Here is a 71,904-nt window from a genome sequence, read left to right on the forward strand (position 1 = left end):
ATTTGAGCATTTAAGCCAGAACAACTAACCTACATATCACATGACCACTAGTTGAAGAGAGGGAGCTCCAGACAGTCCAGTCCTTCCTTGCCTCACTTCCCACCTAGCACCTCCACTGCCGTAAAATTGAAAAAAATTTAAAAACCAAAACCAGTTTAGTGAGAACTTTGAATGCCAAGCCAAGGAGTTAATCACCCCAGCAATGGGAATAGCTTTGAGTGAGGGAATGACTTCAATGTGTATAGAGTGCTTATCTGTGTGCAGGATAAATTTGATAGATATTGGCGATAGCCAGGAGATTGATTGGGAGATTACTAATAGGATCCTGGACTAAATCATTGGTAGTGGAATTGAAAAGTTGGACAAAGAGATATAGTAGTGGAGGATTTTGTGGTAGCTGATCAGATATAAGGGGCAAGGAGAGTAAATTTGGTAGGTATATTCCACTTTTCCAGAAATCCCTTCCTTTAGGGGTGGCCCCTTACCCATTCCATGAGATTCTGGTGGTGAATCAGAATAAACTCATATTTCCCAAACTAAAGGGCATATATGTCCCAGGTTGACCACATTGAGTACTCCTTCCCTGCACAATGTGTTTGGTTCACAGGCATAACCCAAACTTAATGAAAGACCTTTCTGGGAACCCTTCCCCAGTGCTACTGGGGAATATGCTCTCTTCCACCATGAGTTTGGGAATGCCAGAAGCCATTATACTGCCACGTAGAGAGGGCCTATCATGAAAGAGAGAATCAAACAGAGCCCTGACATCATTTGAGTCATTGAACCCATCCATACCTATACTGATGGACTTTTTAGTTATGTGAGTCAAGAAATTAACTTTTTTGCTTATGGATTGGATTTCTATCATTTGCAACAGAAAGAGGACTTATTAAAAGAGTCAAAGATTGCTTAATTTACATATCAAAAAATATTTACAGGGCTTCCCTGGTGGCGCAGTGTCTAAGAATCTGCCTGCCAATGCAGGGGACACGAGTTCAAGCCCTGGTCCAGGAAGATCCCACATACTGCAGAGCAAATAAGCCCATGCGCCACAACTACTGAACCTGTGCTCTAGAACCCGCGAGACACAACTACTGAGCCCATGCGCCACAACTGCTGAAGCCCGTGCACCTAGGGCCCATGCTCCGCAACAAGAGAAGCCACCAAAATGAGAAGCCCGCGCACCGCAACCAAGAGTAGCCCCTGCTCGCCACAACTAGAGAAAGCCTGTGCGCAGCAACGAAGACCCAATGCAGCCAAAAATAAAATAAATAAATTTATTAAAAAAATATTTATGGCATATATGCCATATGAACAATTGAATGAACAATTAAATGTCCAGTAAAATGGGAAATTAAAAAAAAATCCTAAGACATGCCTCATACACCTTGAGATCTATTTCAGCGTTGTCACCAGTTATCAATGTGACATTGAAGTCATGCAATAACTCTGGGATTCATTCTTCTCTTCTGTAGGATGGAGGAAAATGGGGATTGCATTGTACAGTTGGCTCTATGTATCTAGTTTCCACATCTGAGGATTCAACCAACTTTGGATCAAAAATATTCAGAAAAAAAATTCCAGAAAGTTCGAAAAAGCAAAACTTGAATTTGCCAAGCATCAGCAACTATTTACATAACATTTACATTGAATTTATTACTACTTACATGCATTTACATTGTATTAGGTGTGATAAGTAATCTAAAGATGATTTAAAGTGTACAGGAGGATGTGAGCAGATTATATGCAAATACTATGCCATTTTATAAAAAGTACTTGCACATCCACAGATTTTTAGTATCCAAGAGGCAGGGGTCCTGGAACCAAATCCCTACAGATACTGAGTGAAGACTATATTATTTTCTACAGATTTTCTTCAGCTGTAAAGTTTTATGATTCTATGCCATGACATAGAAGAACTAGTGAGTCACTCCAAGATTCTAAAATATGGAAGATTGGTATGCTAAACCAATTAAATGGAAAAACAATGGAAGCTAGGAAGACTGTGGCAATAATTTAGAAGGAACATTTCTTGAGCCTGGTCTAGAGAAAATGCGATAGTGATGGAGGGATGTGGATGAACCTAAGAAACATTAGAAGAAAATAACAATTTGATGCCTGCACATACAGAATATGAAGATGAGTGAAGAGTAACTATTGACTCCAAAAGCTTGCTAGTTTGCGATATTAAAATAATGATAAGGGCTTCCCTGGTGGCGCAGTGGTTGGGAGTCCGCCTGCCGATGCGGGGGACGCGGGTTCGTGCCCTGGTCTGGGAGGATCCCACATGCCGCGGAGCAGCTGGGCCCGTGAGCCATGGCCGCTGGGCCTGCGCGTCCGGAGCCTGTGCTCTGCGAAGGGAGAGGCCACAGCGGTGAGAGGCCCGCGTACCACTAAATAAATAAATAAATAAATAAATAAATAAATAAATAAATAATGATAAAATCTTTAACCAAAATGAAGTCGTTGAGAAAGTAAAAGTGTTAGGAGAGATTTAGTACAGTTCTGAACATGCTGCATTTGAGCTCTTGGTATATATTCAAATGGAAAGTCTACAGACTTGAAAATCTAGAACTGCAGTTCAAGTGGGAAGTCAGGGCTCATGTTATGTTTTTAAGAATCATTGAACATAGAGGGAATAGTGAAAGTCCTGGGAGTGAATACTAGCTACAATAAAAACTGATAATAGACATGACTAATTTGTTTACTAATAGGCAAAGACATTAAAATTGTAAACTTGTATTTCTTAAGCCTCTAAAAAGCTCAATTTATAAATCTTGTTAGTCTATTTATAAATCTCATAATCTTTGCATAAAAATATGGACAATCACTTTCACTTATTCTCTGTGATTTAATTAATTCATAGCATAACAGACTATATACTTCTTGAATATTTAACGTCACTTGCATACTCCATTAATTAAATTTTCTTAGATATCTTAAACTACAATTACAAATGTAATATATCTAACATCTTGGCAGTGAAATTTTATAAGCACTTACATAACTCTTGTAAATCTAATAGCGATAAATCAATCTTATACCTGTGGTCACAAAATTCTCTTAAATGTTTCATATTTTTTTCTCCCAGTTTTATTGAGATATAATTGACATACTGCACTGTATAAGTTTAAAGTGTACAACATTATGATTTGATTTACATACATCGTGAAGTGATTATCACAAGTTTAGTGAACATTCATCATCTCATATAGGTACAAAATAAAGAAATAGTAAAAAGAGTATCTTGTGATGAGAACTCTTAGGGTTTACTCTCTTAACAACTTTCATATATAACACACATCAGTGTCAATTATATCGATCATGTTGTACATTGCATCCTTAGTACTATTTATCTTATAACTGCAAGTTTGTACCTTCTGACTGCCCTCATCCAATTCCTCCTCCCCCCACCCGCTAAACTCCCACCCTCCCCCATAGATCTTAAAAGTTCACAAAGCACACAACACCACAGAAATTATTAACTTTTACAGATATAATGAAAATTGTACTAATTTACCACCTTTTTTATATTAAAGGTGACACATTGTGGCAGGCATGGAGATGTGCCACTCAGATCCTTCTTCAAGAAGGGACTTGCTGCCCTGCTCAGGGGCCAGTAGTGTGATCAGCAGATGGCCTACAGCTGTCAGCGCATTCAGGGTCTGCCTCAGCTGCAGTCCTGACCTTCCCACGGCCGCCATATACTATCTGAGGGAGAGGGGAGTATAAAGGGTGGAGTGGGACACTCCAACCTACGATACTGACTCCAGAGCTCCCTGTCTCATCATCTGCTTCTGGCAAACCTAACTGCAGTGCAAATTAACTCATGCAACCAACATGAACAGAATTGCCATCTTAGACCTCTCACAGCAACTAAGGCTGCAAATTTGGGATATCAGTCAAAATTCCTGTTACTACTTCCCGTGATGATTTTACGGGAAGTAACTCGGTTAGTTACTTGAGCCCCAAGTAACTAACCGAGTTCCATTTTCATGGTGAAGCTCTACCTGCTTACCCAATATATTACTGTAATCTTACTTGAAATCGTTTTCTGCCTTATATAAATATGCACAAGCACACCCCGCCCAGACACACACGGCCTGTAGTTCCCACAACCTCACTGCACTTAATCTTGGCTCTGCCAACAATTCGCTGTGGGAACTTGGGCAATTTATTTACCACTCTGTGCTCAATTTCCTTATCTGTAAAATAGGCATAGTCATCTGACAGTGTTGTAAAGAGTAAATGAGCTAGTACTTTAAAAAGTGTGTAGATAGAACAGCCTCTGCCAATACTGCATATTCAATAAATGCTAGCCATTATCATTATTGGTCTGAGTTCTACATTGTCTATACGTTTTCTTATCTGTCTCAGCAACCAACATCCTATAATAACGTATCGACTAATCAATTACAGAAAAAGTTCTTATGTTTCAAGTCCCTTAATTATCAGACTTCGGATTTTGGGACCTAGATTAAATCCTAGACTTGACTTCAGTTGAATTTGTTATCAGCTGAATGTTTTGGATTTTCCCAATTCATGAAGATGTAAACCAGATACGTGAAGATTAGACCGGGAGCATATATGTAAAAGGCTTTTCTGAAATATAAAACATATGAAAATGTGGGATATTATTCCAATATTATTAAGAAGCTAGACAACTCCTGCAATTACAAAATGAAATTCTTCGCTCTTCAAGTAAAATTGCGCCCCTTCCCCAAAATGATTTCCCCCTCAAATGAGGCCGATTTAAGAGGGATCATTTTAAAATGATAATAAAAACATATGGATAGCCTACCATAGGGCAAAGTTCTGAAGATGCTGAAATGACTTTAAAGCATTTAGGACCAAATGTTAACATCTATGATCAGTCCTAGAAAATCATCCTTTTCAGTCCTCCTGAAAATTCTGTTAAATAAAAGGTTAGACTTCTTTCAACGCCTAAGAAATTTATTCGCATATCAAAGAAGAGCATATTTAAGAAAAACAAAAGCTGCCCTTGCTTTTGACCACAAGTTGGGAATTTTCTGTCATTGGTGCAGCGCCTAAAAACAAGATCCAACTTTCATTTGGCTATTTCTACGGGGCCTCGAAAATCTAAAATATTGCAAACAATAGGACCCACTGTTTAAAGCTACACGTATTTTAACAAATTCCCTCCAAGAAGCGTACATATTTTAAGATGCCAGTTTGGAAAAACAGACTGCAGGTCGCCACGACGGATCTCACACAGCCCGAAGCCTTTTGCTGTGTTGTTTTTAAAAAGAGGGGATGGGCGTAGAAGAAATGGGCTTAAAACACCCGATGCTACAGCTAGCAAACTGAGTGTTCCAGAGCGCTGGACGTTCCTCCGAGGAGGGAGCCACCAGTGAGGGGTGCAAAGGCACAGGAAGTGGCCTCTTTCCCGTTGACGCTGCGGAGACGCTGCTGTAACACGCGGCTCCCCGACCCCATGTGGGGTCACCCGAGAGCAGCGCCCCGGCAAGATCAGGCTCAGCTCCCAGCTCTGCGCACTAGGGGCCCCCGACACGCCAGCGTCGGGGAGGGGTGGGGAAGGGAGAGGGAGTTTTCTGCCCCGATTCCAGTGAGAAAACAAGGAAAAGAGGAGGCGGTTGCGCAATCTGGGCCTGGGGTGCGGCTCGGGGAACAAAGCACCAGCAGCCGAGACTCCGCGAATCCACTCAAATCTGCCGCCGGGGCAGAGCCCCAGTGCTTGTGGATACGCAGATTTCTCAAAGCAAGTCCAGCCCTACAGGATCACAAATGCTATCTCACAGCACCCAGGACTCTACACTGTAAACAAATGCCTGGGCTGCTCTGGCCCAGGGAAATTTGAAAACAATCGCTTCACGTCTGCCATTCAACTCAGCCTCCTCGAGCTCACGATTCCAGACTGCCAGGGGCAACGGCAGCTGGGCAACGCCTCAACCGAGCTTGGTCCTTTGCTTTGCTCCCACCCCACTGCTCAGCGCGGATTGGTGTCGGGGAGCAACTCCGGCGCTGATTGGGCGGCGGCGGAGTCGCTCAAGGAGACAGTAAGTTCGGGTGCCCCGGAGTGCTAAATTTATCTTCAGAGGAGCTACCGCGCCCGCCGCGAATTGGATCTCTATGGAGGTGGCATAGGCGGTATCCCTGAGCTGAGAGCATCGCCCGGCCCCCCGAATCCTTCTTCCCTCTGTTTTGTTTTTCATTTCTCCCCTTCCTCCCTTCCCCCCTCTCCCCTCCAGTCCGCGACGACTGGCTCTTGACCCCGTTCAGGCCTCGGTGAAGGTGAGGACCAGAGCCGCCGCGGCGGCTGAGTGGTGCGCTCTGAAATGGCCGCTGCCGTGAGCTTCGTAAAATGGCGGCCGCAGGCTCAGCTGGGGACCGCGGCGCTGCTCCGCAGCCCAGCCGCAGCCGAGACCCTTCTCTCCATCACTGATGGAGATGAAGGAGAAAGATAGCGGCGGGTGCTGAGACGTTTTCCTGTGGTTGTTAGCTGAGGCGACCGCCCGGGGACGCGAGAGCAGTTCCGTAGGCGAGGGTGGACGCCCACAGGAAGCCAGCCCCCCAGCTGTGGTGGGCAGCGCGCTCCTGTGACAAGGAGCAGCCGAGGGATAGGTGGCCGGGCCGCCCATCGAGGTGACCGTTGAAAAAAAGCACTTAGGTGCTGGACGGAGTGTCTGTGCCCACCTCCTGCCTCGGCTTATGAATGGACTGCACTCCTACCCAGCCCTCCTGCCCCACGGGTATTGTTCAGAGCAGGAACCGCCTTAGGGTGGGGGTTGAATGGAGGGTGCTACCTGTCACCTTAGCCGAAGAGACAAAAGATGAGGTTTCCCCCGCCCCTTTTCAGGGAGTCGAATAGAAGCTTTAGGGAGTCCAGTCTCTTTGTCCTCGAGAGATTCGGGGAAGCACCTCTAAAAAGGTGGAACTGAGGCCCTCCGAACAAAGCGTTTTCACTCCGTCGTGTCCGTCTCTGGTAGCAGGGGAGAGGAATCCTAAATTTTGAGGTCACCCAGCGTTTCCATGAAGTTCTCGGCAGCTAAAGCGCATTCAGGACTGTGAAAGGACGGTCTACTCTTTCGCTCCCAGGAATGAAGATGTAGGGCTTTCTCCTGCTGCCAGTTTGAGACCCTCGACTTTCTGGCAGTTGTAACCCATTGTAATTCATTTCTCTCTGCACCATCCAACTCCTGGTAACAGATTTTTTAGTGCTTGAGAGATTAAGAGTATTCAGGGACACACAAGCAGTGACTAGGCACGTGGGCTCTGCAGTCGAACTTTCTGGGTTCCGTTCTGAGTTCTTCACAGATGTGTTAACTTAGCAGGTGACTTAGCCTCTCTGTATCTATTTGTTCATCCCTAAAGGGGGGTTTTTAATAATAGTCCCTGACTCTCACGTTTGTTTTGAGGATTAAGTGACCTAATCTAGGAAGGATTTAGCAGTTACTGGCACATAGTAAACAGTGATCACTCAATAAACATTAGTAAGTTAAGGAGCTTGGTTATTGAGACAAGAGTGGTTGTAACAAAAAAGCATAGTTCATGTAACCCTTCCATGTATAATTCCATTTTAGATTACTTTCAGTGCTTAGTTTTAGAGACACTAAGGTGTGGCTGTACTTTTAAAAGTTAGGTTTCGCTTCTGAGAGTTTTTAATGTTTTTCTTTGAAGTCAGTGGATGGGGGAGCGTTACAAAATAATGAAATTACCAGGGTATTAAACAGGACGAAAATATTAACATTTTTACTATGTTAGGCATCTTCTATTTCAGTCTAAGATCTGCATTGCAGTGAAGAATCATTTGCACTGCCTGGCTCTAAAATAAATTGTAAAGAATGGTCATCTTAGAGGTGTATAGTTCGTTCTCCTTTTGTAGTGTCTAATTTTATTTTTTCTCATTCTAGGCTTTTGGTTACTCCCCTTCCACCCTATCCCTTAATTTCATTTTTTTTGAAGCGTCTGCGTTTCAAGCTGCCAAGGTGGAGAGAGTGATTGCAGAAGGGAGTGCTCCTCATTTCAGGTATCTTACCCTCTAGCTGTTACTGAGAAAACCATTTTAATTCAGGATCTGATACGAGAATCCAAAGCTTACTCTGAGCCAAATCATAAAGTTTAACTCAAACTTTAAATCAAACTAGCTATATTTAGGTAGACACTAAATTTGAATGCCTTAACTTATAAGGCTGGTATTCATCAGAGGTCCTAAAATTTGCATTACCCTTCCATTTAATTATGCTTTTAAAAAACTATTATATGAGGAATAAACCTATTTAAATGAGAGTTTTCTTTAGGTCTTCGTTAAGCCTTCACCTAGAGTAATGGGATGGAGAGTAATCAGTAAAATATATGCATTATTTTGAATGAATCTTATTTTGGATAATATAAATATTTATGTAATTTAAGTCCAGAGAAATAGTAGCTAACTTTTGGTTTACAGTTTATTTTTCAATGTTAACACACAGTGTTTAGATACACCAGAATTCTGTGTCTTGCAAAACTTTGAACTGTTTGTGTTTTTGACATAGCTTATCAGAATAATTACTAGCCCTGAAAGGAGCCTTAAGATGTATGACGGTGTCAACAGTGAATGTATCTAATGGCAGTAGGCATCAGAAAGCTAGAAGAGATTCCAAGATACTGTATATCATGAAAGGGGATGATAAATTATGGCCCCACGCTGTCTGTTTTTATAAATAGAGATTTATTGGAACACAACTTGCCCATTCTTTAACGTTTTGTCTATGGCTGCTGCCATGCTACAACTACAAAGCTGAGTAGTTGGCAGCAGAGACCATACGGCCCATCAGGTAAAAAACATTTACCGTATGGCACTTTACAGGAGAAGTTTGCCAACCCTGCCATGGGACCTCAAGGTCCCTTCCTTAAAAATGCATTTATCAACTCATTATTTCTTAGTCCAATGGTTCCCATACTGTGTTTTATAGAAGATTAATGTTATCTTAAGTTAATAAGCATTGTGAGAAAAAGATCAATGCTAACAATAGTTTCTTCTTTTAGAATTTATTTTTAAATGTAAGTTTAAGACTACTAAACTCATTTCTATAGCTTTTATTTTTATGTGATAATCTACCTTTAAGAAAAGGTGTGCCATACCTGAGAGCACCAGGAAGTCGAATGAGAGATCACCTGATACACGAACGTGTGATGTTCCATCTGCGCGTTGATGCATAGGCAGCACTTACAAATTAACTGATGTGTTGCTATATATCATCTCTTTGATGGTTGCTCATCTTCTGTGTATCCTGTCTTATAATTTCAACACATTTGTGATACTCAATGTTTATTCTAAATTAACCATGTTTTGTACCACAAATTCATTGCCTATGGATCTGTTGCTGAAACAAGGAAGTCTTAAACAAGAAGTAGAATCTTTTTGTTATCAAATTGTGTCTGAATCAAATGATCAAAAGGTTGGAATATTACAGAGTGAAGATGAGCAGTTGCAGCCTGCAGTTTCTAAAAATTCAGAAGGTGAGCTTTCCAGGGTCAAATTTATGTCCAATTCCAACAAAATAACAACATTTAGTAAGAAACCAAAAAGAAGAAAATATGATGAAAGTTATTTGTCTTTTGGATTTACTTACTTTGGAAATAGAGATGCACCTCATGCCCAGTGTGTATTATGTAAGAAAATTTTATCAAATAGCTCTTTGGCCCCTAGTAAGCTTCGAAGACATTTGGAAACTAAACATGCTGCATACAAAGACAAAGACATAAGCTTTTTCAAGCAACATCTTGATTCACCTGAAAATAATAAACCCCCAGCACCTAAAATTGTCAATACAGATAATGAAAGTGCTACAGAAGCATCATACAATGTAAGTTACCATATAGCCCTGAGTGGAGAGGCTCATACTATTGGAGAATTGCTTATCAAGCCTTGTGCAAAAGATGTGGTGATGCGGATGTTTGACGAACAGTATAGTAAAAAAATAGATGCAGTACAACTATCAAACAGTACTGTTGCACGTCGAATTAAGGATCTAGCTGCTGACATTGAAGAAGAGCTTGTTTGTAGACTGAAAATTTGTGATGGGTTTTCACTGCAACTAGATGAATCAGCTGATGTTTCAGGACTTGCTGTGCTGCTTGTGTTTGTTCGTTACAGGTTTAATAAATCTATTGAGGAAGACCTACTCTTATGTGAGTCTTTGCAGAGTAATGCCACTGGTGAAGAAATTTTCAACTGCATTAACAGTTTTATGCAGAAACATGAAATTGAATGGGAAAAATGTGTTGATGTTTGTAGTGATGCTTCCAGGGCAATGGACGGGAAAATTGCTGAGGCTGTCACCTTGATAAAATATGTGGCTCCCGAAAGCTCCAGTAGTCACTGCCTGTTATATAGACATGCACTAGCAGTTAAAACAATGCCTGCATCTCTGAAAAATGTGCTAGATCAGGCCGTACAAATCATCAATTATATTAAAGCTCGACCACATCAATCCAGACTACTAAAAATTTTGTGTGAAGAAATGGGTGCCCAGCACACAGCCCTTCTTCTAAATACAGAGGTGAGGTGGCTTTCCCGAGGTAAAGTTCTTGTAAGACTTTTTGAGCTTCGTCGTGAACTATTGGTTTTCATGGATTCTGCTTTTCGACTGTCTGATTGTTTAACAAATTCATCTTGGCTGCTAAGACTTGCATATCTTGCAGATATTTTTACTAAATTAAATGAGGTTAATCTGTCAATGCAAGGAAAAAATGTGACAGTGTTCACAGTATTTGATAAAATGTCATCATTGTTAAGAAAATTGGAATTTTGGGCCTCATCTGTTGAAGAAGAAAACTTTGATTGTTTTCCTACACTCAGTGACTTTTTGACTGAAATTAATTCTACAGTTGATAAAGATATTTGCAGTGCCATAGTGCACCACCTAAGGGGTTTGCGCTCTACTCTGTTAAAATATTTTCCTGTAACAAATGACAATAATGCTTGGGTTAGAAATCCATTTACAGTAACTGTTAAACCAGCCTCATTAGTAGCACGGGACTACGAGAGCCTGATTGATTTAACATCTGATTCTCAAGTGAAACAAAATTTCAGTGAACTTTCACTAAATGATTTTTGGAGTAGCCTAATTCAAGAGTACCCAAGTGTTGCAAGGCGTGCAGTTCGTGTACTTCTTCCTTTTGCTACAATGCACCTGTGTGAGACAGGATTTTCATATTATGCTGCAACAAAAACAAAATACAGGAAAAGACTCGATGCTGCACCTCACATGCGGATCCGACTTAGCAACATTACACCTAATATTAAGCGGATATGTGACAAAAAGACACAAAAACACTGTTCTCATTAAAATTGGAGGGTTTTGCATGCCTCTTGATAACCAAATATAAGATGAAAATAAAAGATGATTTACTTCACTGATGATATCTTGGGGTTTTAAAAAAATGATTCAAATTTTTTATACCTCTTAGATTTTAAGAAAGGTAAAGAATCAAAAATTTAAACCTGTACTACTGTTGGTATTTCTTCTTCACGTAATTTCAAAGGGTTCCATGGTCATGACTGTGGGAAATATTGATTCACAAGGAAAAGTCCCAGTTTCCTAGCATGATGTATCTTTTTAGGAGCTAATCGCTACCAATGTTTCTAAGCATGCCACCCTGTAACCCTCCAATCACAGGGACCTTCTTGCCTAAACATATCACTGTATTATGCTTTCAGGTCTCAAAAAACCATTCCTTCTCCTTGCTTCCTGACAGACTCCTATTTGCTTTTCAACCCTTTGACTTAATTTATCTTCAGTACTTTCATTCTCTAAATCTTTCTATTTGGCCCTATTTTTTGTGTATGTCTCAGCTGTGAACTGCTTGGTGGTCTCATAATTTCCAGTGTTATTGGACTGAGCTGTTATATGATCTTATCCAGCTCTATGTCTCCATTATCTGGCAGAAGACCTTACTAAAGTAGATGCTAAATAAAGGAAAAAATGTTGGTGAAGGTGAACCAACAAAAAATGGAAGAGGGCATGGTAGCTTATATTTGTATGCTATCGTGTATAGAATGCTACTCTTTGTGGTTTGGGCTCAGTCATTCCATTACCTAGAATTTAGTGTGGCCATTAAGGAGAAGTTACTGGGGAATGTCAGAGCTTTGATTCGAGTTGAACTGGTGGGGAGGTGGAGGGAGTGTGAAGAATATTTTCAGATTTTCTTTGTTTCTCAATTTGTGTATAGATTATTGCCGATTCAATATACTATAGTCTAAATTAACGAGGCTTTACTGTACTTGAAGATGATTGGACTTGAAACCGCTATCAGTGTATTCTTAGAATACTATGAAAGATTTCCTTTTTTTTTTTAAGATGTTGAGGGTAGGAGTTTATTAATTAATTAATTTTTGCTGTGTTGGGTCTTCGTTTCTGTGTGAGGGCTTTCTCTAGTTGTGGCAAGCGGGGGCCACTCTTCATCGCGGCGCGTGGGCCTCTCACTATCGCGGCCTCTCGTTGCGGAGCACAGGCTCCAGATGCGCAGGCTCAGTAGTTGTGGCTCACCAGCCCAGTTGCTCCGCGGCATGTGGGATCCTCCCAGACCAGGGCTCGAATCCGTGTCCCCTGCATTAGCAGGCAGATTCTCAACCACTGCGCCACCAGGGAAGCCCACTATGAAAGATTTCTCACTGACATTCCTGCCTCTAGTCTTCTCTTCCATGTCACATCACCCAACACAGTTCACCAACTCAGGGTTAAATGTTTTTTGTGTTATTTCTATAGTCAAGACCTACCATATAACTACTAGATAGCCATTATTTATTTAATCTCACTTATTCAAACCCACTCCCCATTTTGGGGAAGAGGAGAACCTCCCCTCCCTAAGGTAGAATGTGATAGAATGATTAAGCTTAGGTACCTGCTCCACTACTTAATTAGCTTTTTTTTTTTTTCTTTTTTTGGCGATGCCGAGCAGCTTGTGGGATTTTAGTTCCCCGACGACCAGGTGTTGAACCCAGGCCCTCGGCAGTGAGTGCTCGGAGTCCTAACGACTGGACCACCAGGGAATTCCCTAACTAGCTCTTTAACTTTGGTCAATTTGAGCCTTTCTGAACCTATTATCTCATTTGTAAAATTGTAATTATGCCTTCTTTAAAGAGTTATTAAGATAAAATGACTATGTATATAAATCTAACAGTGGGTAATCAGGAATAGATAAGTGACTTACATTAGTTCCTTGCCATATCCAGCCATGTTCCAGTCAAACTCACTCCACACTCACACTTCCAGTCTGAGTTTTTATTCTGTGTGGAGATCTAAGAGGCTATATAGGACCTGACCTAATATGAGGCAGCAAGGTTAAGTATTTTTAGCCCAGGCTTTTTCTCCTTTGTCACATTAAGCACCTATGTACCTGTCAGTTACTCTGCTAGATGCTTGTGTGTTATCAGTAATCTTACAACAATCCTATGGGATTAGGTAATTTCTGAATTTGCCCAAGGTCACACAAGTAGCAGAACCTAGTTTAAAGTGGCCTTTTCTGACAGTACTTTTGCCTTCGTTGCATTTCAAACTTTTCTAAGAGCATCAAAAAATGACTTGGGAGTATAGCTAAAACTCCTTAATAAGATGTGGGCATTTCTTTGAAATCTGTGCTTTCTTGTCTAAATTCATCCAAAATAGCCATCTACTTCAAAGCATGACTGCTTGTTTTAGTATAAAAATATGTAACAGGGATTAAATTGCTATCAAGTAAAATTAATTCTCCAGAAAGATTCATGATACTCATACATGCAGTACTTTTTGTCAGCTGATCCCAGAATTAAAGGTACGCTATCTCGAGAAGTATGTACAATGCCATGATGTGTACATTTGGCTGGTGCCTCAAGTGTGGTAACCAGACTCCCTGTGTGATTGCTGAACGTGAGCCTCTGCTTAGGTCATCTGTCCAGGATGTAAGCCTCTTGAGATATAAGACCTCTCGCTTTCTAGTCCTTTACCCCTAACCACCTTCTCTGAGAGGCTGCTTTTCTGCATTGAAACCCAAATCTATTGACTGAGACACTGCTAACTGCTACTAGACCTGTTTAATGCCGGCACTACCCAACTTGGTTCTTGATGTCAACTACTGACCTGTTCTATAACCTATCAGGACTAACCTATGGGTACCATGTGCAGCTAGTGAGAACAGACTTTTGTACCTAAAGGTAGGTCTTGTACCTGCTGGATGACGGGCAATCTAGTTCCAGACAGCAACTTCTTTATTACTCTAACCCACTGTAGTTACCATGACTGAATCCCAAAAGAGGAGATTCTTTCCCTTTATATTTAAACTCTACCTACCCTTCAGAATCAACCTTCCTTAAATAAAACCAAAGCAAAGTAAATCTTGAGCACTCAGATTCCCTTTATTTTGTACCTCCAAAAACCTTTGGTTACCATTCTGCCAGTACTCCCTAAGGCTCCAAATACTAGAGGCTCTATCTAGAAGTAGAGGGAAGGCTGACAAACACCGTCACACAAAAGAAAACTCTAAAGGAAGAAATGGGTGGCGTTCTACTTAATATTGCAAGAGATATTTGGGGGCTAAATAACATGGCAACCTCAAATGACAGCTCCCCTTCTTGCCTGCATGAAACAGTGAAGTTCCTGTAATGTATCCAATCCAAAAGGGCTGTCCCACTTTTTTTTTTTTGCCTGTTTCTGAAATTAATTTAGTTGGCAACCCATTCTCCATGAATAAAAATACGAACCACAAATGTTTCTTGTATTAGTCAAGGCTCTCAGTTGTAATTTATAGAAACCCAAATCAAACTTACTCAAGTCAGAAAGTTTTACTTATTGGTCAGTGTTTGCAGTAGCCTCAGGGATGATTGGATCTTTGTTTAGATGATATTATCAGGAATCTCTCTTTATCACTTTGGGGGTTTTTTGTTTTATTGAGGTATAGCCAATGTACAATATTTTATATACATTATCCCACTTTTAATCCCTATAATTCAAGTACAATTGATCCTTGAACAACACAGGTTTGAACTGCATGGGTCCACTTATACCCAGATTTTTTTCAGTAGTAAATTATACAGTGCTTACATGGCCCATGGTTAGTTAAATCCGCGGATAGGGAGGGGTGACTATAAGTTATACGCAGATTTTCAACTTCGCGGAAGGTTAGCACCCTTGACCCCCATGTTGTTCAAGGGTCAAGTGTAATTGAAATTGCCTTGATTTTTTTTTGTCTTTTTAAAAAAATTTTATTGAAGTATAGTTGATTCACAGTGTTGTGTTAATTTGTGCTGTACAGCAAAGTGATTCCGTTATATATATTACTTTTCATATTTTCCATTATGGTTTGTCACCGGATATTGAATATAGTTCCATGTGCTATACAATAGGACCTTGTTGTTTATCCATCCTATATATAATAGTTTGCATCTGCTAATTCCAAACTCTCAATCCTTCCCTCCCCCACCCCACTTCCGCCTGTCTTGATTTCTTAATGAGGATTGTTTCCTATGTAAATCTTGCCCTAGTACCACACGTATATAAATACACAAATTGTAATCTCTTGTAGTTTAGACTTCTTTGGGATCATTCATAGATTTAGCAAGTTTCTAGTAATACTGTAAGTGCTCAGTGAATTGAATTCCCTAACTTAAAAGGTAAGGTATTAAGGTGAAATATAATTCATACTATAACATTATGAAAATTAGCTTTAAAATTCTTGGCTTCAACTTAAACAGATAAGGCAGTAACTATTCTTTGTCTTTCAAAGACTTCAGAAGCAGCATTTTTTTTTTTTTTTACTCTGTACAAGGTTTTCTTTTTTGTTTTTAATTGTAGGAAAATATACATTACACAAAATTTACCATTTTAACCACTTTTAAGTATACAATGGCATTAAGGACCATCACCATCATCCGTCCCCAGAACTTTTTCATCTTCCCATACTGAAACTGTCCCCATTAAACATTAACCCCCCCATTCTCCTCCCCTAGTCCCTGGCACTCATTATTTGCATTTTCTGTCTCTGAATTTGGCTACTCTAGGGACCTCATAGTGGAATCATACAGTATTTATCCTTTTCAGTCTGGCTTATTTCACACAGCTATAAATAGGTTCATCTATGTTGTAGCATGTGCCAGAATTTCCTCTTTCTAAGGCTGAATAGTTTTCGTGTGTGTGTGTGTGTGTGTATACACGTTTTGTTTATCCAGTCATCCATCAATGGACACTTGGGTTATATCTGTCTTTGGCTACTGTGAATAATACTGCTGTGAACATGTATCACAGTCACAAATATCTTTTTGACTGCCCAAAGCAGCATTTATTAATAAGCCCCCTGTTTCCTTAAAAATGCAATTTTACTCTCCAAAATATAATTCACCTACAACTCTTGAAAGAATCCAACAGCTATGTAAATCTAGGTGCCTCTGGAGCTTATGCAAGTTATTTACTTTCATTTGTTAAAGTTGGTAATAACTGCACTGTTAATTAGTTACAATGGAAAGACTTCTGAAGCAGCTATCAAGAGACTTGTGTTCTTCAACTAATTAATTGCCTTAGATAAGTTCATCCTTCTTTCTTGGCCTTAGTTTCTTCGCTTACCAAATGAAAGGGGTTGAACTAGAATGAGCTCTAACGTTCTTGTCAAATAAGTTAAAAATTTTAACCTAAATAAAGATTAGGGTGATGATAAGATGTGCTCAGTTTTTTGAAATATGTGGATTTTTCCCTTGGAAGCCAAGCCTTTTTTTTTTTTCTTTATTGAAATATAGTTGATTTACAATGTTGTATCAATTTTTGCTGTATAGCAAAATGACTCAGTTATACATATATATACATTCTTTTCCAAATTCTTTTCTATTATGGTTTATCACAGGATCTTGACTATAGTTCCTTGTGCTAGACAGTAGGACATGGTTAAGACAAGCTTTTTTTTTTTTTTTTTTGGCTGTGCCTCGTGGCTTGCAGGATCTTAGTTCCCCAACCAGGGATCGAACCTGTGCCCCCTGTGATGGAAGCACAGAGTCCTAACCACAGGACCGCCAGGGAATTCCCATAAGTCAAGCTTTTTACATTAGTCTTGTACCATAATGTTTTCCAACAACCAAATGATAAAATTTATAAATTGCCCCATCGTGGATACTTACTGGATGAAAGGAATGAAGTGCTTTTTTGGAAGGGAAATGTACATTGGAAAAACTAAAATATGTTTGTTTATGACTGTGTTGGAACCTAGTATAGTTGAAGGCATAACTCAAGCGTCAGGCAGGTTACAGTGGAAATTATTGACTAATCCCCAGCATCTATTTTCCTCTCCCAAGTTGTACCCTGATTTTCTTTCAGGTATCCAGTTTTCCCCTACATAATCCATATACTTAAGTAAAAGCTGATCTGTCTCCAGCTTCAGGAGTGGACTTGTTTTGTCTAAGATAGTTTTTTGACCCCAATTCACAAAGCAAACAGGTTTTACAATATAATCTAGGTGTGGGCATGTGTGAGCACCAGAGTTTCATAGAACAGTACTAATCCTTTGTATGTGCAATGTAATCCCAAATATATTTAATTTTTTTAATGATGAAAACTCAAAGATTAATTGTATGACCCATTCTTAGGTCCTGATCCACTGTTTGAAAAGCACCAGTGAGTGTAATGCCATTGCCCTTACAAAAATTGTTCAAGGAACCTGGCTGTAAGCCTGTTAAGGCATAGTATTGCTCTGGCCACAGTAACTGGCCCAGGAATAGCATGTGACCCAATACAGGCAAGTGAAAAGCAAGAGCAGTATTACAGGGGCTTTGACAAAAGTTGCTTCCTCACTCTTAATGAAGAGATAAATATCCTGTGTACTTGGGAGGCCTGGAATTGCTGCAACTCTTTAGCTACCAGCATGGGGATAAAGCCAATACATAGGGGCGGGCACAACCAAAAAATTAGAAATTAAACCAGAGCCCTGACTGAACCAAACTTGATCACATTCCTGCCTTTAATTTTTTTGTTGCCCAGGCCAATAAAACTATTGTTTAAGACCCTTTACATTGGATTTTCTATTACCATAGACAAAATCATCTTAACTAATATAGTGGTCTAAAGGGAAAGCAATATAAAACTAGAATTTACTGGTAAACTTAGCTGCAATGATGAGTCCCAGCCCAAACTGAAATAGTCTGATCTCTGGTTATTCTGCCATCTACCATAGTGCTATCACTCAAAACTCTGCCACTGGTAATATTTTATAGACCAGAAACTAAATCAGCACATGTATTGACATTATTAGATATTATCAAAAATGCCATTTCTCTTCGTGGGACAACTTGGTAATAAATGGATTTTACGTATTAGTTTAGGCTGGCCTAGTTATGAATCGGGTGTGTAATTCAAATTAGAAATTAACCTTGAAAACAAATCTATTCATTTTTCCTTTAACTTGTCAAAGACCCTGATAAATGTGATGGGATTTTTAAAAATTTTTTATGTTTAATAAGTCATATGCTTTGTAGGGGAAATGATCAGCCAGAAATAATTTGAGTGGTCCTCTATCTTCAAAGCTGTTTTCTGTCAAAATTGTAAACAAGTTCCCTACAAGAGTGTTTTAACTTCTCAGAAGAGTTATGTGTTGACAAGGCAAAATCTGTTACATCGCAGTTCACAAGGCTTTCTTGACAAATACCTTTGAGCAAAATAAACCCTTCCCCAAACAAGCTGGGACTTCAGGTGTAAGGTGATGATCTAAATGCCTACATTTGACTCTTACCTTCCTAAAAGTCCACAGACATGCTGAAAGAAATATCAAAGTTAGACTGAATCCACAGCAACACTAAGAAAAGGGAGTAAAGGTGTCATTACTCTCAAGAATTTACATTCTAGTGGGAAAGACAAACTATTGAGCACTATTAAGTAAATAGGTTAATGAAGGAGAATGTTAACTGAGTTAATCTGAGATAGTCTCTTTGAGAAAGTGACATTTCAGCCAAAACCTGAGTGATAAGAGGGAGCCAGTCAGTTGAAGATTGGGGAAAGAATACTCCAGATGGAGAGAAGGCAAGTGCAAACACCCGTATACAGAAAGAGCTTGGTGTGTTTGAGGAATAGGAAGATTAAACATCTGGAGTAATGCACACATGTCACTGTGCGTGTGGTAAAAATTGTCAAAGAGGTAGGAAGAAACCAAATTATTTAGAGTATTAGAGGCCAATATAAGGAGTTTGGATTTTATTTCAAGTACAATGGGAAGGCATTGTGGTCCTCACAGGGGAGAAGGGGGTGGGGATTAGGATACCATCTCCAAGGGGTATTTGTAAATGTGTGAGGGCATTGAGGACTATACCTGGGGTATTTTAAATCCATTAGTACATGATATCCACCCTTTCTTTTGAAGAGCTCAGAGTTTGGATGACACTGGGACCTTCATATACTTCTGAGAAGACCCAGAACCTTAGAGACCCCACTTTGGAAAATGTACATGTTAATTGAAAGAGTCTCCATCTCCACTCTTAAAAGGAGGGAACATATATTGGGCCTCTTTTTATCCCATAAAGCACCATGCTATACTCCTTATGGCACTGTTTTGTGGCACAAACTTGACAACTATCTAAATTTGAGGGCATGTAAAATATAATGGTGATTATCTTTTGATTATTTTTTCTTATAAGGAAATATAGTGCATTAATCAAAGACTTATGATGTATAAAAATACCCAGATTTGGCTTTCATTATGTTTTTATTGAATGAAGGGATGAATGTTGAGTCTCCAAGCCTTATCTAGTAACTCTTCAAGTTGGCTGCTAAATCATGTCCTTGTTGGTGTCGTAACTCTTTCCTATCCTTCCCCTGTCCCTCAAGGAAGAGGATCCCAGAATTCTTAGAGGGTAGAGAAGCAAAAGAGACTCACTCATCCTTAGGATTTCACTGTTGGAACTATTTGTTAACTTAATTTTTAATGATTTCAAGACTTCATATAAAGTAGCCCCTACCTCTCTTCCCAAAATAATGTAAAGAGAACTCTGGTCTGAATGGTACAGCATTGGGGTTGGCCTGGGATGACAGAGTAAGATTTTAGTCCAGGGCTTTTCTCCATGCTACTAAAACAATATTTTAAAAGTCACTCTGGATATCCATTTCTAGAGCACTTTGTGGGTCTTAGGCAGTTAATTCTGAGGTAGGTTATATAACCGTGTTACAGCTATGGAAGAATTAAGTGCCTAACACGAAGTACTTTGGGTTTAGAGAGGGGTTTTAAAATGCAAAATGTTATTTTTACTATTCTACATGTATAAATGAAAAGTAAAGTAAAAAGTCATGGTACATTGTACTGTCAATCATCAAGTACTTCTGGAGTCTTTAAAAGGCTCCCAGATACACTCAGAAACATTCATACACCATTTTCTTTCTCAACGAAGCACCTATTTCAAGAGGCAGCAGTGAGAATCGCTCTAGAATGCATCCACTTTAACAGCAACTCACTTTTCACGTAGCCCTCCCAGCTTTTAAATATACATATGGTCGATCAAAGCACCATGAATCAACCAGACAGCTGTCATCAGGAACTAAGCCAATATGACATCCCTTTTCAGGAAGGCTTTGGAAACAGTTTTCTTTCTGACAGTCAAACTGTGTACTTGTTCTAGAAAACAAGCTACTCTCAAGGCTTCAGTGTCCAGTCAGATACAATAAAGAGCTATAGTCTGTTATGGGCTTGAAGTTCTGAGTCTTAATGATTTCACAATATATTGACTACCAATTAGGATAGTCTCAGTGTTCCTGCAAACATCAGATAAGTCCGTCACTCCTTAAATTGTGCAACACCAATAAACTGTACCTATTCTATTTTTGCTTAATTTTGTATTCAAGGAAAAAAGCAGACTTTCATCAACTAAACTTTAGGCCAAAACATGAGAAATGAATAGAGCTTATGAAACAAAGCCCTGAAGTTCAAGACACAAACTTATGAAAATCAGTGAAGAATTGTTTGGTGTAGGTATGGAGGATTTATCTAGTACTTAGCCAATCAAATACTGAAACACACAACCATGCCTCTGCTTTGTATTACATCACTGCTAGTGAAATTTACTCAAATCAGGACAAAGTTGATGATAAAGGAAACGTTGCATTTCCAAGTCATAAAATATTGAAAACACACTACTCCAAAATAAACATAGGAAAGATTTAAATAATGAAACATTTTAATTTTCATTTCCAATTGCATAAAGCGGAATGTAAACTCCATGGGGGCAGAGACCTTGACTTTCTTATCTACCTCTGTATTTTCAGGACCTAGAATAATGTCTGACACCTAAGAGTTGTTCGTTAAGTGTTAGATGTCGAGATGGTAATGATGGGGAAAGGCTAGGTTTGAATCTCAGCTCTGACACGTTCTAGTTGTAGAACCTTAGACAAGTCACTTAAATTCTCTTGAAGCTCAGTTTCTTCCTCTGTAAAAGAGGAATAATATTTTAGTCTCTGTTTTTCTAATATGTGTTTTTTACAACACCACCAAGCAGTTTTCCAATTCTCAGCAGACACTGACTGAGGAGTCCTACAATTTAATTCAATTCTGACACTGTTTACCTGGAGATAGTGTCAGATCCTACAGGTTAAGGGCTCAGTCCAACAAGAGTCCCCACCAACCCTCCTTCAGACACCAATAGCAGGTACAGGTTAAATTGGAGGTTCCCATGACCCCCTCTTCCTGTTCAGTTTACTAGAGTGGCTGACAGAACTCAGAGAAACATTTACTCAAATTTACTGGCTTGTTATAAAAGTCTATAACTCAGGAACAGCCAAATGGAAGAGATGCATAGGGTAAGTAAGGTATATAGAGGAGGGAGTGCGGAGTTTCCAAGCTCACCCTCGCACGCTCTCCCCCTAGCAGGCCACTCTCCCCACATGCCCACGTGCTCACCAACCCAGAAGCTCAACTCCTGTGGTTCAAGAGTTTCTATAGAGCTTAATCTGTAGCCCTCCCCGACCTTACCCTTCCCAGATATCAGTGGGTGGGTGTGAAAGTTCCAACCCTCCAATCACTTAGTCTTTCTGGTGACCAGCCCCATCCCGTGGTTATCTAGGAGCCCCACCCTAAGTCACCTCATTAGCATAAACTCAAGAGTGCTCAAAAGAGACTCCTACTGAAAGACAAAAGGCGCTCCTATCACTAAGGAAACTCCGAGTTTTCTTTGGATGGCTCTGTGCCAGAAACCCAGGACTAAGACCACATACATTTCTTATTACACCACAGTTTTACTTATATCCCTGCTCTGAGAGTCAAATAAGATATGTATCAAAAGTCATTGTAAAACTATAGCATTATTAAAAACCATTATACTAATGCTATAACCAACAATGCTATAACAAAACATTGCCTGGTAGAGATCCTTACATCTGGCATTTTGTGTGTGTGTGTATATACACACACACACATACACACGATGCCAGGTGTTTTTAATTCATTTTTTAATTATATCTCTGTGAGGTATGACATCAGTATTATCTGTTGAATAACAATTTATTGGCTGTAAAAAACATGTATTTCCTCACAGTTTCTGTAGGTCAGGAATCCAGGCGCAGTTTAGCTCCAGACTCTGCTTCAGTGTCTCCCACGGCTGCAATGAAGGTATTGGCCAGGGCTACAGTCATTTCAAGGCTCCACTGGGGAAGGAGCCACTTCCAAGCTCACTCCTGTTGCCAAGATTCAGTTTTTCACAGGCTGCTGGACTGAGTGGGAGGCTGCCCTCAGCTCCATGACACGTGGACCTCTCTATAGTGCTGCTTACAACATGCTAGCTGGCATCATCGAAGTGAGCAAATGAGAGAGTGCCAGTAACGCAGCAGTCACAGACTTTTATAACCTATTTTGGAAGTGTTATTCCATCACTTTTCTTGTGTTCTGTTCATTAAAGCAAGTCACTAGTGAACCAGGATGCAGGCTTTCACCAGCCACCGAATCTGCTGGCACCTTGATCTTGGACTTCCCAGCCTCCAGAACTGTGAGAAATAAATTTCTGTTGATTATTAAAAATAAATAAATAAATAAAATTTTTAAAATGCAAGTTACTAGATCCAGCCCATATTCAAGAGGAGAGAATATTACACAAAGGCATGAATACCAGGAGGGAAAGATCACCTTGAGCCATTTTAGAAGGCTGCCTTCTACAGGCTCAGAGTGTTCAAGTTGCTTATCTAGTTTCACAAAGGTAATAAGTAGCAAACCTGAGATTCCAAATCACATCTGCCTGATTACAGAGCCCACAGGGTTTCCATCTACTACTCTTCTCCCAATGAATATATAGGAATAATTATAGGGTTAGCATAAACTAGTCTAGAAGTGATTCTAAAGTGTTAAAAATCTGTTCTCTAGGATAGAAAAAGCCATCTCCATCCTAATTGTTCTTCCTAGGATTTTTCATTCTAATCATTTTTTTCATAGCTAGGACAAGTTAAACTGTTTTTCATTCGTGCTCCACGGTACCATAAACTCCAAATTAGTGATATAAGATTTTTCATTATTTAAAAAAACCTGCAAAGTGTAAGTTACCTCTCAGCAATACTATCTAAGGAAAATAATCTTGTGGACACACTAGGGTTACTAATAGACCTTTGGAGAGAGTATCTTTCAATTGTTAATTTATTCAGAGAGTCATGGGAAAGGACATAGACATTTGTAAATAACAACAAAAGTGTATACAAGGAGCTCTTAAGTTCAGAAAAGAAATATGGTTAAAGAAGTATGATTCAAAGAGTCAAAAACAGTTTGAGTCTTGAAACATGAAAAGCATGAATCTGAGTTTACCAGGTGACCAGGACACAGAGTTATTAAAAAAAAAAACAAAAAAAAAAACCATGGCCTAGGATTATAAACAGATTTGGAACTTGGGGGATTCCCTGAAAGTCAGAGGGCAGATGGGATCAGAATGGCAGAGCAAGAGTCAAAGACTTCAATGTCAGAGGTAAATGATACAAGGAGTTGGGGGGTGGGCTGGGGGAAAGGCACAATGTCCTAGAACAACCATAAAGGGTAACTGGGGAATGGAATTTGAAACCTCTGGTTGGGTTGGCTTCTCAGTCCATTCACTTTTCAAAGCTAAGCTTATCCTGAAATGATATTTTACACTAGACTGTCACAGTGACTCTGGAAACTTGGGGCAGATAAGTCAGGCAGTACTTCAGGTGGCTACATCCAGGAAAGGAAACCTCATTTCACAAACAGAATTATCAGCCACTGGTATGCGCCGTCCAAGATTACATTTTATCCCTTCCTCACAATCATCAGAGCAAACTGTGATAAACTGAAACTACCTCAGGCACAGAGAACAAGGAATACCAAGGTGAGAACAAAATCAAGAACAACCAAATACCCAAGGAAGACCAATACCATGAAAGGGTGACACCAGTCAACAAACAAAAGAACTAACACCCAAGCAAGTAGTTATTAGAATAAACAGAGGATCTTGGAAACAATAATTGTTAATATTTATCTAGTGCATACTAGGTGTGGTATCAAGCATTGTTCTCATGTATTTTTTTTTAATATTTATTTATTTGTCTGTGCCGGGTCTTAGTTGCAGCACACGGGATCTTCATTGTCAAGTGCGATATCTTCGTTGTGGCATGCGGGATCTTTAGTTGTGGCATGCGAACTCTTAGTTGTGGCATGCAAATTCTTAGTTGCGGCATGCAAACTCTTAGTTGCGGCATGTGGGATCTAGTTCCTTGACGAGGGATCGAACCCGGGCCCCCTGCATTGGGAGCACGGAGTCTTAGCCACTGGACCACCAGGGAAGTCCCTCTCATATATTTTTTTAAATTTAATATTTATATGGAGTATCCCCAGAAGAATATGAGAGAGTATTGCATCTAACTTTCATGAAAAAGAGCTAGTTTTAAAGATGGTTGAAAAATTAAAAGACAGTCTAAACAGTAAATAGACTCTGATGAATAGCAAAATGAAAGAATAAGCTGAAGAATTATTTCAAAAGAACAAAGATATAAGGGCTTCCCTGGTGGCGCAGTGGTTGAGAGTCCGCCTGCCGATGCAGGGGACACGGGTTCGTGCCCCGGTCTGGGAAGATCCCACATGCCGCAGAGCGGCTGGGCCCATGAGCCATGGCCGCTGAGCCTGCGCGTCCGGAGAGGTGATTTAAGAAACATGCAAGATAAATACAGAGATTTCAGTATCTCTCTCATAATTCCAAAGAAGAGGTAACAGAAAATTGTAGGGCAGCAATAACTAAAAAAATAATAGCGAAAAATTCCTGGTATGACTGGTGTAGTTTAGAAGAAATGTTTAATGCCACTTAATGTATTAAAAAAATAAAGAAATCAAACATTATGTAAGTGTGTCTTATTTTTGCCAGGTTGCACCTGAAATTTCATCACTTTATTATATGTATTTCTAAGTTATATATTCTATATGTTTTCGTGATAATTTGCTTTATTTAGCTTTTTATTTTGAAATAAATTTAGGCTTACCGAAAAGTTGCAAAAATGGTACAAATGCCTTTCACTTAGCTTCCTATAATGTTAACATCTTATATAATAACCATTGTACAATTATAAAAATTAATAAATTAACATTAGTACAATACAATTAAACAAGAAATGTACTTTATATAAACTAGGAGAGAGAGTCAGTGGGAATGATTAACATAAATAGATATATATAAAACAGAACAAAGGAGGTGGATTACTACTACGTTCTCATTTCTACAACTGGTCTTGAGGTTCTGTTTACAACATCCTTCCATCATCATCTATTCCATATTCATTTTGCCAGCATCCATAGCTGGTTGAAATTTTCATATGATGTGATCTTCATTCCTGAGGAATGAGTCCTTGGTGGTTCTGTTTGAATTGGATTGCTGTAGTCTCCTATTGACTTTTACCACTGTATATGGCAATACTAGAAAGCGACCCAAAGCATCCCCTGGGTTTGAGACATTCTCATCCTTGCTCCCATTATGTTGTAGTGATCATATTTCCCCTTTATAGCAAGAATAAATCATCCCAGCCTATGCTGTAATCTCTTTTTCCCCCCCCCCCCATTATTTCAATGTCAAAAAGAGCCCAAAATAATTAATTAGTAGTATAAACTTCCAATTAAGTGGAACCATGATTGGGTTTTCTCGGGAGAACGTTCCTTCCTTGGGCCTTTAAATGGGCAAAGCTCAAAGTCGTGGGAATAGAAAACAAGACATTTTGTGAGTGAATTAGCAAGTAATAATAGTGGGAGTTGTCTATCTCACTCCTGGGCTCCCCAGCTCGCGTACTGTAGACAAGGGAGAAATAGCACTCTGTTGGTTGCTACTTCACAATACATAATGCTGTGGGACAAGAGTTGGCAAACTTTTTCCTGTGAAAGGCCAGATAGTAAATATTCCAGGCTTTAGCTTTAAGGGCCACTTATGGGATCTGTCACATATTCTTTGATTTTGTTTACAACACTTAAAAAGTATAAAAGCTATTCTTAAAGGCTGTACAAAAACAGGGTGTGGGCCCGGTTTGGCCCTCCGACTGTAATTTGCTAATCTCTGCTATAGGACAGCAACCTAACTTTGCAAAGTGTCCCCCTCCCTTTTGGTGCTGGAACTGAGTCTTCCAAAGACCACTGAAGAGTTCTAAAGGCCAGCCGCCACTGGATGATGGGGATATACAGTAAAACCAGTGAGTCCTGTGTGCATAGTATTCTGGATCACCAGGGATTAATTGTTCAATAATCCCTTAAAGGTAAGATGGTTCTCTCCTTCCCTCAACCCTCGTGCACAATTTTACTCTAGCAAATAGCTGTATATCCCTTTGGGGGAAGAGTAGGAGAAAGATCTACACATCATACTTTTTTTTTTTTTTTTTTTTGCGGTGCGCGGGCCTCTCACTGTTGTGGCCTCTCCTGTTGTGGAGCACAGGCTCCGGACGCACAGGCTCAGCGGCCATGGTTCACGGGCCCAGCCGCTCCGCGGCATGTGGGAACCTCCCGGACCGGGGCACGAACCCGTGTCCCCTGCATCGGCAGGCAGACTCTCAACCACTGCACCACCAGGGAAGCCCTACACATCATACTTTTGATGTTATGACAAAGTCCTTTCTCAGAGGGTACCTAGCATACTCTGTATTCAGAGGCCTCTGGGTCTGTGAATTTCCCAGGACTAGGAGATGGGTGAGGGCTGTTACTCTTATGGTGTCTCTAGTCAGGCCTCTATTTTCCCAGCCTAGAGTTTTTCAGTTACACAAATATTTAAGTCCTTAGGGAGCTACTCATCTATTTTGGTACCAGAAATTCTATGATCAGTTAACCATCACCAAAGATCTCTGTAGATTGATGCTTTCAGTTACCACTCTGTTACTACTTTGTATTGTAAGTGTGCCCACTGTGTTTACGGTGGTTATGTTCTGCTACCTCACCTCTGCTATCTCAGGATCTCTTACCATCATTGAAAATAGAAAGCCCAAATGGCATTTCTCCTTTTTTTTTTTTTAATATTTATTTATTTATTTATCTTGGCTGCACCGGGTCTTAGATGTGGCATGTGGTATCTTAGTTGTGGCATGCGGGCTCTTAGTTGCGGCATGCATGTGGGATCTAGTTCCCCAACTAGGGATCGAACCCAGGCCCCCTGCATTGGGAGCACGGAGTCTTACCAACTGGACCATGAGGGAAGTCCCTCAATGGCATTTCAATGGCAACACATGGAACATTTATCCCTAGAGGACAGCCATTACAGTAATGTTCAGGGATGCTAATGCTGTTCTCAACAAAGTATTTCTTGACACTTCCGGTGAAGAGAATGTGTGCTCTAAGCTCTTTTGGGGATACAGGGGCTGTGATCTCATACAAATAACAACCCTCTTCAACGTTGCTTTCTTCTCAAAACTTTGGAGCTTGTCTTCAACATTATAACAAGAAATTTATGGCAACCCAACTTTATTTAGTTTCAGTCACCAGTCGAGTCTAGTTTTCAATTAACCAACTAAGCATAACTAGAACCACTCCTAGATACCCAAACTAGTACTTTGACTCCAAAATCTCTGGTAAGTGTTCTCAGATCAATAAATTCTTCTTTCCTTGGTCCTGAACCCTTATAATCTATTCCTACACATATTCCCCAGCTTTTTGCTAATGCAACTTAGCAAAATCTTGCCATTCTTCTTGAATGTAATCTTTCTCTTCCTAGATTTACTTTGTAATTGGTCCCCTAGAGCATGCTAGGTTCTGACTCCGTTTATAGGTTTGGAGTTAGTGAGAAGACACAGGGTAGAAAAGAAGGAGAATTGATATCCCTGTGCAAGATGAGGTCTACATTATCTATTACTGTAAACAAATTTCCTAAAATTTAGCAACTGAAAATTACAAGCATTTCACACAGTTTCTCTAGGTTAGGAAACTGGAAATGGCATAGCCAGATGGTTCTGTCTCAAGTTCTCTCATGAGGTTGGTGTCAAGATGTCAGATGAGGCCCCAGTTATCTGAAGGATCTTCTCTCAAGATGGCTCACTCACTACCTGGCAAGTTAATGCTGGTTGTTGGCAGGAAACCTCAGTTCCTCACCATGTGGACTTCTCTATAGTGCTGCGTGAGTGTCCTCACGACATAGCATCTAGCTTTCCCCATATCTAAGAGAGAACAAAGAGGAAAATGCAATATCTCTTATGACCTAGTCTCAGAAGTCACACACCATCATTTCTGCAATATCCTATAGGTTACAAGGTCAGCCTGTTCATTGTAGGAGGAGACTGGTTACCATAAGGTCTCTATTGGGTTTCAAGAAAGGTAAGACCAGCCTCATCAGGGGAAGAAGGGAGCTGCCTCTTCAGGCAAGGGACACTCAGCGGAGTTTGGCAACACAGGACACCATTTTTGGAATACTACACTTTTCTAGTCAGTACCCTAACTTCCACATCAGAGATCAAGTGAGGTTGTTAATTCTACCTCTGTCATAATGCAGCATTTTACTGAAAAACATTCTGCTTCTAATTTTTGGTGTGTTAGACCTGTATCTATATAAGAGATAAGGGATGTTTTTAGGACAATCATAGAAAACCCCTGGTTTTCTAAACATGCCCTGAGCTAAAAATTTGAAATCTTGAACCTATAATTTTCTTTAACTTTTCTAGCACAGTTAGAAGCAGCCTACACTGTCCCTGCCCTTGTATTCCTTGAATCTTCCATAATGGTCTAACGCAGCAGCCAGATGGTCCACCAAAGCCTTGCCTTTAATAGGCGCTTCATTCCAGATGACCCAAGATGATAACTTTTTTTAAGCAAAAATGGAATATATTTTCTCATGTAACTGAAAAGTCTATGGATAGACCTGAATCCAGGGACTCAAATCATGTCAATAAGAATCCATCCCTTGCCATCTCTTGGCTCTGCCTTCCTCTGTTGTCTTTATTCCCAGAGAGACTCTCCATGCGATGGCAGAGATGGTCTCTGACTTACATTTTAGTAACTTAGCAATCCATAGTTGAATTTTTTTTTTTTTTGGCTGCACTGTGCAGCATGTGGGGTCTTAGTTCCTCGACCAGGATCGAACCTGCACCCCCTGCAATGGAAGCTTGGAGTCTAAACCACCAGACCGCCAGGGTAGTCCCTGTAGATGATACTTTAAATAGCTGTTTCTCCATTATGTGTCATGGACTAACAGTGTCCACTAATAGTAACCAGATCCTCACTGCCTTCAGATACATCCAGTTCATATAACTCTCTTCACATTCCCATTTTCTTGAAATTCAATTGTTTACAACTTTTCTTATTACTGCATCAGTCAGTGTTCAGTTGCATAATACAGAATCCAGTCTAGTACAGGCAAAAAGAGGTCTAAACAAGGAATTGAGTGCTTACAAAATCACTGAAAGGACTGGAGGGGCAAGCTCTAGGTCCAGCTCCTTGGAACAACTTCCAGCCCTCACAAGCGCTCTGTTTCTACTGTGGTTAGAAATGTTCCCACTATCATTGCTGTAGGAGACAGTTGCCATTGATTATCACCACAGAACTGTATTACCTTCGCCGCTGCTGCTGCTGCTGTTTTAGGAAATTGCTAGCTCCAGAATCATACACATCGCCTCTGCCAAATCTGTACAAGCAAATTAGACCCGATGTATTTTTCCTCTCTCCTCACATGGCTCAGTTCTGTATTCATTTCTCACAAGATGCATCGAACAGAATCACATCTGGAATCCTAACTGAAAAAGAGTCTGAGAAATGTCACTTGTTAGCTGTCCAGCTTCATAGCATATTGTGTACATCAAATATTATTAATCTGTAGAATTGTTAGTTGCGTCTGCTATATTAGATTGAGAGTTCTTTAAGAATACAGATTAAATTTTATTCATATTTCGGATACCCAGCCTTCATCAGTGCCTCCCTTAAACATAATCTCACAATTAAATACAATAGTACTTTACAAATTTTATGAAATATTTGCTAAGAAGCTTTGTATGTCTGAGTAAAGACTTGTCCTTACACAATCCCTCTTTCAGGCAGAGTCTACTCATTTCCTCCACCTTTACCCCTTACTGAAACTGAAATTTCCTTCACGTCATTTCCTCTCCTATGACACTTGGAATACAGCATGGTAATTGGAAGGATCAAGGTTTTGGAGATCAGACAAATTTGTGTTTGAATTTACAATGACAATAGTAATACTTACCTCACAGAATTGTCATAAGGATTAAGTGAGATAATGTAATAAAGTACCTGGCATATAGTACACACTTCAGAAGTAGTATGTAATACTATTAAAATGTTTTCTCTTACCTCTTACATGTAACTCTGGAGTTGGAAGGAACATAAGAGTTATCTAGTCCATCTTCCTAATACCCATGGATAAGCCCAAAGCTAAAGGAAGTGAAGTTTTATATCTGTTTCTACCTACCCCACTCTTCACGGCTTGACTGGCTCATCTCCTATGTATTGACATAACTGTGTCTTAGATCCCTCACAGATACTTGTTTGAGTAGATTTTTATCTTCCCTTTGAGTGAGACTTAGTATGGAATTATCTTCCCCGTTCAATTGGCCCAGAAATAGCTATCTAGTCCTGATCATTGGACATTGAGTCTCAAGGACAACTCACCCCATATGTCTCATTCTGAAAGGGAAGCTTTTATCTGGCATTCTGGAGTCCAAGACCTCCCTTCTAGATACCAGAATGTACAATTTGGGTGCCCACTTTTTATCTCATCATAACTGTAGATCGGCCCATTTTTAGATAGTGAATCTCCCCTATATTGCCGAACCTCCCTTTGCCATCAGCCAGGCTCAACATGGTGGCAGGGTCTAATGCAGTGGTTTTCAACTGGGTGATTTTTTGCCTCCCAGGGGACATTTGATAATGCCACAAGACATTCTTGGTTGTCATAGCTGGGGGGAATTTTGCTGCTGGATCTAGTGGGCACAGGCCAGGGATGCTGCTAAACATCCTATAATGCACAGGACAGCCTCCTACAACAAAGAATTATCTGACCCAAAATGTCAATAGTGTCAAGGTTGATAAATCCTGGTCTGACTTTAGTCCCCAGTCTTATACCCTAAACCTTGTCTTGGAGTGTCATAACTCACCAGGAAGTTCTGAAATAGGACATCTTTATCATGATGTCATCCCTTATCATTCCTGCCCATAGCAACTTCTTCCTCTGCCTTCTATAAGGCTTTATTCATTTACAGTCTCCTAACAGCCTTCTTTTATTTCTTCTGTGTTTGTACATTGTCTCTCCAAACAGGCTATAAGCTCTTCAGGACAATAGCCTGATCTCCCAGTTTTAATAAATCTATTAAAAAAATTAAAGAGCCTGAATTCAGACCAAATCTTTCAGAATAACCCCACTCTCTGGACAAAGGTCCAGAAAGAAGAAGAGGGTCCTTATCTAATTGAAATCTTTAACCTACTTGAAGTTAAGCAAATAAAATCTCCTTGGCTTTATGGATCTCCATCTATTCCCACCCATTCATGAGAGTTCTTGGTTTTTATCTTGGCTTTTCCTCTGATTTCTTTCCTCTGAGAATTTCTCTTCTGCTTATGCATAATTGTTCCCTTCACTAATACCCATAGCAATTTGTACTTCCTCTTTTATAACATATCACATTTGAATTTTTTAGTGTCTTTCTTCACCAAAAGGCTTTTAGATACGTGAAGACAGAGACCATTTCTGCCTTCTTCATTATTATATCCATAGCAGCTTAGCACAATGTCTGACACATAGCAGGTAATTTCCCTTGTTGTTAGTGCATTTGACAATTTTGTTTTCAAAGTGAGTTTTATTAAGACACACTGGATTTCAAAAGGAAGTTCACTAAAGAAACTACAAAAAGGAAAATTCAAATTTAGAAAGTATAGCCTCCTGTTCTAACACAGGTTGATTGATGCCCAGGCTCATGAGATTTGTACCACAGCCTACTTGAGGGTGCCACTCACCTAGAGTGACTCCTAGGTGCCATTCACTTCTTTTGTCCCCTTCCTTCCTTGAAGCCTTAGACATGTAAGCCCCGGGGAAAATTGTACATGAATTGATACTGGGCTCTTTTTTGGATGAAGTGCTGCCCTTCTTTTTCACCTGGTACCTATCAGCAGTTTATCTGTGCATCTACCTGTAGATCCTGTGCATCTACATGCAGCAATTGGATCAAGGGTGATGGCAGTCCTCTTCAGCCAATGAGGAACAAAAATCATGCACTATTCTTGTTTCCACAGGGCCATTTCTTCCTAATTGTCTCCCTTGGAAAGATTGTTATGCTGCATAAAATTAAAAACTCCAAGTCAAGCTAAATTTCATATATCACCTCCCCTTCTAGATTTTCCTATCATAAAGGATTGGTTAGAGAGAGATTATTTTTTTTAAACATGTTCAATGTTACTTGTTAGTATTTATATTGTTCCTCTGATCAAAAGGGACAAGGCTTTTGGGGAGCAGAATTTGAGGGGTGGAGTTAAGGGGAAGCTTTAAAACTCCCTGAATTCAACATGCTGCCATCACAGCATGTAGTGGATTGGATTCATCAACTTCTGAATCTTGGCCTTCTGGATCCATCTGCCCCTCCAGTTTGACCTGGGCCAGTTTTTGTCCTTGGCTTTTGATATCTCTCTCTCTCATTTTGTGATTTTGCAATTTGAGAGAGAGAGATTTCATTTTGCAATTTCTGCACAATACAAAGGTGCTCAGACAAGGAGTCAAGATCTTCTGAAATCCACTGCTCCCCTATACACTAACCAAGCTGTTGGTATGAGTGAGGGTATTTGTCCCACTATATAAGCTAGCAGAGGTCCTTCCTCATTCCCAGGGCTTAGTATCAGCCAACTCCTGATATCTAGAGTAATTCCCCAGCCTAGTGGCACACTTCCTCTTCTTGGTTCTTAGGTCAGGAAGGTATCCAGCTCTGGTTTAATTTACCATGGAGTTACCCCGGGGCTCTTTCCTCATTGACCTGAGGCAGTATTTTTTTTTTAATATTTATTTATTTATTTGGCTGTGTTGGGTCTTAGTTGTGGAATGCAGGATATTCGTTGCGGAATCTTTCATTGCAGCGCTTGGGCTCTTCATTGCAGCGTGCAGGCTTCTCTCTAGTTGTGGCGCACGGGCTTAGTTACCCTGTGGCATGTGGGATCTTAGTTCTCCAGCCAGGGATTGAACCCGAGTGCCCTGCATTGGAAGTCGGATTCTTAACCACTGGACCACCAGGGAAGTCCCGACCAGAGGCAGAATTAGGGGATGGTATAGTTTAGGCTCTAGAACCCATACAGCCTAGTCTCAAATCCCAGTTCTGCCACATATTCATTTCTGTATGCTTCAGCTTCCTTGTCTGTGAAAGAGAGAATAGTATCAACCACCTCCTAAAGTTGGGTGCACACTTAAAACATTTAGAACATACTTTGCAACAGAGTAAGCCCTTAGTGTTTGTTGATGATTATTACTTTAAATTGGCCCATGACCTTACTGGGGAGAGGTCCACATTACTGCTACCAAACTAACAATTCAGCAAACGTTTCTTGAATGACCACAGTGTGCCAGCCACTGACCTAGGAAGAACATAGAGATGGAGCAGAAACTAATGCTGGCTTTGTTTCTCATGAGCTGCTTTTGGTCTATAGATGGTAATGATGGCAAAGGAATAGATAGTCATTCACGGTTGTCGCCATTGACTCTTGAATCCAAGAAAGAATGTTTACCCTTTGACTTCTAATATTATCCTACAATCTGTTTTCTCTGAGGAAACATAGATCATGTTCATAGATAATGATCTTCCTTGTCTCTCTCTTAAATTTGCCAGGGACTGTCAAAATTATATCTTTTCCTATTTTCCTATAATTAAAAATAAATAATACTCTATGTCTTTTCCCAATTCTTGGTTCTCCAGGTTTTCAGAAATCATAACTTTGGACCTTGAAATGACTCTGGTCCTTTTTTCCCCCCTCTGGTTTTGATTTGGTTGTCTGTTAGTATATGTGTGTTTGTCCTTTGGCTCTAGTGAGATGTGGAAAGGTGAGCTGTAATCAGAAAGGTATGAGTGAATTTACGTTTGACTACATAGTATATACTTATCTAAGTCTCTTTCTTAGCAATTGTTTCCCAAATCCAGCTGAATTTTATCTCTGGCTTGCAACCATAGTGAAAGAATGCAGAAAGGAGACAAAACTTTTAAAATGTTCTGTCCAGAAGATAACAAGAACTTTTCTAAAACAAAATATGAAGTTCTAGTATAAATGATGCTTGAGAGAGAAAAAAAAAGATACAGTGAATTAACTAAAAGTAAAGAACAATCCTTTGTTCTGGTTTATCATTCTTCACCCAAAACCAAGACATTTTGTTGATTTGTGTACTCTGATAGAGACTCTCTCTTCTAAGGGAGGCGAGGAGTCATGGACAGGTTCTGAGCTCAGCGGTGGGAATGTGAAATGGAGATGTGCAGTGCTCTGGGACAAAGATTAAAGTCCCTGAGACAGTACTGGGTAACTGTGGATCAGTGCTCGTTCACCATGATATCTTTGCTTTCAGTTTTGAGTTCCTTGGTGATTCACAAATGTTTTCTCTCTCCACCCTTTATCTAATCAGCCACAATAGATTGTAACTGTCAACCAGAGAACAGTGTATTTATGGCCAAGGAAAGGTAAGTATTTGGTGCAATAGCAACCAAAATTCATTTTGTTATGTATAGGTCTACCACACCATCTTCAAATTTCTTTCCCTTTTATTTTTTCTATTTTTTAATGTTCATTTATGTATTTATTTATATTTATATATTTGGCTGTGCTGGGTCTTAGTTGTGGCACGCAGGATCTACATTGCAGCCTGCGGGACCTTTTAGTCGCGGCATGTGGGACTAGTCTCCTGACCAGGGATCGAACCTGGGCCCCCAGCACTGGGAGCACAGAGTCTTAGCCACTGGACCCCTAGGGAAGTCCTTTCTTTCCCTTTTAGAATTGGCTTACTATTTTCTCTCTATAAAGCAAATCATTATTCAACCAATGCGAATATATTATTTTTAGTAAGTCATTAATATTTCAATAATTTTTTTGTTTTGGCCACGCCTAGTGGCATGCGGGATCTTATTTCCCCAACCAGGGATTGAACCCGCGCCCCCTACAGGGGAAGCACGGAGTCTTAACCACTGGACCACCAGGGAAGTCTCAATATTTCAATCATCTTTAGAAGCACACAAATCATCCTACCAAAATTATTGATAGAATGGCTACTACAATTTGGGCAATTTTTATGTAAACCAGAGCAATCACATATAATGAATTTATAGTTTGGTGGGTAAAAATGAACACTCTTCTGTATTTTAATTCCCAGTTCAGGGACCATAGGAGGCAACCAAATTTAAAAGAAGGAAAGGGAAAGTACTCGGGCAGGGAACTGGGTCTCCTGGTTTCTAGACCGTTTTGTGCAACTTCAAGGGCAAAACCCTAAATATAGATCTCGGAGTACTTCAGTCACATCATCTGTAGAATTGTGATACTACTACCTACCCTCTACCATCCCCCCTCAAAGATATCATGATCTGAAATGGGAAAGTGCTTTGGACTTCTCAGAAAAACAGTGCTGCAAAGCTTTGAAACATTATTACTATCATTATGATTATTGTCATCATCCTCATACTTGGTTCTTATCATTATTGATCCTTCTTTCATCAGAGAAACTCAAATAAGATTTATAAAGAGAAACATATGGGGCTTCCCTGGTGGCATAGTGGTTAAGAATCCACCTGCCGATGCAGGGGACACAGGTTCAAGCGCTGGTCTGGGAAGATCCCACATGGTGCGGAGCAACTAAGCCGTGCGCCACAACTACTGTGCCTGCACTCTAGAGCCTGCAAGCCACAACTACTGAGCCCACGTATCACAACTACTGAAGCCCACACGCCTGGAGCCCGTGCTCCACAACAAGAGAAGCCACCGCAATGAAAAGCTCGCGCACCGCAACAAAGAGTAGCCCCCGCTCGCCACAACTAGAGAAAGCCCGCGCACAGCAACGAAGACTCAACACAGCCAAAAATAAATAAATAAAATAAATTTATTTTAAAAAAGAGAGAAACATGTATTCATATAGCACATCTCTAGGAAAATTCAATAATTCCTATATACGAAATAAGTAACTAGCTTAAGTTTTCGAACAGGTTAGTAGATGATCCAGAACCATAATTTCACTCCAGTACATATAAATATATATACCGGTTCTCAGAGCAACAGCAGAAATAACCCATCCCCTGGATTTTTAAACTCACACCCTAGTAACTGAGTGTTTAAATGTCTTGCATACCTATACTTCCAATTAAAAATTTGACCAGCTTTTAAAATTAATCATCAACTTTCCAAAGGTAGTGAGAGAATGGGATTAATTTCAGCTTCTCTTAAGAAGACAACTCAGCCTGACCACAATAGTTTCCTAATTATAGAGAGAGAGGGTGAGGGAGAGACTCAGGGAAGAGCTGCAGTTTGAGTCCAAAGGCAATCTACTGGCAGAATTTCTTGTTTCAAGGAGATCAGTCTTTGTTCTATTGAGACTTTCAACTGATTGGGTGAGGCCTACCCACATTATGGAGAGTAATCTGCTTTACAAAGTCCACCAATTTAAATGTTAATCTCATCCAAAAACACCTTCACAGAAACATCCAGAATGTTCAACCATATATCTGGGCACTGTGGCCTTGGCAAGTTAAAGTAAAAAAATTAATCATCACAGCTGATTTGATTATATTATTCAGACTCAGGTAAATGGTTTAGTGGCATTAAACAAGTACCATACATTATTTTAATTCTGAAAACTATATATTCTATTAAGAGATGAAGCATAAAGTAAAGAAAAACCACTGGAATAAAAGTTTAAAGAAAATAGACATGCACAGGTCAGTTAGCTTCTCCAAATCTCAGTTTCCTCATTTGTGAAATGGAAATAAGAATATTTCTCCTGCAATGAAAACATTGTTTAAAGAGTAAACCTGAGCACTTTACAAATTATTATCAAGTGTATATAAGTATCGATGCTCTGGACATGTGTACTTACTGCCCTCCAAAACATGATTAAATACTTGGTTTATGGCACTGAAGTACCTATTTTCAGTTCTATAATTTACATTTTCAAGAACAATGATTCTTTAACTGCATTGTTTTAGCACACTTTTTGGTCACATTAGTTGTAAGATGTACTGAAATTAGTATTGTCACTAATAAAAATTATATAAAGTACCAAAGTTTGCAAATTATTTTCTTATTTAATAAATTAGAGTGGATGCAATATTATCCCTATAATAGCTTTCTTAGTAACTTGCATTCACATATGCTTTTTTACTTTGGAAAGAAAGGAATACTAGGAATTGCACATGAAGACTGTATCATCTAAGTTGCCACTACTAGTAATCTTTTTTTTTTTTGGCCGCGCCTCGAGGCTTGTGGGATCTTAGCTCCCCGACCAGGGATTGAACCCAGGCCACCACAGTGAAAGCACCGAGTCCTAACCACTGGAGCGCCAGGGAATTCCCAACTGCTAGTAATCTTGATCACCTGCCAGCAGTGTTTCTTGCAGATGAACATTACCCATTCTCTAAATTTATTTTTTCTAAAAAAATTATGAAATGCAGTGAACTGAAAGCATCAGTTATCCTCCTCTACTAAAGGCTCAGGTGTGTCTCTGGCCCATCTGATAAAGAAAATTTTGCCCTGAAATGGGCCTCCCATTTCCAGCTTACAAGTCCTATACCCAAAGGTATAAGAGGTATCCATATTGATGAAGTTCAATGAGAGCAGTCATGCTGCTATCTATCCATTTAAGAACTTTATAAACACTATGTTTGACTTAGGAAAAAAAACGGCAAAGGGAAAAATACTAACAGGCAGGATCTTGGTTTATTTCATTCTGTTGTCCTAACAGTATGCATCATAAGCAAGACGATCACATGTCTTTACCTGGTATAGTCCTGGTTTATGCCCACTGTCCCAATGTAATTATTAATGGCATCCTTTCTTACCCAAAGCATAAAGTGCTTAGAACTGTTTATCGATGTATACCCAACTTCTAGTATTGTAAAAGCATGTATTGTGTGCTCACTAAATATTCATTAAATGAATGAATGATGATCCAACTAAAGACTGACCTGTGAAATAGAAGTCCAAGAATTTAGCTTTGCACTAAAATGTTATGAGCACTGAAGTGGGCTGAATGGTAGCCCCCAAAAGAAATGCCCATGTCCTAATCCCTGAAACTTGTGAATATTACCTTATATGGCAAAAATATAATTAAGGATCTCAAGAGAAGGAGTTCCTCCTGAATTATCTGAGTGCAATCACTCGCATCCTCATAAGAGAGAATCAGAGGGAGTTTTGTGACTCACAGAGAAGAAGGTAATGCCAAGACAGAGCAGAGAGAAATGTAGTCCTAAGCCAAGGAATGCCAACAGCCACAAGAAGCTGGAAGAGGCAAGAGATGGATTCTCCTCTAGAGCCTCCATAGGAAGTACAGCCTTTCCGACATATTGATTTTGGACTTCAGACCTACAGAACTGTGAGAAAATTAATTTCTGTTATTTTAAGCCACCTACTTTGGGACAATTTGTTATGGTAGCCATAAGAAACTAAGGCAAGCACCTTATACATTGCATGCAAAAGTGATAAAAAAAAAAAAAGGAATATCCTCATTATGGTTACTCATGTTGCTATAGGAGGGATCTTGGTGCACTTGGGAAAGTATGAGATTCTGCCACACACGAACAATTATTTTGGAAAAGTAATTATTACCTCTTTCAATTTCCCTATCTGTAAAATTGGGGAAATGACACTTCCCTGCTTACCCCACATGACTTGTACTGAGACTCAAATGAGAGAATGTATATTCTTGTATTCAATAAATATTTATTGATGCCTATTATATGTCAGGAACTATTCTGCCTATTATATGTCAGGAACTATTCTAAGTACTGTATCTAAAGTACAGTGAACATGACAGACAAGTTACCTGCTGTCATTGAGCTTACCTCCTAATGTGGTAAGCAGATAATACACAAGAAAGAATGGAAAAAATCATTTCAGATAGTGACAAGGACTATGAAAAAAATAAGTGGAGTAATGTGATAGAGTGCCTGGAAGAGGAAACATTACATAGGGCGATCAGGGAAGGCTTTTCTACAAAGGTGACCATAAGCTCATAAAGCTGAGACCTAAATTTTGAAAAAGAGCCAGCCATGTAAAAAACTGGAATAAGAAATTTGGGAGCAGTGGAAGTTGAAAAATAAGTAGCCATAGCCTTTGCATGTTCGAGGAGTACAAAGCTTTGCATGAACTGGGTATGTCTGAAGAATAGAAGAAAAAAGGCCAGTGTGACTAAAGCAGAGAGGTCAAGGAGGAATATGGTAGGAGACAAGGTCAGAGTGATAGTCAAGGGCTGGATCATGTAAGGCTTTGCAGGCCACAATGAGAGTTTGGATCTTACTGTGGATGTAATGTATATCCATGATCAAGGGCTTTAAGCACAAGCGGTGTTATCTGATTGACATTTTTAAAAGATGACAGGCTTGTGGGTAGAAAACATAGTGGAGAGTGAGAGATGAAGTTGAGAGACCAGTTAGGGGGCTATTGAAGTAATCCAGACTAGAGATAAAGGTGGTTAGATTCAAGTGACAGCAAGGTAGATCAAGAGAAGTGGACCAACTTAAGATATATTTTGGAGATATAGCCAATAGAATTTCTGATGAATTAGATACAGGAGATGAGAGACAGAGGAATTAAGAATGATTCATAGGTTTGGGGCCTTAGCAACTGGCAGATGGTGATCAATGGGGAAAACTATTCTGAACATGTTAAATTTGAAATGCCTATTATATATCCAAGGGGAAATTTCAGTAGGCAATTTGATATATATCTATAGCTTGCATGGGGCGGGGTGGGAATGAATCAGAGATGAAGATATGAATTTGGAAATCATCATCATATGAATGGTATTTACAGTCATAGGACAGATGAATTACCTAGGGAGAAAGTACTCAGAGGGAAGATAAGGCCCAGAATAAATTCTTGGATACTTTAATATTTAGAGGTCAAGCAGAGGAGGAGAAGCCAGCAGAGACAGCTGAATTGGTGAAGGAGCCAATGAGGTAGGAGGAAATCCTGGAAAGTGTAAAGTCATGGAAGCCAAGAGAAAAAGGAATGAATAAATGTCAAAAAGATAATATGGACAAATATTTTCTCAGCTCCTGCTATGTGCAAAGAACTCTATTCGAAGTGCAAGAGAAGTGTTCCCCATTTCAATGGCCTTACAATTTTGGAAGGGAGATAAAAGTAAGCCCCATAAAAATACTGCAGTACATAGCCTTCTAACTGACCTCCTATCTCCAGATTTGCCTTTCAATCCATTCTACATAAGCCACAAGGTTAATTTCCCTAAAACAGCACTCTGATCAATTACAACTGATCAACTTTAAACCAAAACTAGAGGTCTGATCAGCTCAAGAACTTTCTTTGCCCATATAGTCAGTCCTAAATCATCATTCTGGCATTCAAGGAAGGATGGCCCCAGCCTCATCCCCTATTATCCCTTTATGAAACCTTACAGCATTTTTTCTTGGTTGTTCAGTTTAGCATTGATTCTACCCTTTCCTGCCCTTGTATGTAATTGGTGTATATATCTTTTCTTCATCTAGATTGTGAGCTCTTTGAAAACAGGGATTAAGCCCAAGCTCCTTGCCTAGCCATTAGTAGATTAACTCATTAGCCTTATTTTTTTCTGCCAAGTAGAAAAAGACCACCAAATTTTGGTCATATGTTATAGAACATGGATGTTATAATGGAGCAAAATTTGAGTACTGTAGAACTAGATTATGAATAACAAAAAATGGAGAAGGGATGTGTCTAGAAACAGGGAAGTAGTCTGAAACCAGATTACAAAGGGTCTCTTATGCCAAACTAAGGGGTCCCTATGTTATTCTCTTAGGGGAGACCCCCTGAGGTTTTTGAGCAGGGTACTTAAATACTCATATCGGTGCTTCAGAAATGAAATAGTAAAGGGGATAAATAAGGATGGCCTCAAAATTGCAAGCAATGGAGCGCTAGTGGGAATGAATTTTTGGAGGCAGCAACACCAGCCTAACTGGCTCTGTGAGAGACCACTGGGTGTCTGGGAGTGGTGAAAAACAAGGCCAATAGAAGAGGTAGGGTAGGGCCAGCAGATGAAGGGTCTGAAAGCCAGGCAAAGCCATATGAAATGGGATCCCTGGGTTCTAATACCTGTTTCCCTACTTGGGCAAAGTCTTTTACTGTTTCCAGAGTCCAGTTTTCTTTTCCTAGGTTTTTTTTCAGCAGTAAATGTTATCATTTCTATAATACTCTGAACTGCTACAGTGTTTCTCAAAACTTCACTGCACATTAGAGTTACTTGGAGAGCTTTAAAAGCTGTTGATGCTGGATCCGACTCTGAGAGATTCGGACTTATCTGGTCTTGGATGCAGCCAAGGCATGGAGAGTTTTAAAAGGTTCCCCCAGGTGATTCTACTGTGCAGCCGAGGTTGAGATCAAACTGATGTAGAAAGTAGTGAAGCACTAAGATTCTTTTAAGCATGGTAGTAATATGCTGGGGAAAAAAGTGTTTTAAGGAAGACTAATATGAGTATACAGCATAGAGGGAAAAGACTATAGAACAACCAGAATTTTTCAATAATTCAGGAGGAACAGTTACTAAGGCCTACATTAGCATGCAAGCAATGACACTGTAGGAAAGCAGATGTATGTAGGAAGAAGATGATTTAGAGGGAAGTAACACTGGGACTCAATAATAAATTGAATGTTATACCTGATCAAAGTTTCTAGTATAGAAGAATAGTGGAATCCTTGGCAAAACTAAAATAGTTGTGAAGCAGTTGGATAATCAATATTATTGACAATAAAGTAACTGACATTAAGTAATTACTACATCAGGGACTATGCTATGGGCTTTATATATATTATCTTATTTAATCTTTACAACAACTCTGTAAATACAGTTATTCCCATTTTATAGATTCAGAAACTAAGAAGAGAGAGTAGTTAAACTTGCCCAAAGTCACACAGTAAGTGGTAGAGAAGGTATTTGAACTAGCTGGTCTGCTCCTTTTCCTTGTAATAGGAAGATGGTCAGTTAATACTGAGTCTGTTGAATTTGAATAAATAACAACAAAAAAAGAAAAATGGCTATAGAGGCCACACAGGAACATAAATGAGTGAATAAAGTCAGATTTCACTATGGTGGAATGAAGAGAAAACATCTAGATGAGGCAGTCACTACTCAGCTATACTTGAATGTTGCCCTTTTGGAATTTCAGGCCCAGTATTGCCATATTTTAAGATTTTTCATGAAAAGATGGAAATCTAGATTTGTATGTAAAATCTCCTAAAATTTCAATGTCAACTAATTCAACTGTTTAAAACTACTGTATGGCCTAGACTAAATATGGCTGCAAGTTTGTATCTCCGATAAATAGGCTGTTAGAAACTCAGAATTGAAGACAGTAAGAGATCTGGGCTGGAGATGTATGATTGGGGAACCCTTAAGCACAGAGAAGATAATAACCAGCATTTGACATTATTAATTAAACTAATGCAAATATCTATAAGTTAACAAGTCAGTCAGTCCTCTAAGAGCTTCACAATCCTTAGAAAACTGACATAAAATGTAAGTGTTAAAATGAGCAGATTGAAGTGGGTGTATTTAAAATTCAATTTTCTATAAACTAAAAGCTAAATTCCAGATGACTTGAATTTTCATACATCCATGATGTGATGGAAATATTTCAAAATGTGAATATCTGCGCCGCCCACTGATTGAAAAGTAATTGAAAGATTGTGTTTTATCCGTATTTCTACTTTATTGCTCTTAGCCCAATTTCTCACATACACTCATACCTGCAAAGCCCATAGCATAGGGGGTTCACAATTAGCAAAAATTATATAAAACCTCTTTTATTTTTAATTATTGAGTTTCAAGTTCCTCAATTAGAAGACCATCCAGGTTTTATGATTCAGTAAATACTCTCTTTGAAGTCTAACCTAGAATAGTTTTTGAACACTATTCTTTCTATCAGATTAATGTATTATCAATCATGAAGAATGTAAGCCAGTTATGTCAAAATATCACATATATATGAAAGCTTCTTTGCAAACTGTAAAGCCCTACAGAAATTATTTTAAAATATTATTCTGCTGTTATTTTTGAAGCTAAAAGGGTCCTGAAATTACAAAGTTGTACTTCTTGTATTTGAAACACAATTTTTGCCTTTCCTAAAAATAGTTTCCTTTTTAAAAAAAATTTTTTTTACATGTAACTAACTCCAAGGGTGAGAATATCTTTTCAGTTGTTAAAGTTCAAGTGAACTTGACTTGATAGCAATAATTTTAGAAAAATATAATAATGAGGGGGAATGATCAGCCTAACACACTGGCAAAGAGCTAAAGATCCTGGAATTGTGTTAGAAACCTTCAGGGCCCACCACACCCTTCAACAATCAGGTGTAAATGTCCTAGGAAAAACTGGCACCTCGGTTGAAAATCGTATTGAGGAGTAGGTACTTTCAACCCCAAAGCTGTTGACATGTCAAACAGGTTTGAATCCTTGGAAATCCTGCCCTTTGTTGGACACTTTCTTTAAACGTCATCCACGTTAAAACACCCCTCCACACACACACAGTTTCTTCCTTTAGATTACACATTATATCAAGAACTATATTCAAGATGAAGATGGAGACATTTCTGTTAAGTATATGGAAATATGACTCCATTTTTGTATAGCTAAAATGTCGCATACGATGGAATACTTCATTTTACTGCAACTCTCCCTTAAAATATTAGCCGAGAAGTATAAATAGTGCAACCTGCCGGCTTTGAAAAGCCTAATCCTATTTGTTAGGATGGACCTTCTGTAAAATGGAAATATACGGCTGTCAGTCTTCAAAGTGCTTAAAAAACAAACAAATCAGGAGCTGGCAATTGAAATCCTCCAGACTCCCGCCCTCCGCAAACACTTCTTCCAAAGAATTCTGGTATATTCTAGGTCTTCCTCCGTGACCGCTGGCAGGACATTCCTTTGGGAAAAGCTGCTTCTTTAGTGAGGTACAAAGACAATAAACCCCTTCCTTTCATCCCTTTCTCATTCACTCAGCAGGGGGTGGAATCAATAGGGAACTGAATGAAGCTCTTTTAACGCTTGGAGATGAATCGTCTTTTCTCCTGAACTCTACTCTCCCGGCTCCCCGACCTAAAGGCTGCCGAAGCCGAGCACCTGGAGACCAACGATTCCCGGCGCAGCGCCGCGGGGGCGCCAGGCCTTAGCCCTACAGGCCCGTCCCAGGGAGGCCCAGCCTGCGAGGGGCAATCTCGGCTCCTCGGGGGCGCTAGGAAAAGCAGAGCTCGCACACGCCAAGGACAGGGTCGGGTGGAAGGGCGAGCTTCCTTCCCACATTCCCGGTGAGAAAACGAGGTAGAGGGGCTGGGGGGCTGTATATCTCGAGCATGGGATAGAGGCTCCAGGAACAAAGAGACAGGAGGAAGACAAGGCAGCCACACCAACGCAGACTCAAAGGGCTCTAGGACTTTACGCAAATGGGCAGCAACCCGACGATGCTCAGTTCCCCTTACGCCACTGGCCTGGCCTCAGAGCCTTCGCGAATATGGCTTTGCGCACTGCGGAGGGGCTGCGCCGCAACCGAGCTTGGCCCTGTGGCTCCTCCCCGCCGCCCTGCGCTGATTGGCGGCAGACAGAAGCCGGGTCGCTGATTGGGTGGCAAAGGAGCCATTCGGGGCGGCTCTGGTGGGTTCGGCTGCCCTAGAGTGATAAGTTCGGGTTCAGACACGCCTCAGCGCCAGCAGCGAGTCGGAGCTCTATGGAGGTGGCGGCGAGAATCGGGCGGTGGCTGCAGCAGCGACTGTTTTGAGCTGAGAGTTTCAAGCCAGTCCCGACTCCTTCCTCCCCCTTCCCTCCCCCTTTTTTGTTTTCCGTTCCCTTCCCCGTCCCTTCCCCGCCCGTCCCCGACGACCGGATCCTGAGGAGGCAGCTGCAGCGGCAGCTGCTGAGTTCTCGGTGAAGGTGAGTGGAGCCGCTGCCGCCGGCGCCGCCGCCGAGTGAAGCGCTCTAAGATGGCCGCCGCCCCTGCCCGCTTCTTCTCGAGCGGTACAAAATGGCGGTCGCAGGCGGAACCGGGCGGGGCGACCCCTTTCTAGTGTTTCCTTCGCGCTTCGGGCACCTGAAAATTCTTCCCCTTTGTTCTCCCTTCCCGTTGCTGACGGAGTAGAAGGAACTTGGCGGCCCCGGGACGTCTTTGTGGTTGTCGGTGGCCGTCCCCCGCGGAGCCGGAGCCCGGGCGCGGGTGTGCTCCGACGGGGAGAGCGTGGCGGGGCGGTGCGAGCTGGGGGGGAGGGACGCGGGCCGGCGGGGAGGGCCCGGCCGTTGGCGCGGGACCAGCCGAGGCGGAGGAGTCCCGGAGCCCGGCCTCCCGGCGGGGAGGAGGTGTATGAGGCCCGGGGCCGGCGGGGAGCGGCCGGGCTGCCCTTGCTGGAGAAGCGAAGGGCCTGCCTGGCGAGCCCTGCCTGCGACGGGAGAGGGGAGGGAAGCGAAGGTTTTTGAGTTTTTGTCGGGTGGGGAGGGAGCAGCGAGGCGGCTGTCAGTTCCTCGGGGATTTATGGGTGGGAGGGGGCTGCTGGAGGCGGCGGGTGGGAAGGCGTCCGCCTTCCTGCCTGAGAACAAAGAGCCGGGCCGCGGGGGCGGCCTCCACTCCTCCCCGAGGCTTGCCCGCGGCGGCTTCGCGAGAGGCTGTCGGAAGCACTTCCCTAACTCGGGCCTGGGTGGGAGGAATCCACTGCTCTTTTGTTCCCAGGAAAGGAAAAAATGGGGCGGAGGTTCCTGCTGCCATGTTGTGGTCCCGGTCTTCTGACGGGCCCTGTGCGCCCAGTTAAGAGTGAACAGTGGGGAAAGCCGTCTTCAGTTACCCCTTAGTGTAGTGTAGTTCGTTGTTGAGGCAGTGAAAACTTAAAACTGTTTTCCCAGGACGTGCCCGTCTTGTTAAGAGTTAGATTGTCTGTTACTGATCTCAGTGCCCAGCTGTAAAGGAGGTAGAATGTGGCTTTCTTAAGGATTGGTTCTTAGCATTTGAGAGGTTCTTACATTTCTATGTAGGCACTTCCTTGCGTTCTTGAACACGAGAATTTCCAGGTGGTAAACAAAATAAAATTTTATTGTCCATTTGTGTTTCGAGTACATTCTATTTTAGTCTTACGAGATCTGCAATGCAGTGTAAGGTCAATCAACTGCAGTGTCAGGCTCTGAAATAAATTGTAATTGAAGTGGGTTTACAGATTTGTATGATAGTGTCTAATTTTGGTGCTCTTTCTCATTCTAGGTTTTTCATTTCTCCCATCCCCTTCCCTCCCCACCCCATCCATTAATATTATTCTTTTGAAGATTCTTCGTTGTCAAGCCGCCAAAGTGGAGAGTGCGATTGCAGAAGGGGGTGCTTCTCGTTTCAGGTATGTGTAGATTTATTTTGGCAATTATTGTGACAAGACTAATCACAAAACCAAAGGAATAACCACACCAAGTAATTCTGATTTAATTGTGCTGCAGGTTTAATTTATAATGTGCAGTGTACATTTTTTTTAAAGCCCTAAAATTGTCATTGTTTTCTATTTACTATCTGAAGAATAAATGTAATTAATTACTTGGGTTTCCATTGGGCCTAAGTTCAGTCTTCATCTGTGGTGTCATTACTGAAATGCAGAATAATTAAAGAGATCCTTTATCTTTTTTGAGTGAAATATACTTGGGGTATACTTTTTTTTTAAAAAAAAGTTTTTCTGTTAAATAGTGCTTCTTCGGGCGGAGGAGGAAGTAGGGGTGCACCTCAGCACTATCCCAAGACTGCTGGCAACAGGTATAGTAAACATGTGAAAAGAATGACTTCTGTAAATAACAGATTTAGGTTAATGGTGTTTCTAATGCATTACAGCATAGTTAATAAGGCATCAGGAATCCTATCTTAACGGGTATGATTTCTGTTACATGTCCTAAAATTAGAATATCAGTTCTTAATTATTTCTTAGCCAAACCATCTAATATGAGTTGATATTCTCAACTGCTATTTTATCCTGTTACACTTCGGATTACTTTCACTGATGTTGTTTCTGAAGCCAGCCATTATTGTCCATTACTAAATTGTGGTAGTAAATCTGTATGCGTATAACATGGTCATGAAACATTAGAAGATGTTGGTTCTTGTGGTGTGGCTCCTGGACCAGCAACACTGGCATCACCTGGGAGCTTAGAAATGCAAATTATCGGGCCTTACCCCAGACCCACTAAAGCAGAAACTGGGGTGGGCCTAGGAATCGTTTAACAAGCCCTTCAGGTGATTCTGATATGCAATATTGTTTGAGAACCACTGATTGTGAGTTGCTTAGTTGTAAGGGAAGTTGAGAAAAACCTAAACTGTTTTTTCTGTTTAGAAGGATTTCTGATCTGTATGACATTTGATATGTGAGTGGATGCTATGTTTCAAGTTGTCTTAATCTTTATTTTCCTAATTTTTTACTAGCGAGTTCCTGGGGAAAACCCCAGGGCAAAACGCTCAGAAATGGATTCCTGCACGAAGCACTAGACGAGATGACAACTCCGCAGCAAACAACTCCGCAAATGAAAAAGAACGACATGATGCAATCTTCAGGAAAGTAAGAGGGTAAGTTTATTGGGGCTGTTTTGTCCTTTAAATAAAAGGAGGGAAGAAATGGATTAACTGTGTTTCTTTTGTGTGTGTGCTATATTACTTAGAAGGCAATGTTCATGCCCTAAGTCTATTTTAATGAATGCCAGTGTTGACAGTTTTAAGCTGAAAATTGACACATCAGTGTTTTGGGGCTCAGTTAGTTGCTTTCAGTCATTGGATTAAAATGCACAAGCCCATTGTGCTGACATTTCATATGCCTGCTGTGTAACTAGTGATGCACAGAACATAACGGTTTTAGCTCCTGGATCTAGCCTTGGTTTTGAGGATGAGTTTCTTGTCCAACAGCTGGGGACCCTCCAATTAGGTAGATATATTTTAAATAACAGGTTTATTTCAACTTTGGTTAGATGGGTTAAGAAGAACATGTCTTGATATTAAAGGGGAAAGTGATGGGGAAAAAAATGAACATAATTTAAAGGCGATTTTCAACTAAATAATTCCTTGTGTGTTGGCTGATACCTAGTCTGAATCCTCTTTTCCTAGCATACTAAATAAGCTTACTCCTGAGAAGTTTGACAAGCTATGCCTTGAGCTCCTCAATGTGGGTGTAGAGTCTAAACTCATCCTTAAAGGGGTCATACTGCTGGTAAGTTAAATAAGTTGGCTTAATAACCGAAAGGGAGAGGAAAAGATTTAACCCAGGTTGGGGTGTGTGTGTGTGTGTTGTTGTTTTTTACATTTGCATTATTGCTTAAAACTGAGGTGTGAGTTACACATTAGATGTATGTATCTCTGCACACTGGTGGGGTTTTTTTTTTTTTTTAAGAAAAGCACTAACTTTTAATGGTATCAGACTTAAGAGGTCATTTTAAATTGTATGTGTTGTGTTGCAGGGTTAATTGGGTTATTAGGCTATTAAGGGGGGTTTTGCTTTGTTTTTCCTTATGTGAAAAATGCCATATTTTGGTTTTGGAAATGAGTTTTATGATAGTTGATGTGATTCTAGCATCTGTTTATAGTTTTTCCAAGATAATTTCAACTCCTGAAGGGGGAGGGTTTTGCTAATATGAGATCTGTGTAATTAGACGACTTTGGTACACTGCAATAGCTTACAAAATGTAAGTGCTTATATTTTTCTAGGCTGTGTACTAAAGCACTTTACATGCCTCACCTGATTTAGTGTACACAATAAGCCTTACACAAGAGAGATGTTCTTATTCCCAGGTTACGGATGAGGCATAGAGAATTTGTCAGAAATTTGTGAGATTCAAGATCCTTAAGACTACAAGGAAGTATTAAGTTATAAAGAAAGGTTTTTTTCAAGAGTTGTCATATTTAGTTTTAAAAAGTCATTTATTTCAGATTGTGGACAAAGCCCTAGAAGAGCCAAAGTATAGCTCACTGTATGCTCAGCTATGTCTGCGATTGGCAGAAGATGCACCAAACTTTGATGGCCCAGCAGCAGAGGGTCAGCCAGGACAGAAGCAAAGCACAGTAAGTGGTAGTGTTTGCTTGCTTATTTAAAGTTGATCTGAAAGGTTTCATTAGCAAGCCCTGACAAAAGCGTCTTTTGTTTCCAATAGACATTCAGACGCCTCCTAATTTCCAAATTACAAGATGAATTTGAAAACCGAACCAGAAATGTTGATGGTGAGAATTTGTTTGGTACTATGTAGTACTGTATATGTTCAACTTAATTCTGAATGTTGACTTTATTCTTTCTTATTTCAGTCTATGATAAGCGTGAAAATCCCCTCCTCCCCGAGGAGGAGGAACAGAGAGCCATTGCTAAGATCAAGATGTTGGGGAACATCAAATTCATTGGAGAACTTGGAAAGCTTGATCTTATTCATGAATCTATCCTTCATAAGTGCATCAAAACAGTAAGTATGAGTGGGAATGTAAGCTTATATTAATCACTGGGTACACCGTTATTTGGGGGAAATGAGTCAATTATAATTTATAACTTTGCCATTTGAGAGTATTGGTAGGCTAAATATTTTAGATTGCCAGCAAAATTGTTATTTAAATGTTGTAAATATGCAGTGTGTTTTGCGAGGTAGGGGTAGAACTGATTGCCTACCTATGTGTAAGTTGCTCAGTTTGGAGGGATGTCTTCAACAGAAACCAGATAAAGAGTTCTGTACTAGACACTGTAGGAACTATGAGTCAATGCAAACTTAAGGGAAAGTGCTACATCTAAACCAAGAAGGATTTATTTTTATTTTTTAAATTATTTTATTTATTTTTGGCTGTGTCGGGTCTTTGTTGCTGTGTGCGGGCTTTCTCTAGTTGGGGTGAGCAGGGGCTACTCTTCATAGAGGTGTGCAGGCTTTTCATTGCGGTGGCTTCTCTTGTTGCAGACCACACGCTCTAGGCACTTGGGCTTCAGTAGTTGTGGCTTTAGGGTTCTAGAGCACAAGCTCAGTAGTTGTGGCGCATGGGCTTAGTTGCTCCGCGGCATGTGGGATCTTCCCAGACCAGGGCTCGAACCCTTGTCCCCTGCATTGGCAGGCGAATTCTTAACCACTGCGCCACCAGGGAAGCCCCCCAAGAAGGATTTATAAACATGTGACATTTGTTTCTTTTGGTAGCTTTTGGAAAAAAAGAAGAGAGTCCAACTCAAAGATATGGGAGAGGATTTGGAGTGCCTCTGTCAGATAATGAGGACAGTGGGACCTAGGTTAGACCATGAACGAGCCAAGGTATGTGTGTTGCTTACAGAAACAGTGTAAGCTTGTCTTGATATTATTCAAATCAAACCTATTTTTGTGATATAGATAGCTATTAGTCATTAGCCTTGATAATACTTAGAAGCCTTAAATAGTATACATTTGCCTTTAGCGTTTTCTTCTAAAAGTGGTTTTTTTCTTTTTTCTTTCAGTCCTTAATGGATCAGTACTTTGCCCGAATGTGCTCCTTGATGTTAAGTAAGGAATTGCCAGCGAGGATTCGTTTCCTGCTGCAGGTAAAACTGGTTTCTTTAGGTATGCTGACTTTCTGTTTAGGAATATTAAAATAATACTTAATAAAACTCTTTATATTAAAGGATACCGTAGAGTTGAGAGAACATCATTGGGTTCCTCGCAAGGCTTTTCTTGACAATGGACCAAAGACGATCAATCAAATCCGTCAAGATGCAGTAAAAGTAAGTTTTGCTTTGTTTTTAATCAAGTGGGTTTTAAGTTTATAATAGCACTAAGACGACCTTAAACTTTTTGAGACTGTCTCATCTTACCAGTAGAGCTTAATGTTTATGGTGTCTTGTATGCCCTTTTGAGAGAAGAAGTTGTTTATAGAAATTATATAAATAGCACTCTTTATAGTCCAGGGAAGTATTTCTAGTTTTCCCAATAGAAGAAGTTTAGTTTTATGTAAAACCATGTTCAGAAATAAGTGTTTATTCACTTTATTTCTGAAGGATCTAGGAGTGTTTATTCCTGCTCCTATGGCTCAAGGGATGAGAAGTGACTTCTTTCTGGAGGGACCGTTCATGCCACCCAGGATGAAAATGGATAGGGACCCACTTGGAGGACTTGCTGATATGTTTGGACAAATGCCAGGTGATTTTGAACAAAATAGTGGTTTGGTTACATTAAAAACTGAGTTTTAACATTTTAATAGTAAAGAGTTCTTCATGTCTGTATTTTAAGGTAGCGGAATTGGTACTGGTCCAGGAGTTATCCAGGATAGATTTTCACCCACCATGGGGCGTCATCGTTCAAATCAACTCTTCAATGGCCATGGGGGACACATCATGCCTCCCACACAATCGCAGTTTGGGGAGATGGGAGGCAAGTTTATGAAAAGCCAGGTAAGAAAACATTTAAGGATGTTTAGGCAACAGGTATTAAATCTTGGAATGTATATGAATAGATTTGCTTTTTTAAAAGGACAGATATTTCAGGTCTAGGAAACCGAAAAACAATGTGTGTTTTTCTAAACCAAATTTATATGTGTGACAGTTATTTCAAACTGGGTAAAATGCTTATCCTTGAGATTAGTAAAGTATTAGTAAAGTCACATCGCTTTATGTAAGTTAGGTTAGATATTTACTCTTCCTGTTTCACCTTTTACTTTCTCTGGGCAAATTCAGTTAAGCTTTTCTATGGCTTGGCCTCATCCCTTTGGTACTTGATTACCATAATTTGTGGACCCCTTTTTATCTAGACTTTCTTTCTCTCTTTCTGAAATAGGGGCTAAGCCAGCTCTACCATAACCAGAGTCAGGGACTCTTATCCCAGCTGCAAGGACAGTCGAAGGATATGCCACCTCGGTTTTCTAAGAAAGGACAGCTTAATGCAGATGAGGTACACTTGCCTATGTTACTTATATACCATAGTTTGTCGATTCAGAAATCTATTGCCCGATGATTATAAAAAGACGCGTTATTAAGAGGACTTAATGCTGGAATCCTTTACCTTCTTTCTCTCTTTTCTGTACTATTTTTTCTTTCTTTGGATGTCCAGCATCCTATGAGTGAAGATTATGAGATATGAGGGCAAATGTCTTAAAAGTCTTCAGTTAGAGCAAGGAAAATGGTTGATGAGATTTTTATTGTGACTTCCCAGCAAATAGAATGACTTAGAATAAAGTAAAATGTTTTCTAAACTTTTAATTAAATTTTCTGGGTTTTAATATTTTAGTGATGCTAATCCTTCGAGAATTCTGGTATAAGATTTATAACAGTATTTTATTTTTGTGTGCATCAGATCTTTAGTTTTCTTGCCAGAAATTAAACCTAATAACATGGAGTAACCTGTTTAGTTATTTAAGATACTTAAATTTCTGCCATAGATTCTATCATGCTTGTGTATGCTGAATTAACTTTAGGATGTTGGAGTGTTGCATTCAGTATGTTAGCTAACTGCTTGTTAACTTGGATATCTGTTCTGATTTGTTCGCAATTCTAGATTAGCCTGAGGCCTGCTCAGTCTTTCCTAATGAATAAAAATCAAGTGCCAAAGCTTCAGCCCCAGATAACTATGATTCCTCCCAGTGCACAACCACCGCGCACTCAAACACCACCTCTGGGACAGGTATGCACTGTAGCATGACAGTGTTTTCTGTCATTCCAGTACTTTCTGAAGATGTCTGAAGGCTGCTTTTTAATGTCTTCTCTCTTAACTTCATAAGCTCCTTTTTAGTAATAAAAAAATATTAAACATTCATATCTACCATTTTGCTGTTTTTTAGACACCTCAGCTTGGTCTCAAAACTAATCCACCACTTATTCAGGAAAAGCCTGCCAAGACCAGTAAAAAGCCACCACCGTCAAAGGAAGAACTGCTTAAATTGACCGTAAGTCTCAAATAATCCCATAGTCTGGTTCATGGAGTGTATTTGAGATAGGAAAACTCTAAAGATATTTGGACTTTGTTCTTTTCAGGAAACTGTTGTAACCGAATATCTGAATAGTGGAAATGCAAACGAAGCTGTCAATGGTGTAAGAGAGATGAGGGCTCCTAAACACTTTCTCCCCGAGATGTTAAGCAAAGTAATCATCCTGTCACTAGACAGAAGTGATGAAGATAAAGAAAAAGCAAGTTCTTTGATCAGTTTACTCAAACAGGAGGGGATAGCCACAAGTGACAACTTCATGCAGGTAGAATACTTTCCGGATTCCATAAGAACTCTTGCCTTTCAAATTTGGAAACTAATAAAACTGACTGTTATATATTCCTTCTAAGGCTTTCCTGAATGTATTGGACCAGTGCCCCAAACTGGAGGTTGACATCCCCTTGGTGAAATCATATTTAGCACAGTTTGCAGCTCGTGCTATTATTTCGGAGCTGGTGAGCATTTCAGAACTAGCTCAACCACTGGAAAGTGGCACCCATTTTCCTCTCTTCTTACTTTGTCTTCAGCAATTAGCTAAATTACAAGATCGAGAATGGTTAACAGAGCTTTTCCAACAAAGCAAGGTCAATATGCAGAAAATGCTCCCAGGTAAGAGAATGCTGGGGATTTTTTTTGTTTATTTTTAATACTAAATCTGGGGATTCCTTAGTACCCTGAGTGAATTTATATAGGTCAGTGTGATTATCCTGTCCAGATAACAATAAGCATTCCCACAGACAGACTTTGTCTTTATAAAAAGAAGAGGTTATTATGATTTAACTATTTTCATTTGGTCCAAATACTGGGTTTCCTTTGCTAGGTTAGTTCCTTATTATTTTACATGAATCTTGTGCATTTGGAAAATCATTTGTAGAGCAGTTTTCTAGACCAACATAGGTAAAATGAACTACCTGATGATGGGAATGGCTTTGTCTCTTCAGAAATTGATCAGAATAAGGACCGCATGTTGGAGATCTTGGAAGGAAAGGGACTGAGTTTCTTATTCCCACTCCTCAAATTGGAGAAGGAACTGTTAAAGCAAATAAAGTTGGATCCATCTCCTCAAACCATATATAAGTGGATTAAAGATAACATCTCTCCCAAACTTCATGTAGATAAAGGATTTGTGAACATCTTAATGACTAGGTAAGATAACAGAGTTGTGGTTTTCTACATTTAGTAGAGAGTAAACCTGTGTTTTGTTTCCTAGAAAAAAGTCTACAAGGCAAGGGACTAAGAATTGTCTGTTTCTTGAGCTAGAAAATTCACTTTGAGGTTCTAACAAGACCTCTTTCTGTGCAGCTTCTTACAGTACATTTCTAGTGAAGTAAACCCACCCAGTGATGAAACAGATTCTTCCTCTGCTCCTTCCAAAGAACAGTTAGAGCAGGAAAAACAACTGCTTCTTTCCTTCAAGCCAGTAATGCAGAAATTCCTTCATGATCACGTTGATCTACAAGTCAGTGCCCTCTATGCTCTTCAGGTGCACTGCTACAATAGCAACTTCCCAAAAGGTGAGAGGACCAACATCAGAAGAATGATGAGTGAGGGGCAATTCTTAAACAGCACACTAAATAATGGGGTTACATTTTGTCTTTTAGGCATGTTACTCCGCTTTTTTGTTCACTTCTATGACATGGAGATTATTGAAGAAGAAGCTTTCTTGGCTTGGAAAGAAGACATAACCCAAGAGTTTCCAGGGAAAGGCAAGGCTTTGTTCCAGGTAAATCTTGAGAGAAATTTGGTTTGCTTTTTCCAGTTGGTATTGTTTTATAATAAGCCTTTTAAAATTGAAATACAAGCAAAATAGTCCTGGTAATTTGTACATACATGTGATTCTTCACTATTAAAAGCTGTGGTAGGGCTTCCCTGGTGGCGCAGTGGTTGAGAGTCTGCCTGCTGATGCAGGGGACACGAGTTCGTGCCCTGGTCCGGGAGGATCCCACATGCCGCGGAGCGGCTGGGCCCGTGAGCCATGGCCACTGGGCCTGCGCGTCCGGAGCCTGTGCTCCGCAACGGGAGAGACCACAACAGTGAGAGGCCCGCGTACCGCAAAGAAAAAAAAAAAAAAAAGCTGTGGTAAAGCAGGCAGTAAGCAAAATGAAGTAAAGCTATGAAATAAAAGGCTTCAATCCTAGTAGTGTCTAAGCTGTTAGATTAGAGGTGGCTAACATTTTTTAGAAGTAAAGCTACTTATAAAGATAGGGTGATTGTACACGATTGGATTGAGACTTTTTTTTTTTGCGGTACGCGGGCCTCTCACTGTTGTGGCCTCTCCCGTTGCGGAGCACAGGCTCCGGACGTGCAGGCTCAGTGGCCATGGCTCACGGGCCCAGCTGCTCTGCGGGATGTGGGATCTTCCCGGACCAGGGAATGAACCCGTGTCCCCTGCATCAGCAGGCGGACTCTCAACCACTGTGCCACCAGGGAAGCCCCTGAGCCATTTTTTTAACTGTCAGTAAACATGAGATTGTTTCTGATTTCTCATACCATGATTTTTTATCTTACTTAGTGGAGTAGAATTCTAGCCATGGGGAAGAACTTGTATGTCAGGGGATTCCACAGCATACGTTAATCATCTGGAAAGTAATTTAAAAGGAAGTTCCAGGTCTGATCCTAGACATTCTGATTTAGTAGGCTTGTGTGTGTTACACAACCCAGGTGATTCTCATACTATTTTTCTAGGGGCCAGGCTTTGAGAAATGCTGGTCTATGGTATCTTTATTCCTAAGGTTCAGGAACTAGTTTCATGAGGATTATCCTCACAGCATTTGTCCGCAGTCTTGTCCTTGGGGAATCTGATCCTACAGGTCCGGGGTGGGGCTGGAGATCTACTGCTCAGAATCTTCTTTGTTGTCCTGTGTGCCTTTCCACCCCCGCCACACACACACCGCATTGCTTATGTATTTAAGTTTGGGAGGAGCCACTGTCCCATATTAAAACAGTCCTGACGTGTCATGGAGTGGTGTCAAAGAACGACACCCAAGTTGACGGTTCCTAAGCAGCTTGTAATCCCAAATCCAAATAATAAGCCATTTTTTTTAAACATCTTTATTGGAACATAATTGCTTTACAGTGTTGTGTTAGTTTCTGCTGTATAACAAAGTGAATTAGCTATATGTATATGTATATCCCCATATCCCCTCCCTCTTGTGTCTCCCTCCCACCCTCCTTATCCCACCCCTCTAGGTGGACACAAAGCACCAAGCCAATCTCCCTGTGCTATGCGGCTCCTTCCCACTAGCTAGCTATTTTACGTTTGGTAGTGTATATACGTCAGTTCTACTCTCTCACTTCATCCCAGCTTACCCTTCCCACTCTGTGTCCTCAAGTCCATTCTCTACGTCTGGGTCTTTATTCCTGTCCTTAAGCCATTCTTTAAAATAACTTACAGCTAATACACAAATGTAGGTTCTGAAGACTGTTTGCAATTACAAAATGTGTGGTACTGTCTAAAACTTCTGTCCTTAGGTAGGTTGTTTGTTCGATCTGGAATAAAAAATTCTGCTATTCTGTCTGTAAGTACTACTTATTTCATTAAATTACAAATTTACAGGTGAATCAGTGGCTAACCTGGCTAGAAACTGCTGAAGAAGAAGAATCAGAGGAAGAAGCTGACTAAAAGAACCAGCCAAAGCCTTAAATTGTGCAAAACATACTGTTGCTATGATGTAACTGCATTTGACCTAACCACTGCGAATATTCATTCCGCTGTAATGTTTTCACAATATTTAAAGCAGAAGCACGTCAGTTAGGATTTCCTTCTGCATAAGGTTTTTTTGTAGTGTAATGTCTTAATCATAGTCTACCATCAAATATTTTAGGAGTATCTTTAATGTTTAGATAGTATATTAGCAGCATGCAATAATTACATCATAAGTTCTCAAGCAGAGGCAGTCTATTGCAAGGACCTTCTTTGCTGCCAGTTATCATAGGCTGTTTTAAGTTAGAAAACTGAATAGCAACACTGAATACTGTAGAAATGCACTTTGCTCAGTAATACTTGAGTTGTTGCAATATTTGATTATCCATTTGGTTGTTACAGAAAAATTCTTAACTGTAATTGATGGTTGTTGCCGTAATAGTATATTGCCTGTATTTCTACCTCTAGTAATGGGCTTTATGTGCTAGATTTTAATATCCTTGAGCCTGGGCAAGTGCACAAGTCTTTTTAAAAGAAACATGGTTTACTTGCACAAAACTGATCAGTTTTGAGAGATCGTAAATGCCCTTGAAGTGGTCTTTGTGGGTGTGAAACAAATGGTGAGAATTTGAATTGGTCCCTCTTATTATAGTATTGAAATTAAGTCTACTTAATTTATCAAGTCATGTTCATGCCCTGATTTTATATACTTGTATCTATCAATAAACATTGTGATACTTGATATAGTTGTGTGACTTTAAGTAGCACCTACAAATTTATGAAGAACTGATAGGTTTTGTTTTGAGATAGGTCTGTCTTGGGAACTTCTAATTCATAATCAGAAATTCACAATTTTCTGATTAGACAGAAAATTCAAGGTGGTTATTCCTCTTTAGGTCATGTTACTGGAAGTAACCAATATACGATTCCTGTAATCAAGGGCAGTGCTGAGAATCACAAGTCTTATGACTTCAAAGGGACGTTGCTAATGCATAACGACAAACTTGGTGACATTTATCTTTTCGTCACCATACTGAACTATGTGGTGAACTGAGAGGTTCATCACCCTCATGGTCAAGACAAGTGTAACAATCCTATCATCATTCTCAGTAATTGTAATTGTTCTGTTTCAAGGAAGGTTCCCCCTTGAAACCCCAGAGTAGCCCAGTAAAACTGGCTCCTTAATCCAACTGAAGCCCTGCATGGAGGTTTAAAATATATTTTCAGAAACCACTTAATAAGCATTTGCTCAAATTGCCCTTGTTAACCAGCTCTAGGAATGTGACAGTCCTAGGCAGGCTTTGGCTTGGGTAGGGGCTCTTGAAAGTGTTGCTGGAGTCCTGGTTGCTCGTCTTAGCTTCTAAGAGCAACCTGTACTTAGTTTGGGGGGAGCCTCTAGGCAGACAGTAATACACCATACTGCTAAATCTGATTAATAGAACCTTTGTCTTCAGTGTTGCACTTGCTTATTCTCTGAGAGGGGTGGTAGGTAAAACCAGTATTTGTGTCCTCTTGGCGTCAGAAGCTAGCTCTCCCTGTGCCCTAGCAGACCTCTTCATTCTAACATGATTCATAGCTTTTGGTGGATATTGTAAATACCATGAAATTAAAGCTAAGTGGAGACTTGTGTAAATTAACTTTAGATAGAATATCAAGCTGACTTTACTAGGCTGTAGAAATAAATGGCATTCCTGGCGCTCTGCCCAACCCTCCGCAAGGGGGAAACTGATTTTTAACCCAGCAAGTGTGGCCTCTTTTGTTAGAGAGGTGGGCCTTGGCTTCAGTTTACAGCCAGAATTCTCCCAATTCAGCTAGAGAATTGGGCCAAAGGAAGTCCCAGAGTTCGACGTAGTGTGTGGCGGCTTGTCAGAAGTCAGACCTGTGTCCCCCCAACCAGTGCTTCAAGAACAACTCAGATGCCCCTTAAAGAGCAACACCTCCCCACTCCCATCTTGTTCAAAAAACACTGAACAGGGTGTTTTACAACCTACCATACTATGGAATGACAATATTTGGATGTACTGGGCATGTGCCTTGTATGAAGGACATAATGCTTTTAGTATCAGCACACTGTCTACACTAAGTCTACAGTGACGTATCTTAAAGATAAGATTCCGCATCTTCGGGCTTCCCTGGTGGCGCAGTGGTTGAGAATCTGCCTGCCAATGCAGGGGACATGGGTTCAAGCCCTGGTCTGGGAAGTTACCACATGCCGCGGAGCAACTAAGCCTGTGCATTACAACTACTGAGCCTGTGCGTCTGGAGCCTGTGCTCCGCAACGAGAGGCCGTGATAGTGAGAGGCCCGCGCACCGCGATGAAGAGTGACCCCCGCTTGCCACAACTAGAGAAAGCCCTCGCACAGAAACAAAGACCCAACACAGCCAATAAGTAAATACAGTAATTAAAAAAAAAAAAGATTCCACATCTTACCGCCGACGTTGGCTTTTCCTTAAAATACAGCAAAACAGGGTTGCCTTCATTTTGCCAGCTCTTTCCCCACCCCCCCAAACAGGCTGCACTTCACTCCTACACCAAAACTTAAGATCACCAGTAACTCCAGTGCTGCCTGTTACCCAGTATGTTTTGCTCATCTAGGAAGCATTTGACAGTAAATCACTCCTTGAGACTTCTTTTCAGGACACCTCTTAGTTTTCCTTCTTCCTCTCTGTTCCTTCTTAAGTCTCTAATGGCAAATGCCTGATGTCAAACCCAATGTCCAGTTATCAAATCTTGTTAATTCTTCCTTCAAAACATTAGAAATTGGACAACTCACATCTTCAGCTGTGGCTCCCATTTCTCACCTAGATACCACACCACCCCAAACTGGATTCTCTGCTTGGCCCTTGCTCTCCTTTTAGTCTCCAACACAGCAGCCAGAGGAAGAGGAATCCTTCAAAACAAAACTCGCTTAGGACAAAATGCACCAAAATGACTTTCAACCTAGATTTTTAAGTGGAAATACTTAAAATTGATCTACACAGCCCTAGGTCTGATCTAGTCTCCCCTTCTCCCTGCCTCTACCCGCACCCTGTTTCTCGGGTTGTTTCCTGCCACTGGCTCTTGCTCATTCTGTTCCCACCACCCTGGCCTCCTTTGAGGTCCCTGGGCTGGGACATGCCAAGCACTGGAGGTTTTCTGTTCCTGCTGCCCTCTGGAAAACTGGATGACTGGCTCTCTTCCCCTGTCAAGTCTTGGCTCAGATACCACCTTTATTAGTAAGGGCCACACCTGTCTACCATATTTTAAATGTAATGCTGAGCACATCCTTCGTCTCTTTCCTGCTGTAGGTATCTCCACGTCTACCATTGTTACGTGACGTGCTGCGTATTTGCAGTTGACTCCCTCCAGAATGTGCGGAGCATGACATTTTTGACTGTCTCATTCACTGCTGGATCCCCAGAACTTGGTGCCTAGCATGCATAAGCACTCAAGTATTTGTTAAACCAAATCACAAATTAGCAAATGATCCTACATGGCAGGATCTGGACATAGAAGAAAGGAGGAATGGAAAGAACTTGGACTTAAGCTGTAGATCTAGGGTTCATTCCTGTCACTTACTAGCAATGTGATCTTAGGCAAGATACTTCATTTCTGAGTTGATTTCTTTTGAAAACGGGGCTAATGTTTAAGGGTTGCCATGAGAACTAAATAAGGTGGTACGTGGAAAGTTACTAGCAGAGAGGCTCACACAGTAGTCCTCCGATGTATATGTGAACGACCTTAGCAGATTTTCCAAGACTTCTCGCCATGAGAACTGCTTCCAGCCTGAGCTTCCAATTGCCAGCTCAGTCCAGTGGGCATTTCTCAGTCTTCCTACTTGACCTATCAAAAGCATTCAACAGTTGACTCCTCTCTCTCCTATTTCGTTTGTTTTCCTCTCAGGCTTCTCCTTGGTCTCCTTTTACAGCCCTCTTTTGTTGCCTGGTTCATGAATGTTACTGTTCTGCTTTCCTCTCTCAACACTGTCACTCCTGTAGCTCCACTTACCACCTGTGTGCTGATGACATCTGTATCTTGAGTTCACACCTCTTTCCAAAACGTCAAACTTGTGCATCCCACCAGCTTCTGGACGTTTTATCTGAGTGTAACACAAGCACTTCAAACTCAACATGTCCAACGCTGAACTCTTACCTTCAAACCAACATTTCCTCTTCTGGCTCTGAATGATACCCCATCCAAGCCAAAAACCCAAGTCATTCTTTACCCCCTTTTTAGCCAATCACCATGTGTTATCCATCTTACTTCCATTATAGCTCTTCAAGCCATTTACTTCCTATTTCTTCACTGCAGTGCTATAAAACCACCCACATCAGACTCCAGAGCGTTCCCTGCCAGTATCTGAACAAATTGCCCAGTGACACCAGGTCCAGGTCAGAGGCCTGGGCAGAAGCCCACAGTTGACAGCTTGAATCATGTGTCCACCCCTTGTTGCCTTGGTTTCCTTTAGTGGATCAAGCGTCTGGGTTTTGGGGCCCCTCTTGTGTCAAGCAGGCCCTGACTCCCAGCTATATAGTGTAGGGGGGGAAAAAGGAACTTTGGGAGGGATTTGGGTGGACAGCTAGGGAAGAAAACGATCACTGTCCACTGTGAGTCCACTCTGTACCCCGCTTCCCCACCTAGCACTTACTACACTGCATTGTGACCAACTGCTTAATGCTTGTCTTTCCACTTTCTACTCCTCCAAGAGGAGGGTGGGGACTGTCTCATTCATTGCTCTGTTCCCAGTGCCTAGCACAGTGCTGGGCACATATTAGGGAGCAGTAAATAGGTATTGAATGCGACATGAATCTAGGTTTTGAGAAACCCAAATTTTATGCAGTTGGGGATGTGGGGGGAAGTTGTGGCTCTTAAAAGAAGACAAAATTGCGTTCCGGGCCCAGAGGAGTCCTATGTAAGAAAATGGCCTTGAAACATAAGCTTCGTTGACTTCATGGTAACTCTGAGTGAGAGACTAGAGTCTATACACTACATTTTAATAATTTTCATACCTATCTGTACCCACTAGACAGAAACTAAAAACGGTATTTATCAAAAAATCCTTGTTGAAGGGACTTGACTTTTTCTCCTTAGTGGCTGCCCAGCCTTACCATTTCCCAATGCTTCCAGTCTAATTACAAAGCACCCAGTTCCCCACATTACATTATTTGTACATGCAAAAGTGAGTTCCTCATCTGTGCAAGCCTGGCGCTAGGGGTTGGGACACAGCATGAGTTAAGATGCCATCTCTCCCCCCAGGGAGCCCACTGTCCAGAGGGGGAGCAGACAGGAGCAGACCCTTGTGGCCATAGAGCAGGCAGTGGACACACTGAGATGGGAGAAAGGGGCCACCTGAGGGGAGAGGAGGAAACATCCTGGAGAAGTTGAGACTTCAAGGAAGAGTTGCTTTCCCAGCAAACGTTTGAGGGAGGGCTTTCCAGGCACAGGTGCCTTTCTCCTGGCTCTGCAAGGCTCCCATCTCCCTTCCACTCTACACCAGGACAGAGTCCACTTCCAAATGAGGGGGCATCTTTCATCTTCTGCTGGAGGATAGCAGCGGTGCAGTGGGGCCAGGAGGACAGGGGATCATTTACCTCAATAGATTCTGAGACTTCCAAGGAGCATCCTCCAAGGAAAGCCAGGGCTCTCGCCAAGGGAACTTCTCAACTCAGAGCAGAGAGGAGCAGAAGCAGGACACTGAAGTCACACAGGCTGTCCAGACCCACAGGCTGTCCTCTGAGCCTACATCACCTGGAGGATGGGATAGAGCAAGGCCACCCATCAGGATGCTGTCTCTATAGCGCCCTCTGCTGGGATCCCAGGAGAAAGACCCCCTTGGCAGGATATTGTATCCTTGTTCCACAGGAAAGGCCAAGACCTACTGGGCACGCTCATCAATGGGAGAAGAGGCAGTGAAAATTTTGGCCTCAATGATGCAACGCTGTGACTGATAAGCAGTGAATCCTTGAGGGCTGTTCACGTCTGCCCGGGACGTACAGAGTCACATACCAGAGACTGCATCCCAGGTCCCCCATTAATTAGTTCCATGAGCTTAGGTCAATCACTTTACCTCTCTGGGCTTCATTTGCCTTATCTGTGAAATAATCCTTGGTTTGTCCACTTTCTAGGGTTGTTGTGAGGAGACAGATAGGTAATGGAAAACAGCGTTGGACAGGTGTGGGATTGCTCTCCAAATCCATTCGTCTCATAAATATTTATTGAGTCCAAGCTATGTGCCAGGCACTATTCCAGTGCTGGGGATATAACAGTGAATGAGACAAAGTCTTCTTATGGAGCAAACATTCCAGGTGATTGGAGAGAAAGAGAACAAACACATGTATAATGTCAGTAGTAAAAAGTGCTCTACATAGAGAAATAAACAGAACAAGAATGATGTAAATGCTACTTGAAATAGGGTATTATGAGGACGTGACCTCTGAGCAAAGACCTAAATAAAGTGAGGGAGTGAACTCTGCAGATATCTGCAGGAAGAGGGGGCGCAAAACCAATGGCCTTGAGGTGGGAACACAGGTGGAGTGCCTGAGGGTCAATGCAGGGGTCAGTGTGACTGAGTAGAGTAGGGGCCTGAGGCTGGAAAGGGGCAGGGGCGACACGTGGAACTAGTAGGACATGGTAATAACTTCGGTATTTTTTCTAAGTGGAATGGACTGTCTTTGGAGGATTACTATTATTATTTATTAATGATATTAATAATGCATTAACACTATCCAGTGCTATGCTGTGGCTTATTACTATGATTATTCTAGCTAACATTTCTTGGGCATTTAGTATATGCCAGGCTGGACCAGGTACATTAATCATTCCATTTCATCTTCCCAAGCTCCCTGAGGCAGGTACTTTACCATCTGTATTTCATTGATGAGGAGACTGAGGCTCAGAGAAGTTAAGCACCTCACCCAAGATCTTTCATTTATTCAGCCAGCGTTTAGGAGCAACTTTCTTCATGCTCTTTCGAAAGTTTTAAGTCACAGCATCGTGATTTGGACCCTGCACTGCATCTCGAGAGCCAGCCCTCACCACCACGTGCACAACTGCATGTTGAGGGGACAGAGAGGGGGAAAGAAAGAAAGAGACCCGTCCCAGCGACAGTGAGCCCCTCCTTCCTGGGGGTGCGCAGAGCTAGTGAGTATGTGAGGGTCACAGGACCTGAAGTGAGGAGGAGTCAGCCTCCAGATCCCCCTGTAATAGGTTGTTGTGTCCCCCTCAAAAGATATGCTGACTTCCTAACTCTCGGTAGCTGCCAATGTGACCTTATTTGGAAATCAGGTCTTCGCAGATGCCATGAAGCTGTGCCAGAAAGCACAAAGAAATTTAACACAGATTTAATCATTATTCCTGGGGACACTATCACACAATCTAAAGAGTTAGCAGAAGTTGTAAACAAGCCATTTTAAGGATCACTTGAAAATTCTGTATGCTAGGGACTTCCCAGTCCAGTGGTTAAGACTCCATGCTTCCACTGCAGGGGGCAGAGGTTCGATCCCTTGTCGGGGAACTAAGATCCCACAATCCATATGTTAAATGGAGATGGAAAATACCCCACCTACTGGACAAATGGAAAGGCCAAATGTCCTAATGTGATGCAGTTGAGCACTTGTAACTCGGGTGCCAGGAGCAACGTTGCTCCTGTAGTTCTTACGTGCCGCCCCCAAAAGGACCTATGTGTTACCAGAGCTGCCGGAGCCGCTACCCCCTCGGCCCCACTCCCTGCAGCCTGAACTGGTTACATATCTTCCCACTGGGCCTCCCTCCCTCCTCAGGCCAGCAGAAGGCTAAGTGCCCCCTGTCATCCACCCTGGACCCCCCGCCCCCGAACGTCTCCATACACCTGATAATCTATGCCAATTCCCTGCCCCTGCTCTCTGAAGCCCTTCCTCCATACCCTCTGGGTCCCACAGTCCATCACCAGCAAATGTCCCTGTATCCCCAATCTCTCTCTGAACATTCCTGCCACCTTGTTCTGAAGGAAACCCAGCTGTCCCCTGATGCCGTCACTTCCCCTGCTGTCCTTCCTTTCACGCCAATGGCCTCGGGTGGGCCAGTGTCCACCTTGCTTCCCACCAACGCTTTCCAGCCACGTCTGCCCTTTCTTCCGAACACCCAGATCCTTTGAAGTTTGTGCCATCAGACGTCACTACCTCCCCAGTATGTTGACTTCCCTGTTCTTCAAGATAACCATCTCACAGCTTCTCCTCCTTCCCTAAGCCTTATCTGACTCTCCCCTCCCTGTCTCTCCACACCCCAGCCCTAGCTGGTGAAATTGCCTTGCCAGGCTTTTCAGCCCCAATGAAAAATAACTGTGGGTGTTCCCCCAGCGAGGGCACATTTGTAATGATATACAACCTTGCTACTCCAAGTATAGTCTTTGGACTAGTATCACCTGGGAACTTATTAGAATCGCAGAATAACTGGTCTTACTCCGGACCTACTGGATCAGAATCCCATTAAAGTTTGATGAGCCTTGATATACAACCTAATACAGCCCCCCTTGCTGACCACCAAGGATTGTACTGTGTCCCCAGCTGTGGTGGCCTGGGACTCAGCTTCTACTTCATTGAGAAGCAATTCTATTCCCCCATCTCTTCCTACCATTGAAACTACCGACTTGCCAACAATTGTCCCCACGTGACTCTCCTCCTTTTACTATGGATCAAAGGTCCTAGCTCTTTCCGGGACTTCCCTGGTGGCGCAGTGGTTAAGAATCCGCCTGCCAATGCAGGGTGCCTGGGTTTGATCCCTGGTTAGGGAACTAGATCCCACACGCATGCCGTAAATAAGAGTTCGCATGCCATAACTGAGGAGCCCATGAGCCTCAACTAAGGAGCCTGCCTGCCACAACTAAGACCTGGCACAACCAAAATAAATAATAAATAAAATAAAATAATAGTTAAAAAAAATAAAAAGATCCCAGCTCTTTCCAAAAGCCAAACCCTCTCTCCATTCTCAGACCCCATTCCCTGGGGCTAAATAACTATAAGTCACTTGCTGTCCGCACCACAGGGAACAGAGGGCCACTGGCCATAGCACAACTGTCCCTGGGATTACACTGTCAGCTCATATGACAACTGAGAGCTTCAAAGCTGCTTTGAATAGGGGTTTTGCACATGATCAGCTCTATGCAATGTGAGATTGCAGCATGAAGAGTCCCTGAGTCTTCCTGGAATCAGAAGAGTGGAAATCTGACTTCTGCAATTTCTATGAACCATGAAAAAGAGGGATGCTGATGGCTCCAATTCCAGAAAGTTCAGACTAGACCGATAAGAGGGTTGCAGGTGCTGAAGCAAGGTTTGAACATCCATTAAGCCAGTCCCAGCATTCGTCCCTCCTTTAAGTGCTCACGACCAAGGAATATGGTGGTGCTGCCTTCTCCCACCTCCTTGGCCCAAGAGTGCTCCTTTGCATTGCTTCGCTGCCACGAACACTGGGGGCAGCCGGAAGAGAGAGAAGCAAGGAACGTGTCTGCAGGCAGGCACGGCGCATACATGCAGGTCAGGACAGCCTGGCAGCGGGCTGTGGCAGGAAATGAAGTCTCCACTTCTTTCCAGTCAAGGAAATTGGAGCCCTGGCTCCCACTGGAGAAATCAAAGCAGCATTGTTTCAAAGAACAAAACAGTCCAGGAGAGAACAAAGGTTTTGGCATTGAGCTCTCTCGGGAGAAGATGCTGTCAAAGACACTCCACCCCACTTAGAGGAATCCAGTCTGTCTGGGACTAAAAACCAACCCACAGGTTCATTTATTAGGCTTATGCTCAGAGGGGTCATCTTTCGGTAGTTTGACTAATATTTGGTGCCTTCACAATTGTCAAAATGAGACCAAAATCTGGTGGGCCGTATTAAAGGTTTCTAAGAAACTGCAACGTTACAACTGCAACGTTACAACTGCAATTTACAACCATGTGGAGAGTCTGGCAGTGCACTTGCTGATGGCTGCCGTGTCTGGGAAGGGGCATCTGGGCTCGGACCAAATGGCTGCCATTGACAGTCCAAGTGTAAACATGGCTCCAACAAAACAAATTTGCCAAAATCCATTGTAGGAGAGAAGGATGGAGTCACCGGATACCTCAGAGCAGAGAGTCCAATCTTTTCCTGCAACCTCCATTTTTAGATAAGAAATTTGATTTTAAGAACAAAATATAAATGAGCACCTACTTCTTGTTGTCTTATGCTGGGCCCTTGGAAAAGAGATGAAAAAGATATAATCCTGGTCCTTGAGTTCACTGTCTGGTGGGGACATATGAATAGATCCTTTCAATCAACAGTCTGGGGTCATTCAGGGCAGAGCTAAGGAGCCTGACACACCTCACTTTCTATAGGAACACGCAACAATAACCAGTATTCAAATTATGACCCTGAATCATCACAAGAGGGTTAATACCTCACTCAAAGGTATCGTATGTGGGAATGGAGAGGGCAGCAACAGAGAAAGGGCACACAGGAAGCCTGTGGTAGGGGTATAGGTCTTGCATTGTTTTCATATTTTATTACATCACATATTCTTCTGTGTTCATGATAAAAGTAATGAATGAAGCTGAGTCTTTGACAATACTGAGTCTTCTGATTGAACTGTACCTTCCTTTCCCCAAATCCCAGATGTCCAGCACAGGATACAATAAATTTTCCTTACTGTTAAATCGGTTTGAAACAGTGTTTTCTGTGACTTGTCACTAAAAGCATCCTAATTGCAAACATCTAGCTGATGTTTCATGGAAAACATTCTGGGGAACACACTGGATTAGAGTTCTACTTAGGAGATAGAATTGACAAGAAGGTGAATTCACAAATTTAGTGACCTCTGGATAAGAGGCTTGAAAAATCCAGCCCTGACGTCTTTTACCTAAAATTGTCCTCTTTGTTACTTAGCTGTGGACTACATAAAAAAAAGCAAATACAGATTTGCTCCGGGAGTGTTGCCGCAGGCAATCTAGAATTGATCAGCTATGTCAAGGGAGATGAATAAAAAGTTAAGATATTTTCCAAAACTCAATATTTTCAAAATGAAAAATGTTACAAAAACATTTTTTTGCTGTAGTAAGCAGAATAAGCAAAAAGAGCAAATACATATATTTCATAGGCAAAAAATATAATCTGTATTGATGAAAAATGTTTCCAGTCACTCGACACAGAAAGACCTCAAGTTACTAATGCAGTTGACAAAGACTAGACAGTCTGTTTAAAATTCTCGGCAATGACCCTGGAACATATAACTTAGAAGGATCTCAATCTTATTTTATAGGTAGGGATACTGAGGCTGAAAAGTGAAGCATTTTGTCACACCAGTGGGGGTGACAGTCAGGCTAGAGGCCAGGGCAGCCTTCCTATTGCCGGCGCTTGGTGCAAAGTAAGACTCTGAGGACAGGCTGCAATCTGTTCATCTACTCCACCCAAATCAGTGGGCGCACTGAGATCTAGATGAACTGGATTAGCCTGTAACATAAACCCTTTCCTGTGCCCCTGATGTTATACTGCGAACATCACAACTGACCTGCACTGCTCTAACTTACCCAAATGACCAGAGCATCAAAACTACCTTTAGGAAAAGGCTGTGCTGCCCTACACTCCAGATTCTAGTTTTAGGAGTTGACTCTTAACTCTTTTAAATGGTCTTTCTTGCCTCTATTGGCTACTTACTCTCCCAGGGAAGAAACTATTCATTAGTGGAATCAAAACAAAGGATACTTAAAAATATTTTTCTCAACAGGAACTAGGAAGAAGTAAGCATTTTTAAAAGGATGACCTATGAAATGGTAACTGACCCAGCCCCACTTGGTCTGAACAAGGATCCGTAAGTTTGACGAATACCGTCAGACATTCGGAACTAATTTGCTCATAGGGAGGACGTTACTGGGAATTGATCACAGGCTCATCACTGAATCTGCCTTCATAATCCTCCCAACAATCCGACGAGTTAGCTATAGTCTTCTGCTATATTAGAATAGTTGCCCAATTAGGAAACTTCATGTTATAAACATAAGCAACTCCAGTGGAGGAAGTGAGTTTCAAGTCAGAATAACAAAGTGGTTTTTCTTGCCACAATTTAAGCAAAATTTATTTTAAAGCTTAACAGCTAGAATTATGGTTGTGGAACTTGGTCTGGTTCTGAATTAACATCAAAGCCAGGGCAAATAGCATTCTCTAATTGTGACAGATCCAACTGAGGCTTTCAAAACATACAGGGTAGGAGAAATGGCTCGTGTTAGAAAGTGGCCTAACTAGGTAAGTAGCTTGCCTCAGGTCCCACGGCTTGTTAGTGGCAAAAGGGGAGATTCCAGGACTCCTGGACTCCAGTATCTCTGCTCTTCACCAGCTATTCCCTGCTGCCTTCTGCTAACACCAAGTCCACTAAGAAACGGAAGGCGAAGGTTCCAGTTCAAGGAGGGGACACAGAAAGATCCTGAATTCACCTCCTCCCACAGACATGCTGAATCTACAGCTACATAGGGAACAATTTTCTCTGAAAAAAAAACCCCTAAAAACTAGCAGAACAACTCCTTCCTACTGGGTACATGAGAAAAAAACCACATTAAAGTGGGTAGGAAAGGCTGAAACACCATTTTGTTATGAAGCCCCCAACCCACAACGGGCACAATGGGAACGGACCCCAAAGCCAGAGCTGCTCCCTGAGGAGCAGACGGCTTGAATCCCACGTTGTGCACTCCACCTTTCAAGACCTGCTCCCGAGACGAGCCCCCGAAACATCTAGTTTTGAAAACCACCGGCTCACGCTCCAAAGACCCGTGGGGCCCTGGCAAACCGAGAAACGTCTCCAGAAGAGCTCACACGGACTCGCGCACCCAGGACCCAGGGCAGGGCAGCCTTTGCAAAGTGCCCAGCCTTGAGGTGAAAGAGGTTCATCTGCTAATTTTAAAGCATCGGACTGAGGGGCCCCGGCCTGCTGGTCCGGACGGAGGCCTGTGGTTTCCTTCCGCGCTCCTTCTGCCTTGCTAAAGCCAGCAGGCACTATCTTTTTCTTTTTCTTTTTTTAAATCTCTTTTATCTTTAAAAAAATATTTCTTTTTTTTTTTTTTGCGGTACGTGGGCCTCTTACTGTTGCGGCCTCTCCCGTTGCGGAGCACAGGCTCCGGACACGCAGGCTCAGCGGCCATGGCTCACGGGCCCAGCCGCTCTGCGGCATGTGGGATCTTACCGGACCGCGGCACGAACCCGCGTCCCCTGCATCGGCAGGCGGACTCTCAACCACTGCGCCACCAGGGAAGCCCCAAAATCTTTCTTTTTAAAAAATTAAAAAAATTTTTTCAGTGGGCACCATCCTTGCAACTCCCCCCTACCTGGCTCCAGCTGGGCGCCATCTCTCCTCCCCTGCTGCCTTCCAGAGCTGGGATCTCCTGGAGGGGAGCTGCTACACTCGGCCGGTGCCCCGGGTTTTACATCTGGTGACCCAGTTTTTACAGCTGTAGCCCAGGGGACGCCCCCCCATTGCCTAGCTCTGGAGGCCAGGGGGGCCTTGAGTTCCCTGGGCCCATGGGATTGTAACAATCAGAGAAACAGTTGTTGGCAGACATCCGAACCCCCAGGCAGCACAGACAGCAGATTGAAACTTACCCTGTCTTTCTGTTGAAAGAGGCCTATTTGCTTGTCCAGCAGCTGTGGCCTGAGGGGCAGACACACTTCAAGGACCCGCTCAGGGAACAGAGGCCGGTGGACGCCATCTTTGTGTTTTCCCTCTGCCTTGGCCCAGCTTACCTGAATCTGAAATACCTCCCACCCTCACGGCCAACAGACCCAGGAATTCAGCCTTTTTGTGAAAGAGGCCTATTAGTGTATCATCATTGCTGCTGCCTGAGAGTCTGGCTTCCAATCAGCCTTAATCCAGGTGCTGATTGAAATCCTCTCCTCTGGGACACTGACAGGTGTCAGCACTCCCTCAGCTACTAGGAGCTATTAAAAATAAAATAGGCTGCTTGGACAAGCACAATGGTTTGAGAGACAACCAAGAGCTAGGGCCGGGTTAAGCGATAAAGTTTATCTGTCACCATACATCGTTACAAAAAAATTTTTTTTCTTGTGATGAGAACTTTTAAGATCTCCTCTTTCAGCAGCTTTCAAACATGCATTACAGTATTAACTATAGTCACCATGCTGTACATTACAGCCCATGTCTTATTTATTTTATAACTGCAAGTTTGTACCTTTTGACCCCTTTTACTCTTTCACCCACACTCCACCACCCCCTGCCTCTGACAACCCCAATCTGTTCTCTGTGTCTATGGGGTTAGGTTTGTTTGGTTTTGTTTTTTAGCTTCTACGTATAAATGATCATATGGTATTTTTCTCTGACTTATTTCACTTAGCATAATGCCATCAAGGTCCATCCAAGTCATTGCAAACAGCAAGATTTTCTTCTTTTTTATGGCTGAGTAGTATTCCAGTGTGTGTGTGTGTGTGTGTGTGTGTGTGTGTGTGTGTGTGTGTGTGTGTATAATCACATCTTCTTTATCCATTCACCTATTGATGAACACTTAGGTTGTTTTCATGTTTTGGCTATTGTAAATAATGCTGCATATTTACAATATAGGACATTTACAATATACAACATAGGGGGGACATATATCTTTTTAAATTAGTTTTCATTTTCTTCTGATAAATACCCAGAAGTGGAATTCCTGGATCACACGGAAGTTCTATTTTTAATTATCTGAGGAACGTCCATACTGTTTCCATTTTTGTAAATAAGATGACAGACGTTAATTAGATTAATATGGTGATCATTTTGCAATATATACAAATTTCAAATCATTGTGTTGTACACCTGAAACTAGTATGATGGTATATATCAATTACACCTCCAAAAAAAACAACAAAAAAAAAGG

The 71,904-nt window shown here is 41.3% G+C and overlaps 2 protein-coding genes and 1 non-coding gene across 6 annotated transcripts; all 3 read left to right on the forward strand.

The window, feature by feature from the left end:
• Window positions 1-6,033: 6,033 nt before the first annotated feature.
• ZBED5 (zinc finger BED-type containing 5) lies at window positions 6,034-38,502 on the forward strand. Of its 4 annotated transcripts, none has more exons than XR_010946144.1 (3): window positions 6,034-6,273; window positions 7,893-8,008; window positions 26,483-38,502. XR_010946144.1 is itself a non-coding variant. In XM_067749897.1 (3 exons), the coding sequence occupies exon 3, from the start codon at window positions 9,228-9,230 to the stop codon at window positions 11,310-11,312; it is 2,085 nt and encodes a 694-aa protein (XP_067605998.1). In that variant the 5' UTR covers window positions 6,038-6,273; window positions 7,893-8,008; window positions 9,055-9,227; the 3' UTR covers window positions 11,313-11,388. The 4 variants fall into 4 exon arrangements, 3 of the variants coding, with proteins under 3 accessions (XP_067605998.1, XP_067605997.1, XP_067605999.1); XM_067749897.1 differs by lacking the exon at window positions 26,483-38,502 and adding an exon at window positions 9,055-11,388 and having other exon boundaries at window positions 6,038-6,273; XM_067749896.1 differs by lacking the exon at window positions 26,483-38,502 and adding an exon at window positions 9,087-11,388 and having other exon boundaries at window positions 6,038-6,273.
• A 6,548-nt stretch (window positions 38,503-45,050) lies between these two features.
• EIF4G2 (eukaryotic translation initiation factor 4 gamma 2) lies at window positions 45,051-57,820 on the forward strand. Its single transcript, XM_067751663.1, has 23 exons — window positions 45,051-45,194; window positions 45,323-45,466; window positions 46,838-46,902; window positions 47,241-47,306; window positions 47,967-48,107; window positions 48,639-48,741; window positions 49,458-49,589; window positions 49,679-49,745; window positions 49,827-49,978; window positions 50,690-50,800; window positions 50,980-51,063; window positions 51,145-51,243; window positions 51,517-51,658; window positions 51,749-51,909; window positions 52,292-52,405; window positions 53,009-53,134; window positions 53,292-53,396; window positions 53,485-53,700; window positions 53,786-54,044; window positions 54,377-54,581; window positions 54,738-54,949; window positions 55,037-55,158; window positions 56,992-57,820. Exons 1-23 carry the CDS (start codon window positions 45,051-45,053, stop codon window positions 57,055-57,057), a joined length of 3,036 nt encoding a protein of 1,011 aa, XP_067607764.1. The 3' UTR covers window positions 57,058-57,820.
• On the forward strand, window positions 52,458-52,600 carry LOC137231376 (small nucleolar RNA SNORD97). The gene has a single exon (XR_010946498.1). It is a non-coding gene; the product is annotated as a small nucleolar RNA SNORD97 (small nucleolar RNA).
• Window positions 57,821-71,904: the final 14,084 nt, after the last annotated feature.

This window comes from Pseudorca crassidens, chromosome 9 (genome assembly GCF_039906515.1).
Source record: "Pseudorca crassidens isolate mPseCra1 chromosome 9, mPseCra1.hap1, whole genome shotgun sequence".
In the NCBI taxonomy this organism is placed as follows: Eukaryota; Metazoa; Chordata; class Mammalia; order Artiodactyla; family Delphinidae; genus Pseudorca; species Pseudorca crassidens.

Excerpts from the sequence above, each read along its gene's own strand:
- EIF4G2 (XM_067751663.1), top strand. The coding sequence starts at position 45,051 with ATGGCTTTGCGCACTGCGGAGGGGCTGCGCCGCAACCGAGCTTGGCCC. Across the intron at positions 48,108-48,638 it reads ATCTTCAGGAAAGTAAGAGG|CATACTAAATAAGCTTACTC; the intron begins GTAAGTTTATTG and ends CTCTTTTCCTAG. Across the intron at positions 48,742-49,457 it reads TTAAAGGGGTCATACTGCTG|ATTGTGGACAAAGCCCTAGA; the intron begins GTAAGTTAAATA and ends CATTTATTTCAG.
- ZBED5 (XM_067749897.1), top strand. The coding sequence starts at position 9,228 with ATGGTTGCTCATCTTCTGTGTATCCTGTCTTATAATTTCAACACATTT.